This window comes from Heteronotia binoei, chromosome 8, assembly GCF_032191835.1.
Source record: "Heteronotia binoei isolate CCM8104 ecotype False Entrance Well chromosome 8, APGP_CSIRO_Hbin_v1, whole genome shotgun sequence".
In the NCBI taxonomy this organism is placed as follows: Eukaryota; Metazoa; Chordata; class Lepidosauria; order Squamata; family Gekkonidae; genus Heteronotia; species Heteronotia binoei.
Genome location: NC_083230.1, coordinates 127652678 through 127723283, shown reverse-complemented (window position 1 = coordinate 127723283; position 70606 = coordinate 127652678). Strand labels below are relative to the sequence as shown.

Sequence of the window (70606 nt, the reverse complement as noted above, 5' to 3'; positions counted from 1 at the left end):
GACCCAATTTGTTTGTTGGTAGTTGATATAACACCTAAGGTATTGCTCGAGAAGCCCGTTCACCTTCTCCGTCTGTCCGTCCGTCTGGGGGTGGTATGCAGAGCTAAGCCCCTGTTCAATGCCTGCAAGTTTGCAGAACTCCCGCCAGAAGTTGGCAACGAACTGAGGTCCGCGGTCGCTAATGACCTTGTCCGGGAATGAGTGAAGGCGGACCACGTGGTTAAAGAACAGTTGTGCCAATTTTCTGGCGGTGGGGAGTTTTTTACAGGGGATGAAATGGGCTTGTTTCGAGAATGTATCCACTACCACCAGAATCACTGTCTTCCCCTGGGAGGGGGGAGCTCGACTATGAAGTCCATGGAAACGACAGCCCAGGGGCGACTCGCCGTGGGAAGGGGGACTAGGTGCCCCGGCGGTTTCCCCCCCCTCCGTTTTGCCATGATGCATGTTGGGCAGGCGATCACAAACTCCGACATGTCCCTTTTTAGCTTGGGCCACCAGAACTGTCTGTTGACTAAATTGAGGGTTTTCACATACCCGAAGTGCCCCGCGATTCGGCTGGAGTGACATTGCTCCAGCACGTCTTTTCTCAGGGTTTTGGGCACGTAAATTTTTCCATTGTGGAACCAGAGTCCCCCCTCCCCTTTTTCGAGGCCTTCGGGCCGGTTGTTTCCCTCTGATTCTGCTTCGGTTGCGAAGCGCTCTTTCAATTCAGGGTCGGGGGTTCCGGTTTGTTTTCCGGATCGGGTAGTTACCCCGCCTGCGACGGCTGAGGGGGGGAATGAGGGAGTCGATGCTGAAGGCATAAAATGTAACCAAATGCCGGACTCGGCATTACTGTTATAATGTCAGAACTGGAACGAACTTCAGACGATTCCAAGACTTGTTACAAAGTATAGGATCTTTATTAGAGAACTACAGTGCTAGAGCTACGAGATAACAGTAATGCCGGGTCCGGCATTTGGTTACATTTTATGCCTTCAGCAAAAGTACAATAAAACGATCATTCACACGGATTGCAGACAAGTGTCTCTTTCCCAAGCTTTGTTATCAGAAGGGAGGATGCTCTCCCGTGGCGAAGGCCAAATGGCCCGGCTTCAAAGGGCACCTGTGGATGTTGACCAGAGCCTATCTTGTCACCCTCCCGTGAGCACAGAATATTTGGAATAGCTGCAAGGCACCTGGGTTAATTGGTTAAGCTATATGTTCTGGGTTAGTGTTAGGTTACAACATGGAGTCGGTTGGGCTAATAGTAGGCAGATAAAGTTACAAATTCTGACATAATGCCCCAGTATAAATCGATGATGCGGTCTCATTTGGAGTACTGTGTGCAGTTCAAAAAAGGATATTATAGCATTGGAAAAAGTGCAGAAAAGGGCAACTAGAATGATTCAAGGGCTGGAACACTTTCCCTATGAAGAAAGGTTAAAACGCTTGGGGCTCTTTAGCTTGGAGAAACGTCGACTGCGGGATGACAGGATAGAGGTTTACAAGATTATGCATGGGATGGAGAAAGTAGAGAAAGAAGTCCTTTTCTCCCTTTCTCACAATACAAGAACTCGAGGGCATTCAATGAAATTGCTGAGCAGTCGGGTTAGAACGGATAAAAAGAAGTACTTTTTCACCCAAAGGGTGATTAACATCTGGAATTCACTGCCACAGAATGTGGTGGTGGCTACAAGCATAGCCAGCTTTAAGAGGGGATTGGATAAAAATATGGAGCAGAGGTCCATCAGTGGCTATTAGCCACAGCATACTATTTGAACTTTCTGGGGCAATGATACTCTGTATTCTTGGTGCTTGTGGGGGCAAAGTGGAAGGGTTTCTAGCCCCACTTGTGAACCTCCTTTTAATTTTTTGGGGGGCCACTGTGTGACAGAGTGTTGGACTGGATGGGCCATTGGCCTGATCCAACATGGCTTCTCTTATGTTCTTTTGTGACATAGAGCGTTGGACTGGATGGGTCATTGGCCTAATCCAACATGGCTTCTCTTATGTCCTTATGTGACACAGAGTGTTGGACTGGATGGGCCATTGGTCTGATCCAACATGGCTTCTCTTATGTGACACAGAGTGTTGGACTGGATGGGCCACTGGCCTGATCCAACATGGCTTCTCTTATGTGACACAGAGTGTTGGACTGGATGGGCCATTGGCCTGATCCAACAGGACTTCTCTTATGTTCTTATGTGACACAGAGTGTTGGACTGGATGGGCCATTGGCCTGATCCAACAGGGCTTCTCTTATGTGACACAGAGGGTTGGACTGGATGGGCCACTGGCCTGACCGAACATGGCTTCTCTTATGTTCTTATGTGACACAGAGTGTTGGACTGGATGGGCCATTGGCCTGATCCAACATGGCTTCTCTTATGTTCTTATGTGACACAGAGTGTTGGACTGAATGGGCCATTGGCCTGATCCAACCATGGCTTCTGCTTGGCATGCAGAAGGTCCCAGGTTTGATCCCTAGCATCTCCAATTAGAAGGACCAGGCAGGAGGTGATGGGAAAGACCTCGGCCTGAGACCCTGGAGAGCAGCTGCCATATATACCTGTCTCTGTTTAAATGTCAGTGAGGAAGGCCTGTTTAAAAAAAAATCAGGAAAAACAGTCCTGAAACAGCTGAAAAAGTTAAGTATGTTTAGAAGAAGAAGAAGAAGAAGAAGAAGATAGAAGAAGATATTGGATTTATATCCCGCCCTCCACTCCGAAGAGTCTCAGAGCGGCTCACAATCTCCTTTACCTTCCTCCCCCACAACAAACACCCTGTGAGGTGGGTGGGGCTGGAGAGGGCTCTCACAGCAGCTGCCCTTTCAAGGACAACCTCTGCCAGAGCTATGGCTGACCCAAGGCCATTCCAGCAGGTGCAAGTGGAGGAGTGGGGAATCAAACCTGGTTCTCCCAGATAAGAGTCCACACACTTAACCACTACACCAAACTGGCTCTGGAGAGGAGGTGGCTGAGAGGTGGCTGAGAGGTGATAGGATCGCCATCTTCAAGTCCTTGAAGGGCTGTCCTATAGAGGATGGGGTGGAATTGTTTTCTGTGGCCCCAGAAGGCAGGACCAGAACCAACGGGTTGAAATTAAGTCAGAAGAGTTTCTGGCTCAACATTAGGAAGAACTTCCTGACCGTTAGAGGGGTTCCTCAGTGGAACAGGCTTCCTCCTGGGGAGGTGGTGGGCTCTCCTTCCGTGGAGCTTTTTCCACAGAGGCTAGGTGGCCACCTGACAGCAATGCTGAATCCGTGAATGAGGCAGATCATGAGAAGGAAAGCAGGAAGGTATGTTAATTCTTAGTTCTTGTGGCCTTTTCTTATGACTCCAGGGAAATGTTGTTTGCTACTTTGGGATCAAACAGCGGATTTTCTCCAGGCCAGTTTGGCCAGGGATCCCGGAGGGGAGGGGTTTCTTATCTGGGTGAACCGGGTTTGATTCCCCACTCCTCCACTTGCAGCTGCTGGAATGGCCTTGGGTCAGCCGTAGCTCCCTCAGGAGTTGTCCCTGAAAGGGCAGTTTTTGTCATAGCTCTCTAGCCCCACCCACCTCACAGGGTGTCTGTTGTGGGGGAGGAAGGGAAAGGGGAAAGTGAGCCGCTCTGAGACGCCGAGATTCAGAGTGAAGGGCGGGATATAAATCCAATATCATCATCATAGACAAGCTGGAACAAGCCCAGAGGAGGGTAGCAAAGATGGTGAAAGGTCTGGAGACCAAGTCCTATGAGGAAAGGATGAAGGAGCTGGGCATGTTTAGCCTGGAGAGGAGGCGGCTGAGAGGTGATAGGATCACCATCTTCAAGTACTTGAAGGGCTGTCATCTAGAGGATGGCGTGGAATTGTTTTCTGTGGCCCCAGAAGGTCGGAGCAGAGCCAATGGGTTGAAATTAAATCAAAAGAGTTTCCAGCTCATCATTAGGAAGAACTTCCTGAGTGTTAGAGCGATTCCTCAGTGGAACAGGCTTCCTCATGAGGTGGTGGGCTCTCCTTCCTTGGAGGTTTTTCAACAGAGGCTAGAGGGCCATCTGACAGCAATATGGATCCTATGAATTTAGGGGGAGGGGTTTCTGAGTTGCCTGCATTGTGCAGGGACTAGATGACCCTGGAGGTCTCTTACGATTCTAGGATTCTAAGGGCGTCCAGAGGCAGGCAACAGCTAACCACCTCTGAACATTTCTTGCTTTGGAAACCCCACAGGCTGGGCCACGTCAGCTGTGACGATAGCAAAAAAACTCTTGCTTGAGTGTTTTTTGACAAGTCGTAACCCGGCCATCCCAAGCTGGTTGGGACAGGATGAACGTGTGATGCGCGGCCTTTGTCACCGAGACAGGTTTCTCTGCCCTTTGGGCCATCTGCAGTCAGTGTTGTAAGTGGCCCTTGAAATGAGGCAGAGACACCAATCTTGGGTTGCCAGCTCCAGGTTGGGAAATACCTGGAGCCCATTTGGTATAGTGGTCAAGTGCGCAGACTCTTATCTGGGAGAACCGGGTTTGATTCCCCACTCCTCAACTTGCAGCTGCTGGAGTGGTCTTGGGTCAGCCATAGCTCTCCCTGAGTTGTCCTTGAAAGGGCAGCTTCTGGGAGAGCTCTCTCAGCCCCACCCACCTCACAGGGTGTCTGTTGTGTGTGGGGGGGGGAAGGTAAAGGAAATTGTAAGCCACTCTGAGACTCAGAGTGGAGGACAGGGTATAAATCCAATATCTTCTTCTAAAGGGAGAGCCAATTTGGTGTAGCGGTTAAGTGCTCAGACTGTTATCTGGGAGAACTTGGTTTGATTCCCCACTCCTCCACTTGCAGCTGCTGCAATGGCCTTGGGTCAGCCATAACTCTCGTAGGAGTTGTCCTTGAAAGGGCAGCTTCTGGGAGAGCTCTCTTTCAGTCCCACCCACCTCACAGGGTATCTGTTGTGGGGGAAGAAGATGAAGGAGATTGTAAGCCACTCTGAAACTCTAAGATTCAGAGTGAAGGGCGGGATAGAAATCTTCTCAGAGAGCCAGTTTGGTGTAGTGGTGAAGTGTGCGCACTCTTATCTGGGAAAACCGGGTTTGATTCCTCACTCCTCCAGTTGTAGCTGCTGGAATGGCCTTGGGTCACCCATAGCTCTCACAGAGCTGTCCTTGAAAGGGCAGCTTCTGTCAGAGCTCCCTCAGCCCCACCCACCTCACACGGTGTCTGTTGTGGCGGGGGGGGAGTAAAGGAGATTGTGAGCCATTCTGAGATTCTAAGATGGAGTGTAGGGTGGGATATTAATCAGTATCTTCTTCTTCCTCTTCCTCTCCTCCTCTGGAGATCAACAGCGCAAAGCTGGGGTCCAGGGACACCTTTTAAGATCAACAAAGTTTAATTCTGGGGATAAACTTCCATATGCACGCAGTCTTCGGCAGATACGGCTAGTCTGGAAAGTTTCCAGGCCCAGCCTGGAGACCGGGGGGGAAGCCGATCTCTCGAAGTTGCGTAACCCCATCCTGCCCAACCGGCTGTCCTGAACTCCCCCCCCCCAAAATGGTGTTTATCTAACTTTTTATGATGCACAGGATGAAACCTGGAAGGAGAAGAGCTGGAGGGGGAGAAAAATGCAGTCGGCGGAGAAAACAATTGCCCAATATCTGAAGGCAATTAAAATAAGGGAGATAGACAAAGTTCCAGGCATTTTGACACCTGAACCCGTCTGCTATCAGCGCGCGCTGCTGCCAGCCGGAGCCAAGAGACGCTGCAGGGGCTCTCCTTGGCCCTGGTTGGCAGATCCCATTCCTAGAAGGGGATGTAGGTCATCTGTCAAGCCACTGGTGGACGGAAACCAGCTGTGCTGTTGAATGTTCAGCAGCTGGAACAGGAAGGAAGGGGGGGTGGGAAATGACAGAGAAGAAAAGACCAGCTCAGCGGCTTTCTCTAGTTCCTCCTGTCTCCTGATTTCTCCTCTGTTTGTTTTCAAGAAACAGCTTTGCTGTTTATGCACGAACATGTAGTTTCTCAGCACTCCATTTTGGGTGATTAACACATGGAATTCATTGCCACAGGAGGTGCCGGCAGCTGCAAGCATAAAAGGCTTCAGGAGGGGATTGGATAAACATCTGGAGCAGAGGTCCAGTGGTGACGCAGAGTGGTAAAGCTGCAGTACTGCAGTCCAAGCTCTCTGCTACTGACCTGAGTTGGATCCTGGCAGAAGCTGGGTTCAGGTAGTTGGCTCCAGGTTGACTCAGCCTTCTATCCTTCGGAGGTCGGTCAGATGATTACCCAGCTTTCTGGGGGAGGAAGTGTAGATGACTGGGGAAGGCAATGACAAACCACCCCGTAAGAAAGCCTGCCACGAAAACGTCGTGACGCAATGTCACCCCAGAGTCGGAAATGACTGGTGCTTGCATAGGGAACTGCCTTTACCTTTATAGATGGAACTATCTGGGACAGTGATGCTCTGTATTCTTGGTGCTCGGGGGGGAGCAACAATGGGAGGGCTTCCAGTGTCCTGGCCCCACTGATGGACTTGGTGATGGCACTTGGGTTTTTTGGCCACTGTGTGAAACAGAGTGTTGGACTGGATGGGCCATTGGCCTGATCCAACATGGCTTCTCTTATGTTCTTATGTGACACAGAGTGTTGGGCTGGATGGGCCACTGGCCTGATCCAACATTGCTTCTCTTGTGTTCTTATGTGACACAGAGTGTTGGACTGGATGGGCCATTGGCCTGATCCAACATGGCTTCTCTTATGTGACACAGAGTGTTGGACTGGATGGGCCACTGGCCTGATCCAACATGGCTTCTCTTCTGTTCTTATGTGACACAGAGTGTTGGACTGGAGGGGCCATTGGCCTGATCCAACATGGCTTCTCTAATGTTCTTATGTGACACAGAGTGTTGGACTGGATGGGCCACTGGCCTGATCCAACATGGCTTCTCTTATGTTCTTATGTAACACAGAGTGTTGGACTGGATGGGCCACTGGCCTGATCCAACATGGCTTCTCTTATGTTCTTATGGCCCTGCTGTTGGACCTTCAGATGACTCCTGTGTTTTGGCCACTGTGTGACACAGAGTGTTGGACTGGATAGGTCATAGGCCCGATGCAGCATGGCTTCCCTTATGTTCTTATGTCTGGGGCAGCGATGCTCTGTATTCTTGGTGCTTGAGGGGCAACAGTGGGAGGGTTTCTAGAGTTCTGGCCCCACTGTTGGACCTCCTGATGTCACCTGGGGTTTTGGGGTATTGTGTAACACAGAATGTTGGACTGGATGGGTCATAGGCCTGATGCAACATGGCTTCCCTTATGTTCTTATTTCTGGGGCAGTGATGCTCTATATTATTAGTGCTTGGGGGGCCACAGTGGAAGGGCTTCTAGTGTCCTGGCCCCACTGGTGGACCTCCTGATGGCAGTTGGGGTTTTTTGCCACTCAGAGTGTTGGACTGGATGGGCCATTGGCCTGATCCAACATGGCTTCTATTACGTTCTTATGTGACACAGAATGTTGGACTGGACGGGCCATTGGCCTGATCCAACATGGCTTCTCTTATGTTCTTATGTGACACAGAGTGTTGGACTGGATGGGCCATTGGCCTGATCCAACATGGCTTCTCTTATATTCTTATGTGACACAGAGTGTTGGACTGGATGGGCCATTGGCCTGATCCAACATGGCTTCTCTTATATTCTTATGTGACACAGAATGTTGGACTGGATGGGCCATTGGCCTGATCCAACATGGCTTCTCATGTTTTTCTGTGACACAGAGTATTGGAATGGATGGGCCATTGGCATGATCCAACATGACCTCTCTTATATTCTTATGTGACACAGGGTGTTGGACTGGATGGACCACTGGCCTGATCCAACATGGCTTCTCTTCTGTTCTTATGTGACACAGAGTGTTGCACTGGATGGGCCACTGGCCTGATCCAACATTGCTTCTCTTATATTCTTATGTGACACAGAGTGTTGGACTGGAAGGGCCACTGGTCTGATCCAACATGGCTTCTCTTATATTCTTATGTGTGACACAGAGTGTTGGACTGGATGGACCACTGGCCTGATCCAACATGGCTTCTCTTATGTTCTTATGTGTGACACAGAGTGTTGGACTGGATGGACCACTGGCCTGATCCAACATGGCTTCTCTTCTGTTCTTATGTGACACAGAGTGTTGGACTGGATGGGCCACTGGCCTGATCCAACATGGCTTCTCTTATGTGTGACACAGAGTGTTGGACTGGATGGGCCACTGGCCTGATTCAACATGGCTTCTCTTCTGTTCTTATGTGACACAGAGTTTTGGACTGGATGGACCACTGACCTGATCCAACATGGCTTCTCTTCTTATGTGACACAGAGTGTTGGACTGGATGGGCCATTGGCCTGACCCAACATGTTCTTCTCTTCTGTTCTTATGTGACACAGAGTGTTGGACTGAAGGGGTCATTGGCCTGATCCAACATGGCTTCTCTTATGTTCTTATGATTCGTCACTGGACAAAAGAACATAAGAACATAAGAGAAGCCATGTTGGATCAGGCCAATGGCCCATCCAGTCCAACACTCTGTGTCACACAGTGGCAAAAAATTTTATACATACACACACACTGTGGCTAATGAGCCACTGATGGACCTCTGCTCCATATTTTTATCTAAACCCCTCTTGAAGGTGGCTATGCTTGTGGCTGCCACCACCTCCTGTGGCAGTGAATTCCACATGTTAATCACCCTTTGGGTGAAGAAATACTTCCTTTTATCCGTTTTAACCTGGCTGCTCAGCAATTTCATCGAATGCCCACGAGTTCTTGTATTGTGAGAAAGGGAGAAAAGGACTTCTTTCTCTACTTTCTCCATCCCATGAATTATCTTGTAAACCTCTATCATGTCACCCCGCAGTCGACGTTTCTCCAAGCTAAAGAGCCCCAAGCGTTTCAACCTTTCATCATAGGGAAAGTGTTCCAGCCCTTTAATCATTCTAGTTGCCCTTTTCTGGACTTTCTCCAATGCTATAATATCCTTTTTGAGGTGCGGCGACCAGAACTGCACACAGTACTCCAAATGAGACCGCACCATCGATTTATACAGGGGCATTATGATACTGGCTGATTTGTTTTCCATTCCCTTCCTAATAATTCCCAGCATGGCGTTGGCCTTTTTTATTGCAAACGCACACTGTCTTGACATTTTCAGTGAGTTATCTACCACGACCCCAAGATCTCTCTCTTGGTCAGTCTCTGCCAGTTCACACCCCATCAACTTGTATTTGTAGCTGGGATTCTTGGCCCCAATGTGCATTACTTTGCACTTGGCCACATTGAACCGCATCTGCCACGTTGACGCCCACTCACCCAGCCTCAACAGATCCCTTTGGAGTTCCTCACAATCCTCTCTGGTTCTCACCACCCTGAACAATTTAGTGTCATCCGCAAACTTGGCCACTTCACTGCTCACTCCCAACTCTAAATCATTTATGAACGTATCCGACTGCACATCAGGAGCTCGGGAAAGACTTAGGACTATCGTGAAGGCTAAGTGTGGAACTTCCATGTTCAGGGGCAGGTGTTGTTGAATGCCAGTTGTTCAGGCAGGGCAGCGATAAGATGAGGCTTCGGCTTCTCTGACCTTTCTTAGGATCTCCCAGAGAACGACTGATTCACTCCTCTTACCTTCTTATCTGCTCTGGGCGAAAGGGCATTCTTGATAACATCGGAAACTGCTTCAGGCCCCTTTGACCTCCACGCCCCCACCCTTCCCGGAGGTTGATCCTGGAGAGAAAGGCAGGTTTCAGCTAAATGCAGCGAGGGATCTTCCAAAACCATGATGGTCTCGCTTTACTCTGCTCTGGTAAGACCTCACCTGGAGTCTTGTGTTCAGTTTTGGGCATCACATTTTAAGAAGGATATAGACAAGTTGGAACGGGTCCAGAGGAGGGCGACAGAGATGGTGAGGGGTCTGGGGACCAAGTCCTGTGAGGAAAGGTTTAAGGAGCTGGGGATGTTTAGCCTGGAGAGGAGGCGGCTGAGAGGTGATATGAATGATCACCATCTTCAAGTATGCGGATTGGCTTGCTACTTTGAGACTCCTAAAGGACATTGGCAGCCATGTTCCTTCTAAGTTGAGTTAGCGTGAGCTATCTTACAATCTTATTAGCCTCTGGCTCATACATTTTTGTCTCAGCTGAGGATAAATGGCCCCAAGGATGCAAAAATTCCATAGTAGGATCCTGGTTTAGTTTAATTTAATTCAATTAAAAATAATAAATGCCACCATTGAGAGACAAGCTGGAAGGGGTCCAGAGCAGGGCAACGAAGATGGTGAGGGGTCTGGAGACCAAGTCCTATGAGGAAAGGTTGAAGGAGCTGGGCATGTTTAGCCTGGAGAGGAGGCGGCTGAGAGGTGATAGGATCCCTATCTTCAAGTACTTGAAGGGCTGTCCTATAGATTATGGGGTGGAATTGTGTCCCCGGAAGGTAGGAAATTAAATCAAAAGAGTTTCCAGCTCAACATAAGGAAGAACTTCCTGACCTTTAGAGTGGTTCCTCAATGGAACAGGCTTCCTCGGGAGGTGGTGGGCTCTCCTTCCTTGGAGGTTTTACAACAGAGGCTAGATGGCCATCTGACAGCAATGCGGATCCTGTGAATTTCCTGCATTGTCAGGGAGTTGGACTAGATGACCCTGGAGGTCCCTTTCAACTCTATTTTTCTATGACCATTCTGCTTTCTAAAAATGTTACTATCAGGTTTCGCTGGGTTTTTGTAGCTATCCTATAGAAGGAAAAAAGAGGTTGTTGAGAGAAAGAAAGAAAAAAGAGGGGTAGTGTATCCTAGCAGGCAGAGATTGGGACCTGGGTTCAAATCCTGTGTTTCCCTACAAGCAGATCCGTAGCCTTAGCATTGCTGGCTACCAACCTGTAAACTGGGAAGAATGTTGACTTGCCTTAAAACGGTATGGATTATGTGTTTATTTACTTCATCTATACCCAGTGGCTTATATTGTCCTCCTGTCCTTCATTTTACCCTCACAACACCCCTGTGAGGTAGGTCAGGCTGAGAGACTGTGACTGCCTCACGGTCACCCAGTGAGTTTCCATGGCAGATAGCAGATTTGAATCTGGGTCTCCAGATATCACGGTCCTAACCGGAAGGAACTGTGGCTCAGTGGTAGAGCACCTGCTTGATAAGCAGAAGGTCCCAGGTTCGATCCCCAGCATCTCCAACTCAAAAGAGTCCAGGCAAATAGGCGTGAAGAACCTCAGCTGGAGACCCTGGAGAGCCACTGCTGGTCAAGGGAGGGACGGTGGCTCAGTAGTAGAGCATCTGCTTGGTAAGCAGAAGGTCCCAGGTTCAATCCCCGGCATCTCCAACTCAAAAGGGTCCAGGCAAATAGGCACGAAAAACCTCAGCTGGAGACCCTGGAGAGCCACTGCTGGTCAAGGGAGGGACAGTGGCTCAGTGGTAGAGCATCTGCTTGATAAGCAGAAGGTCCCAGGTTCGATCCCTAGCATCTCCAACTCAAAAGGGTCCAGGCAAGTAGGCATGAAAAACCTCAGCTTGAGACCCTGGAGAGCTGCTGCCAGTCTGAGTAGACAAGACTAACTTGGATGGACTGTGGGTCTGATTCAGTATAAGGCAGCTTCATATGCTCATAACCACTACACCGCATTGGTTCTCATAACTCTAAAGACTGTTACGTCCTTTGCCCATTAAAAGTGCTGCATAATTGACTAGTGTTGTCAATTCCCAGGTGGAGTCAGGGGATCCCCCGGTTTGGAGGCTCTCCCCCCACTTCAGGGTCATATGAAAGCAGTGGGGGGAAGGGAAATTGCTGCTGGGCGCTCCATTATTCCCCATGGAGACCGATTCCCATAGGGTATCATGGAGAATTGATGTGCAGTTATCTGGGGCTCGGGGGGTGGGGCTGTTTTTTGAGACAGAGGCACCAAGTTTGCAGCATAGCATCCGATGCCTCTCTTCAAAACACCCTCCAAGTTTCAAAAAGAGTGGAGCAGGGGGTTCAATTTTATGAGCCCCCAAAGAAGGTGCCCCTGTCCTTCATTATTTCCAATGGAGGGAAGTCATTTAAAAGGTGGGCGGTCGCTTTTTAAATTATTTATTTATTTACATTAGACTTTTATCCCACCCTCTCCGCAAGCGGACTCAGGGCGGCTCACAACGGTCGTTTACACGATTTAAAGCAATAAGTCAATAAAACCTATAAAACGTTAATACAATTAAAATTTTAAAAACTATTCCACGGTGCTGTACCATTACTATGTTGACGGTTCTGCTTTTCAGACAATTGGTCACCGGGAGCTCTAGCTGATGTCAGGTGGCAGCTCTCTCTCCGTTTAAGCATCGAAGGCCTGTCGAAACAATTCGGTCTTACGGGCCCTGCGGAACGTAGGAAGGTCCCGCAGGGCCCTTATGGCCTCCGGGAGAGCATTCCATAACTCTGGTGCTGCCACCGAGAAGGCCCTGGCTCGTGTCAAATGCAACCTGGCCTCCTTTGGTCCAGGGGTACACAGCAGATTTTTTGTCCCTGAATGCAGTACTCTCTGGAGGATATATGGGGAAAGGCGGTCCCGCAGATAAACAGGTCCCTGACCATAAAGAGCTTTAAAGGTCAATACCACCACCTTTAAATGTGATGGCCAGAACGCCCTTTGAAGTTCAATGATGCTTGTCACACCCTTGCTCCTGGCTCCACCCCCAGTGTCTCCTGGCTCCACCCCCAGCATCTCCTGACTCCACCTCCAAATTCCCCAGATATTTCTTGAATTGGACTTGGCAACCCTATAAATGATAGATGGTCCAACGATACATGAATAGAGGATGCTGCAAGCTGTATTTTGGATGGGATTTTGGGGGAATAATCCCTAACATCGTGTTAGACGGGCCGTGAGCAAGTTGTCCGGTCGTAGCAGGGAATCCCCTCCCTCCCAGGCTGGGGAAAAAAGGGACGTTGCAGTCCAGGAAGCCAGGAATTTGTGAACTCCAAACTTGAAGTTGAGCTGGCCAAACTGGTTTCCAGGGACGAGCCCCCGAGGGCCGCCATAAAAGGCAAAACTCCAGGATGCCTTTGAAACCTTGTCTTTTGTATAAGGGAAATTGAATGATGTTGTTAGCCGCCCTGAGCCTGCTCCGGCGGGGAGGGCCGGATATAAATAAAATTATCTAATCTAAAAATTATCTAATCTAATCTGAAAGAAAATCTGAGAGGCTGTGGTGTAGAGTTGTGGGTTGAAATGGGTGACAAGAATGCAAAGAGGACGTTTCAGGAAGGTCAGTCCAGCCCCTGGCTTAACTTGGCGGCTGCTTGAATGAGAGCGCGGCGGGGAAAAGCAACTCGGTCCGGTCTGCAAAGGCAGCTGGGAATGGTATCGGCCTTGCCTGCTGCAGCAACACAAAGCTGGGTTGCGTTCAGCTGGGTTTTCTGCTGCACCGGGAACTCGTTTCCCACCAAATGAAGAGTGGATCGTTTGCTTTAGTAACGCATCCCCTTCCACCCGCGTTCTCTCTCTTTCCAAACTGGATGGGGGTTTAACAATCTCCCTTTCAGCGGTTCACTAAGTTTTAGGCTGTGGATGCGTCCACAAGTGGCAATCGGCAGAGTGGCTTTGGCTCGCTGAACCCAAGGCTCTTCAGGGTATTTGAATGGTGGTGGGCAGGACTTTTTTTGTAGCAGGAACTCCTTTGCATATTAGGCCACACACCCTGTTGTAGCCAATCCTCCAAGAGCTTACAATAGGCCCCGTAAGAAAAGCCCTGTAAGCTCTTTGAGGATTGGCTACATCAGGGGGGTGTAGCCTAATATGCAAAGGAGTGCCTGCTACAAAAAAGGCCCTGGTGGTGGGTGAACCTTTGGCCGGAGGGCCACATCTGCATCTCTGCCCTCTCAAGAGTGTTCTGGGTTGGAATCCTGCTGCTTTCTTCTTTCCAACTACCCCCCCGCCAAACTATTGAAGTTTTTTGGCCCTCTAGCAAGTCCAGCATGCTGATGTCTTTTGACAAACTGTTAAGTAATTTGCAGGTTGCTGATAATAAGCTCCCCTGGGATGGATGTGGCCCCCAAGCCACAATTTCTCTCCCTCTCTCCTAGATCTGCCCTCTTTCTCATAGCCCTGCTCGGAGTCCTTGATAAGTTTTGAAAATATGCTTTTGATTGCGGAGCTCAGAAGGAACACCATTTTCTAAATGCTCTGAAAGCCTTCGGACGGAAATGCTTCTGGTTTAAGCCAGTAAAAATCGCATTGGACATTTGTGCTGCAGCAACACAATGCTGGCTCGTGTTCTGTTTATTTTCCCTGGTGATCCCTAAGCCCTCGTTTTATGAAATCTCTAGCCAATTCTCTCTCTCTCTCATATATATATATAACAAAAACTGTAACCAAAACTGATTGGGCTAAGGACTTTCACACCCTAGGCTGGTTCATTAGCCTACCAATGCTGATCATTGTGGCAGGAGAAAGGGGTGCGGGCGGGGGGCAGAATTGCATCTCAATCTAGAAGTAGTTACTTCTAGAACTTACCCCCAAATCTCTATGGCAGATTCCTAGAGCCACTCTAGGATTTACCCCCCCCCCCCAAATCTCTATGGTAGGCGCCCAAGGTCAAAGGTTTAGGGGTGCTTCTGGATCCTTCTTTAAATACGGAGGCGCAGGTGGCAGCCACTGCCAGATCAGCCTTCTATCATCTGCGGCTGGTAAGAAGAAGAAGATGATGATATTGGATTTATATCCCGCCCTCCACTCCGAAGAGTCGCAGAGCGGCTCACAATCTCCATTACCTTCCTCCCCCACAATAGACACCCTGTGAGGTAGATGAAGATATTGGATTTATATCCCGCCCTCCACTCCGAAGAGTCTCAGAGCGGCTCACAATCTCCTTTCCCTTCCTCCCCCACAACAGACACCCTGTGAGGTAGATGAAGATATTGGATTTATATCCCGCCCTCCACTCCGAAGAGTCTCAGAGCGGCTCACAATCTCCATTACCTTCCTCCCCCACAATAGACACCCTGTGAGGTAGATGAAGATATTGGATTTATATCCCGCCCTCCACTCCGAAGAGTCTCAGAGCGGCTCACAATCTCCTTTCCCTTCCTCCCCCACAACAGACACCCTGTGAGGTAGATGAAGATATTGGATTTATATCCCGCCCTCCACTCCGAAGAGTTTCAGAGCGGCTCACAATCTCCTTTACCTTCCTCCCCCACAACAGACACCTTGTGAGGTGGGTGGGGCTGGAGAGGGCTCTCACAGCAGCTGCCCTTTCAAGGACAACTCCTGCGAGAGCTATGGCTGACCCAAGGCCATTCCAGCAGCTGCAAGTGGAGGAGTGGGGAATCAAACCCGGTTCTCCCAGATAAGAGAGCTCTGGCTGACCCAAGGCCATTCCAGCAGCTGCAAGTGGAGGAGTGGGGAATCAAACCCGGTTCTCCCAGATAAGAGAGCTATGGCTGACCCAAGGCCATGCTAGCAGCTGCAAGTGGAGGAGTGGGGAATCAAACCCGGTTCTCCCAGATAAGAGAGCTATGGGTGACCCAAGGCCATTCCAGCAGCTGCAAGCGGAGGAGGGGGGGAATCAAACCCGGTTCTCCCAGATAAGAGAGCTCTGGCTGACCCAAGACCATTCCAGCAGCTGCAAGTGGAGGAGTGGGGAATCAAACCCGGTTCTCCCAGATAAGAGAGCTCTGGATGACCCAAGGCCATTCCAGCAGCTGCAAGTGGAGGAGTGGGGAATCAAACCTGGTTCTCCCAGGTAAGAGAGCTCTGGCTGACCCAAGGCCATGCTAGCAGCTGCAAGTGGAGGAGGGGGGAATCAAACCCGGTTCTCCCAGATAAGAGAGCTCTGGCTGACCCAAGGCCATTCCAGCCGCTGCAAGTGGAGGAGTGGGGAATCAAACCTGGTTCTCCCAGATAAGAGAGCTCTGCACTGGTTGTTTCTCACCTTTAAGGCCCTGTATGGCCAGGGGCCTGCGTACCTTAGGGACCGCCTTTCCCCACATGTTACCCGGAGAGCACTTCGGTCTGGATCACAAAATCTGCTTACAATCCCCGGCCCTAAGGAGGCCAGGCTCATGACAACTAGAGCCAGGGCCTTCTCTGTAGTGCCCCCCCGCTGGTGGAATGAGTTGCCGGAAGAGGTCAGGGCCCTGCGGGAGCTCATACAGTTCCGCAGGGCCTGTACGACGACACTCTTCCACCAGGCATTTGTAAACTAGACTGCTGGCCAAAGCAGTCCTAGGTAACATATGAACCATCCTTTGAAATCCGCTGTACAGCAGCCGCAGAGAAGACCATTTAAGATCGGCTTACGGAGAATCAGAAACTTAAGAGTAGAGCGCCGAAATATTTTTATGCATTTTATGTTTTTATATTGTTCTACCCGGTTCTTCCAGATAAGAGTCCGCACACTGCTTGGTGCAAGGAGAGACAGTTTGGTGTAGTGGTTAAGTATGCGGACTCTTATCTGGGAGAACCGGGTTTGAGCCCCGCCCCCATCTATTATTCCCTATGGAGAATGATTCCCGTAGGGAATAATAGGGAATTGATCCGTGGGTATCGGGGGCTCTGGGGGGGCTGTTTTTTGAGGTAGAGACACCAAATTTTCCGTATAGCATCTAGTCCCTCTCCCCAAATTACCCCCCAAGATTCAAAACGATTGGACCAGAGGGTCCAATGTTATGAGCCCCAAAAGAAGGTACCCCTATCCTTCATTATTTCCTATGGAAGGAGGGCATTTTAAAAAGTGTGCTGTCCCTTTAAATGTGATGGCCAGAACTCCCTTGGAGTTCAATTATGCTTGTCACACCCTTGTTCCTGGCTCCACCCCCAATGTCTCCTGGCTCCACCCCAAAGTCTCCTGGCTCCACCCCCAAAGTCCCCAGATATTTCTTGAACTGGACTTGGCAACCCTACCTGGGAACCCTACAAGCAGGCCATGTGACTCTGCGAGTGCTTTTGGCTGGGCCCTGCGCTTGGGGACTTGGGGTTTCGTTTCTTCACAGATGGGCCTCTTTCCTCATTTCAAGCCCTTCTGCGATGATGACTCACCTCTCCAGAAAGAACAAAAGCGAAGCCCAATTAAGTTCCTTTCAGTTCCTGCAGCTGGATCGGGAGGGGAAGCTGGAAGTCTTTGGCCTCTTCTTCGGGCCTCCAGAAAGCAGCTTTTCCTCTGGCTAGGGGTGCCAGTCTCCAGTTTGGCCCTGGAGATCTCCTGCCTTTACAACCGATCTCCAGCTGGCAGAGATCAGCTCCTCTGGAGGAAATGGCCGCTTTGGAGGGTGGAGTCTAGGGCATTGCGCCATGCTATGGCCCCTCCCCTCCCTAAACTCCTCCCTCTCTTGGCTCCACCCCTCCCCCAAAGTTCCCAGGTATTTTCCAACACAGACCTAGCAACCCTACTGCAGTCTGTTTGTCATGGCAAAAATAAAGCCACAAACACCAGAAAGACTAGCGGGGGTGTCAAACTTGGCAACCTTACTGAGTAATATATGCCACGATAACTTGTCCCTCCATCTTCCAGTTCTGCCTCGCCCAACACCATCTTCCTTCCCCGCCCCGCCCTAGCTAGGGTTGCCAGGTCCAATTCAAGAAATATCTGTGGATTTTGGGGGTGGAGCCAGGAGACATTGGGGGTGGAGCCAGGAGCAAGGGTGTGACAAGCGATAATTGAACTCCAAAGGGAGTTCTGGCCATCACATTTAAAGGGACCTCACACCTTTTAAGAACATAAGAGAAGCCATGTTGGATCAGGCCAACGGCCCATCCAGTCCAACACTCTGTGTCACATAAGAACAGAAGAGAAGCCATGTTGGATCAGGCCAATGGCCCATCCAGTCCAACACTCTGTGTCACATAAGAACATAAGAGAAGCCATGTTGGATCAGGTCAATGGCCCATCCAGTCCAACACTCTGTGTCACAGAAGAACATAAGAGAAGCCCTGTTGGATCAGGCCAATGGCCCCTCCAGTCCAACACTCTGAGTCACAGAAGAACAAAAGAGAAGCCCTGTTGGATCAGGCCAATGGCCCATCTAGTCCGACACTCTGTGTCACACAGTGGCAAAATTTTTTATATATATACACACACTGTGGCTAATAGCCACTGATGGACCTGTGCTCCATATTTTTATCTAAACCCCTCTTGAAGGTGGCTATACTTGTGGCCGCCACCACCTCCTGTGGCAGTGAATTCCACATGTTAATCACCCTTTGGGTGAAGAAGTACTTCCTTTTATCCGTTTTAACCTGTCTGCTCAGCAATTTCATCGAATGCCCACGAGTTCTTGTATTGTGAGAAAGGGAGAAAAGTACTTCTTTCTCTGCTTTCTCCATCCCATGCATTATCTTGTAAACCTCTATCATGTCACCCCGCAGTCGACGTTTCTCCAAGCTAAAGAGTCCCAAGCGTTTCAACCTTTCTTCATAGGGAAAGTGCTCCAGCCCTTTAATCATTCTAGTTGTCCTTTTCTGGACTTTCTCCAATGCTATAATATCCTTTCTGAGGTGCGGCGACCAGAATTGCACACAGTACTTTTAAACGCTTTCCCTCCTTTGGAAATAATGGTTAGGGGCACCTTCTTTTGGGGCTCAAAGAACTGGACCCCCCGGTCCAATCCTTTTGAAACTTGGAGGGTGTTTTGAGGAGAGGCATCAGATGCTATGCCAAAAGTTTCGTGCCTCTACCTCAAAAAATACTGCCCCAGATACCGGTGGATCAATTCTTCATTATTCCCTATTTGGGAATCATTCTCCATAGGGAATAACAGAGTACCCAGTAGACATTTCCCTCCCCCTGCTTTCTGATGACCCTGAAGTGGGGGGGGGGGGTCTCCAAACCAGGGGATCCCCTGCCCCCACCTGGGGATTGGGAACCCTATACAATACTTGTGTACAGTTGCAGTAAGTAACTTAACAACAGTGACTCCTTCTGAAAAATATGTACTTTGCTTGTTGCACAGAGTGGTAAAAGCTGCAGTACAGCAGTCGGAGCTCTCTGCTCACGACCTGAGTTCGATTCCAACGGAAGCTGGGTTCAGGTCGCTGGCTCAAGGTTGACTCACCCTTCCATCCTTCAAAGGTCGGTCAAATGAGTCCTCAGCTTGCTGGGGGGAAAGTGGAGATGACTGGGGAAGGCAAGGGCAAACCACCCCATAAAAAAGTCTGCCGTGAAAACGTCGCGATGTGATGTCACCCCAGAGTCGGAAACGACTGGTGCCTTGCACGGGGAGACTACCTTTACCTTTTTAATGGAAACTACCGCCTGCATTAAACACTGACAAAAATACATAAATACTTCCTTTCTACAGGATAAACATGAGGCCTTAACAGTCCTAAACAGAATACTGCTAACGTAGTCCAACGATATCCAAGACCGTAGAATTTAATTTTTCACTGAAAGTGCTGAAGAGTCAAACTTGTAACTAAGATACTAGCAGTTTTTATATGATATAACAATTCACAAGAGTGCTGAATGGTTGCGTCGTTAAAGAGTTGCGTGGTAACACACTTCCTAGGTTCGATCTTTGGCTGTTTCGAAGCGACCTTCGTCTGACCACACATACAAATTATTCTGGAACGGAAAGTTCAGTTCGGTTTAAGGCCCAATCCAATCCTTTGATGAGCTCATTTGATTAAAGGTCTTAAGCCAAAATTCCAACAATTAGCGTAAATATTTAGAAAATGGGTTAAAATTAAATCAAAAGAGTTTCCGGATCAACATTAGGAAGAACGTTCTGACCATTAGAGCGGTTCCTCAGTGGAACAGGCTTCCTCAGGAGGTGTTGGGCTCTCCTTCCTTGGAGGTTTTTAAACAGAGGCTAGATGGCCATCTGACAGCAATGAGGATCCTGTGAATTTAGGGGGAGGGGTTTGTGAGTTTAGAGGGGTTCCTCAGTGGAACAGGCTTCCTCGGGAGGTGGTGGGCTCTCCTTCCTTGGAGGTTTTTCAACAGAGGCTAGATGGCCATCTGACTGCAATGAAGATCCTGTGAATTTAGGGGGAGGGGTTTGTGAGTTTCCGGCATGGAGCAGGGGGTTGGACTAGATGACCCTGGAGGCCCCTTCCAACTCTAGGATTCTATATACAATACTAGTCGTCATAGGATTGTAAAATACCAAAATCAGAAACAGCATTCCAAAATGAAATATTTAAAACCTATGACAATATAAAAGCTAGAAAATCTCTACTAACGTAAAATCAAAGGAATCGCTGTGGAACTCCAAGAACTCCCTTTGGAGTTCAATTATGCCTGTCCCAACCTTGCTCCTGACTTGCTCCTGATGTGTCCTGGCTCCACCCCCAAAGTCCCCAGATATTTCTTGAATTGGACCTGGCAACCCTGAACTCTGCCCCCAAATCTCCAGGTAATTTCCCAACATGCGACTCCAGCAAGCTCCCTGGAGCCAGCCAGCAGAAGGAAGCGTCCATAATCGTACGTGAGCACGGCGTGCCTTTCCGGGATTGTACCGTGCGTTTGTAATTACTTTAGGCAATCCGTTCAGGTTGCTTAACTCCAAGTCTCCTTGCAAGCAACCCTAAGGCAGTCTCTTGGGCACACCGCTGAGGTGTGTTCAAGGCGACTTCCTTCTAGGATTGCCAATCCCCAGGTGGGGGCAGGGGATCCCTCAGTTTGGAGGCCCTCCTCCCACTTCAGGGTCATCAGAAAGCGGGGGGAGGGGAGGGAAATGTCTGCTGGGCACTCCGTTATTCCCTATGGAGATTGATTCCCATAGAACAGGGGTGGCCAACGGTAGCTCTCCAGATGTTTTTTGCCTACAACTCCCATCAGCCCCAGCCAGGATGGCCAAAAACCCAGGTGCCATCAGGAGGTCCATCAGTGGGGCCAGGACACTAGTAGAAGCCCTCCCACTGTGGCCCCCACAAGCACCAAGAATACAGAGCATCACTGCCCCAGACAGAGAGCTCCATCAATATGCAGTGGCTAATAACCACTGATGAACCTCTGCTCCATATGTTGATCCAATCCCCTCTTGAAGCTGGCTATGCTTGTGGCCGCCACCACCTCCTGTGGCAGTGAATTCCATGTGTTAGTAACCCTTTGGGTGAAGAAGGACTTCCTTTTATCCGTTCCAATTCGACTGTGCAGCAATTTCGTTGAGTGCGGAGCACACACGCAGCGAAATAAAGTGTGCGAACAGGAGGAAAGGTTAATGTACAGCCAGGAAGGGAGCACTAGTGCTAACTGAAGGTGTTAAGCTGAAGGCTTTGTGGAAGAGGTGTGTTTTGAAGAGGAAGTTGAAAGAATGCCACTGTGGAGCTGAGCATGGGGGTAAGGTTGCCATCACTGGGCTGGCCAATTCCTGGAGATTTGGGGAACCGGGAGAGAGCAGGGACCCGAGTTGGGGCACCATCCCATCCTATTCCCCCCTCCAATGCACCCCTTTTTCTCCTACGGGAACTGATCTCTGTAGTCTGGAGATGAGTTGTAATTCTGGAGGATGTCCAGGTCTCACCTGGAGGCTGGCATCCGTGCTCCACAGAGGTGAGCTGCGTGAGAGCTCGAAGCATACAGGCCAGCAGGAAAGTGAAAGATGGCAGTGCGGTGGGGACTGGTACCGGTTATCCTTCTCTGGTATTCCTTGAGCCAGTTTGGTGTAGTGGTGAAGTGTGCAGACTGTTATCTGGGAGAACCGGGTTTGATTCCCCACTCCTCCACTTGCACCTGCTGGAATTGCCTTGGGTCAGCCAGAGCTCTCTTATCTGGGAGAACCGGGTTTGATTCCCCACTCCTCCACTTGCAGCTGCTGGAATGGCCTTGGGTCAGCCAGAGCTCTCTTATCTGGGAGAACCGGGTTTGATTCCCCACTCCTCCACTTGCAGCTGCTGGAATGGCCTTGGGTCAGCCATAGCTCTCTTATCTGGGAGAACCGGGTTTGATTCCCCACTCCTTCACTTGCAACTGCAAGAATGGCCTTGGGTCAGCCAGAGCTCTCTTATCTGGGAGAACCGGGTTTGATTCCCCACTCCTCCACTTGCACCTGCTGGAATTGCCTTGGGTCAGCCAGAGCTCTTATATCTGGGAGAACCGGGTTTGATTCCCCACTCCTCCACTTGCAGCTGCTGGAATGGCCTCGGGTCAGCCAGAGCTCTCTTATCTGGGAGAACCGGGTTTGATTCCCCACTCCTCCACTTGCAGCTGCTGGAATGGCCTTGGGTCAGCCAGAGCTCTCTTATCTGGGAGAACCGGGTTTGATTCCCCACTCCTCCACTTGCACCTGCTGGAATTGCCTTGGGTCAGCCAGAGCTCTCTTATCTGGGAGAACCGGGTTTGATTCCCCACTCCTTCACTTGCAACTGCAAGAATGGCCTTGGGTCAGCCAGAGCTCTCTTATCTGGGAGAACCGGGTTTGATTCCCCACTCCTCCACTTGCACCTGCTGGAATGGCCTTGGGTCAGCCATAGCTCTCTTATCTGGGAGAACCGGGTTTGATTCCCCACTCCTCCACTTGCACCTGCTGGAATGGCCTTGGGTCAGCCAGAGCTCTCTTATCTGGGAGAACCGGGATTGATTCCCCACTCCTCCACTTGCAGCTGCTGGAATGGCCTTGGGTCAGCCAGAGCTCTTATATCTGGGAGAACCGGGTTTGATTCCCCACTCCTCCACTTGCAGCTGCTGGAATGGCCTCGGGTCAGCCAGAGCTCTCTTATCTGGGAGAACCAGGTTTGATTCCCCAGTCCTCCACTTGCAACTGCTGGAATGGCCTTGAGTCAGCCAGAGCTCTCGCAAGAGTTGTCCTTGAAAGGGCAGCTTCTGTCAGAGCTCTCTAAGCCCCACCTACCTTACAGGGTGTCTGTTGTGGGGGAGGAAGGGAAAGGAGATTGTCAGAGCATAGGGCAGGATATAAATCCAATATCATCTTCTTCTTCTAGACCAGTCAGCCATCTACAGCTCTGGTTATGTTTCTGTGATTGTTCCCCATTGGCTCCGTGCTCTCTTGCCGGCTTCCACCACACCCGGTGGCAGTGAGTTCCACAACCTAATTGCAGCTTGTGAGCCAAAGGTAATTTCCATTTCGTCTGCTGGATACTCACTCCCTTTCGCGGTCGTTTGACTCACGCCTTGGGAGACGCAGAAAAGCAAGAGAAGGAACTGGAACGTGGAGTTCTGTTCTAGGTTGCACGTTTCTTGTTCTCTTTCCTGGTTAAGTGGGCGCGATCCACAGGAAAGTTCTCTTGCACAAGCCAGTTTGGTGTAGTGGCTGAGTGCGCAGAATCTTTATCGGGGAAAACCAGGTTTGATTCCCCACTCCTCCACAGATACCTGTTAAGGTTGCCAATCCCCAGGTAAGGGCAGGGGATCCCCTGGTTTGAAGGCCCTCCCCTCGCTTCAGGGTCATAAAATGTGGGGGGGGGGAGAGGGAAATGTCTGCTGGGCACTCCGTTATTCCCTAAGGAGGCCGATTCCCATAGGGTATAATGGAGAATTGATCCGTGAGTATCTGGGGCTCTGGGGGGAGGGCTGTTTTTTTGAGGTAGAAGCACCAAATTTGCAGAATTGCATCTGACGTCTCTCCTCAAAACACCCTCCAGGTTTCAAAAAGATTGGACCAAGGGGTCCAATGCTATGAGTCTGAACAGGAGGTGCCCCTATCCTTCACTATTGCCAATAGAGGGAAGGCATTTAAAAGGTGGGCGGTGCCTTTCAATGTGACGACCAGAACTCCCTTTGGAGTTCAATGATGCCTGTCGCACCCTTGCTCCTGGCTCTGCCCCCAAAGTCTGCTGGCTCCACCCCCAAAGTCCCAGATATTTCTTGAATTGGACTTGGCAACCCTAACACTTGCTGATGTGGCCTTGGATCAACCACAAGCTCTCTCAGAGCTATTCTGCTCAAGAGGAATTTCTGTCAGAGCTCTCTCAGCCCCGCCTACCTCACAGGGTGTCTGTTGTGGGGAGGGGGAGGGAAAGGAGAACTGTGAGCCACTCTGAGATTCCTTTGGCTAGCGAAGGGCGGGGTATAAATCCAATCTCTTCTTCCTTGTTCCTTTCCTGGTGTTTGTGCAGGAGCCCTTCCCGGGTGGAGCACATCCCTAGCTTTTTAGGAGTGCTCAAGAACTCCGAAATGATTTGGGTTTGGGCTGTATATCTTCTGCAGTGTCTCTTTCCTAAGGGTGCCATCTCTGGGTTAGGAAATTCCTGGAGATTGTAGATGGAGCCAGGGCCAGCCCTAACTGTCTGGTACCCTAGGCAAGTTCTGGCACCCCTCCCCTGCACTGATTACATCAGCGAGTCACATGGGGCACCCAATTTGGTGACCCAGAAGGCCGGCACTCTAGGTAATCACCTAGTTTGCCTTAATGGCTGGGTGAGCACTGGATGGAGGGTGGGGGGAGAAGGATTTGGGGAGGGGGGCAGATCCGTTGTAATCCTGGCCAGGATCCCAACTGTGCGATGGCTGCTCTAAGGTTGCCAACCTCCAGGTGGTGCCTGAAGTTCTGAAATTTACAATCAGTCTCTGGGTTACAGAGATCAGATCCCCTGGGGAAAAAATAATGGCTGCTTTGAAGAAGGAGAAGAAAGAAGGAAGAAGAAGGAGGAGGAGGTGAGGGGTCTGGAGTCGATCCTATGAAGAAAGGTTGAAGGAGCTGGGGATGTTTAGCCTGGAGAGGAGGCGGCTGAGAGGTGATAGGAGCACCATCCTCAAGTACTTGAAAGGCTGTCATCTAGAGGATGGGGTGGAATTGTTTTCTGTGGCCCCAGAAGGTAGGACCAGAGCCAGTGGGTTGAAATTAAATCAACATTTCCGGCTTGTTGAGTTTCCGGCTCAACATTAGGAAGAACTTCCTGACTGTTAGAACGATTCCTCAGTGGAACAGGCTTCCTCGGGAGGTGGTCGGCTCTCCTTCCTTTTCAACAGATGCTAGATGGCCATCTGTCAGCAATGAAGACCCTGCGAATTTAGGGGGAGGGGTTTGTGAGTATCCTGCATTGTGCTGCGGGTTGGACTAGATGACCCTGGAGATCCCTTCCAACTCTATGATTCGAAGAAGACGAAGAAGATGATGATAATATTGGATTTCTATCCTGCCCTATACTCTGAATCTCAGTCTCAGAGCGGCTCACAATCTCCCTTATCTCCCCCCTCCCACAACAGACACCCTGTGAGGGGGGTGGGGCTGAGCGGGCTCTCACAGCAGCTGCTCTTTCAAGGACAATTCTTGCGAGAGCAATGGTTGACCCAAGGCCATTCCAGCAGCTGCAAGTGGAGGAGGGGGGAATCAAACCCAGTTCTCCCAGATAAAAGAGATATGGCTGACCCAAGGCCATTCCAGCAGCTGCAAGTGGAGGAGTGGGGAATCAAACCCGGGTCTCCCAGATAAAAGAGATATGGCTGACCCATGACCATTCCAGCAGCTGCAAGTGGAGGAGGGGGGAATCAAACCCGGGTCTCCCAGATAAAAGAGATATGGCTGACCCAAGACCATTCCAGCAGCTGCAAGTGGAGGAGGGGGGAATCAAACCCGGTTCTCCCAGATAAAAGAGATATGGCTGACCCAAGGCCATTCCAGCAGCTGCAAGTGGAGGAGTGGGGAATCAAACCCGGGTCTCCCAGATAAAAGAGATATGGCTGACCCAAGGCCATTCCAGCAGCTGCAAGTGGAGGAGAGGGGAATCAAACCCAGTTCTCCCAGATAAAAGAGCTATGGCTGACCCAAGGCCATTCCAGCAGCTGCAAGTGGAGGAGTGGGGAATCAAACCCGGGTCTCCCAGATAAAAGAGATATGGCTGACCCATGACCATTCCAGCAGCTGCAAGTGGAGGAGGGGGGAATCAAACCCGGGTCTCCCAGATAAAAGAGATATGGCTGACCCAAGACCATTCCAGCAGCTGCAAGTGGAGGAGGGGGGAATCAAACCCGGTTCTCCCAGATAAAAGAGATATGGCTGACCCAAGGCCATTCCAGCAGCTGCAAGTGGAGGAGTGGGGAATCAAACCCGGGTCTCCCAGATAAAAGAGATATGGCTGACCCAAGGCCATTCCAGCAGCTGCAAGTGGAGGAGAGGGGAATCAAACCCAGTTCTCCCAGATAAAAGAGCTATGGCTGACCCAAGGCCATTCCAGCAGCTGCAAGTGGAGGAGTGGGGAATCAAACCCGGTTCTCCCAGATAAGAGAGCTCTGGCTGACCCAAGGCTATTCCAGCAGCTGCAAGTGAAGAAGTGGGGAATCAAACCTGGTTCTCCCAGATAAGAGAGCTCTGGCTGACCCAAGGCCATTCCAGCAGCTGCAAGTGGAGGAGAGGGGAATCAAACCCAGTTCTCCCAGATAAAAGAGCTATGGCTGACCCAAGGCCATTCCAGCAGCTGCAAGTGGAGGAGTGGGGAATCAAACCCGGTTCTCCCAGATAAGAGAGCTCTGGCTGACCCAAGGCTATTCCAGCAGCTGCAAGTGAAGAAGTGGGGAATCAAACCTGGTTCTCCCAGATAAGAGAGCTCTGGCTGACCCAAGGCCATTCCAGCAGCTGCAAGTGGAGGAGTGGGGAATCAAACCCAGTTCTCCCAGAAAAGCGTCCGCGCACTTCACCACTGCACCAAACTGGCTGAGCCCCCTCCCTAAATTTCACCTTGCCCAGGCTTTCCTCCAAGTCTCCAGGAATTCCCCTAGCCTGAGTTGGCAACTGGAATTGTTTGGCCCCACGAGCAGCTTTGCGAAGGTGGGGGAAGTCAGCCTTATCACCTGCTGCCAGACGGGCCCGAGAGAAGTGTAGGTGGCAGCTAAACGTGGGGCCTGAGCTGAATCTGCCCTGGCATGTGCGATGCAGCGGCCGGATCTGGGGACTGCCCCGCCGGCGACTGGAGCGGTGCAGTCACACCTGCGGAACCAGAACTGGGAGGTTTTGAGTCACCCCTGCCAATTCGAGGAGGCTGCGAGTGAAACAAAAGAAAAGTGTGGGATGCAAGAGAGAAACCTGCAAAGAGACGGGCAGGGAAAAGGAACCATTTTCAGTGGTATGAACCAAAAAGCTTGGAGAGGAATGGCAAGGCTTCTTTAGACGCGCATTTTCCTGGCTCAGGGAGTTCCTGAAAAGTCTGTGAAAAGACTGAGCCTGGAAATTGGAAGGTGCATCTCTATAAGAAAAGAGGCTGGGTCTTTGGTAAGCTTGCCACCTGTGGCTGGGGAAATCCCTGGAGATATGGGAGAGGGTGGGCTCTGGGGAGGTCAGAGTTTGGGGAATGGGGGAGTTCAGTGGGTCTGTGATGTGATCACCATCTTCAAGTCCTTGAAGGACTGTCCTATAGAGGATGGGGTGGAATTGTTTTCTGTGGCCCCAGAAGGCAGGATCAGAACCGACGGGCTGAAATTAAATCAGAAGAGTTTCCGGCTCAACATTAGGAAGAACTCCCTGACCGTTAGAGCGGTTCCTCAGTGGAACAGGCTTCCTCGGGAGGTGGTGGGCTCTCCTTCTGTGGAGGTTTTTCAACAGAGGCTAGATGGCCATCTGACAGCAATGAAGATCTTGTGAATTTAGGGGGAGGTGTTTGTGAGTTTCCTGCATTGTGCAGGGGGTTGGACTAGATGACCCTGGAGGTCCCTTCCAACTCTGTGGTTCTAGGATTCTATGTCTGCCCATTTTCTTCATCAGTTGTCGTTACAGGAAACCTCCAGCTCCTACCTCTGGGTTGGCAAGTCAAGTTTTTACAGCCTGTTTTAGCTGGCTCAGTTGATTCAGATTGCAGAATCTTCTTCTTGACTGCCCAATAATGAAGTGTTTTTAGGGCCAGGACAGTCAAGGGGCAGCCCCGGCTGCAGAAGTTTTGGCGATGTCATGGTGCCATCACCAAAAAGGCTACGACTCTGGAAGCTCCTCAACTAAGTGGGGAGGGGTGTGTGTCTGGGGTGAGGCTGTGTCTTGGAGGAGGATTTCTCATTTCAGGGCCAGCATTGCCGCTAAGCAAACTAGGTGATTGTGTAGGGCGCTGACCTTGTGGGGGTGCCAAACTGGGCACCCTCCATGTGACACGGTGACATCATCAGCGCAGGGGGAGGGGGTTGCCTGAAGTTTCTCTTGCCTAGGGTGCCAAACAGTCTAGGGCAGATCCTCAATATGGGAGGAATCGATCCATTAAAAATCCAGGAGAGTTTTTTCTGAAGCACTACGACTCGGTGATTCAAAGGCAGCGGGAACTGGAGAGCGGGGAAGACTGCTATGATGCAACCAATCAAATGAGTAGAGTCGCAGACTAGAGTTGCCAACCTCCAGGCAGGGCCTGGAGACCCCATGGGATTACAGTTGATCTTTAGACTACAAGATCAGTTCCCCTGGAAAAGAAGACAACTGCATGGGGGTGCATTATACCCCACTAAGCCCCCTTTCTTAACTCTCCCCTTCTCAGATCCCAACCCCAAATCTCCAGGAATTTCCAGACCTGGAGTTGGCAAGCGTACAAATTAGACTAACTGTGTGTCGTTTAGCTTTCTGATTCCTTTGTTTGGCTTTTCTTCCTGGCTTGTCTTCGGTCTTTGGCTCTCATCATTTGTGAGTTTCCTGCATTGTGAGTAACCTGCACTTGTGAGTTCGCTGCATTGTGCAGGGGGTTGGACTAGATGACCCTGGAGGTCCCGTCCAACCCTATGATTCTATGATCCCCACGGCCTCCCTTCTAGCGCTTTGGGATGCCAGCCTCCAGGTGGGACCTGGGGATCCTCCAGAATTCCAGCTCAACTCACGGCTGCAGAGATGAGGACTCCTGGAGAAAATGGACACTTTAGAGCAGGGGTGAAACTCATTCGCTATGAGGGCCGGATCTGACATAAGTGAGACCTTGTCGGACTGGGCCATGTCGGGTTGGGCCAAACCCTGTCGGGGCGGGCCATGCGTGTAACTATTTAAGATTAGGTCGCAGAGATATCAATTTTATAACAGACAAACACAAATATATATTTAAAAAAAACTTAAAACATGTTTAAAACGTTAGCACTCATTGGTCTTAAAGATGCTTTCTTTGTATTTCTCCCATGGGATCCAGGGAACTGGGCAAAGGAAGCTCTGGCTCTTCCCTTCCTTCCCCAGGGGATGAGGAGGGGGAGGAGCCTCAGCCAATAGAAGGAAGAGAGGCTTGGCTCAGTAGCTCTGCTGTGCAATTGAGCAAGCCTTGCAAAGCAAGCTGTGATGCAGAAGGAAGCAAGATATAGGGAGAAGGAAGCAGATGACAGCCAGTTGCTCGGGAGCCTGATAGGAGCCCTCTGAGGGGCCTGATTCGGCCCCCAAACTGCATGTTTGACACCCCTGCTTTAGAGGGTGGCTTCTATGGCATTGTGTCCCAGTGAGACCCCTGCCTCCCCCAACCTGGAGATGGCAATCCTTCCAGTTGCCGGGGGGGGGGGAGTGGAACTCTATTAGCGTTCTGTCCCCCAGTCTCAGCTGCCTAGTCCAAAAGGGCTTTCCATCAGCTGCTCCGCTTGTGCTGCATCAGCCGTCGTGGCTCCGCTCACAGAATCGTGGGAACTGTCGTGTCGTGCAAAAAAGCTGTTTCCTGGTCTCAAGACCTGTCTGGAAGCGGGTTAAAGTGCAAACTCAAGGTTTGCTAACGCTGGGACAGGAAGTTCCGAGTGATACGGGGTTGGAGGGCCCGAATTTGGGCAGCAGAGGGGATTTAGTGGGGTAAAGGGTTCCCCGTAGGCTTCCCAATCCCCAGGTCCCAGCGGGGGATCCCCCGGTTTTACAGGCTTCCCCCCTCCCCCAGCCAGCTGGCCGGCGGGAGAAGCCCCGCCCCCAGAGCCATCATGCACCTCCGTGAACGATTCCCATAGGGAATGATGGGGAATTAATCTGCGGGTATCAGGGGCTCTGGGGGGGCTGTTTTTTTTTTTTTTCACAATATAATACTTATTTTATTAATCCAGCTTTGCCATACAATTCTATTAGACAAACAAATAAATTTATACATACAAATCCTCTGTCAGCCTTATTGGACTAAACAAACTACCTACGAGGTATCTTGCCTCTACCATCTAAAAAATTCGAAAGGGGTGAGACAGTGGTACAACCAAAATCAGCTGTTGTCTTCCAAATCGAAACAAAACAGAAACTATAACAAAAATTACCAATGGTATTATTACCTTTTAATTATTTTCTAACCATAAATAAACCTTTTTCCATCTTCCTGTTGCTTTTTCTTTTGTATTTCCCTTAATTATATTTGCTAATATATCCATTTCGACTATACTTAAGATTTTTTGGGTTATTTCTTCTCTATCTGGTATATGTTTCAATTTCCAGTACTGGGCAAATAAAATTCTGGCAGCCGTAATTATATATATTGTAATTAATTCATCCTCTCTTGGTACCACGTCTTTGACTAATGAGAGTAACATAAATTCTGGTTTGAGAGGGAAATTGACCTTCAATATCTCGGCTAAAATTTTATGAATTTCTTTCCAATATTTTTTCGATATATTGCAAGACCACCATAAATGAAAATATGTTCCTGCTGTTAGTTCACATTTCCAGCAAATAGGAGAAATTGCTTTGTTAATTTTATTAAGTAAGATCGGGGTGATATGCCATCTGTAAAAAGGCTTTATAAAATTTTCCCGTAGATTGACTGGCTTTATAATCTTGAAATTGTTTTTCCATAAAATTTCCCATTGTTCAAGCGAAATGCTAGACTCAAAATTTTTGGCCCATTTTATCATAACATGCTTAACCGTCTCATCCTCAAGTTTTATGTGCAGGAAATAATTATACACTTTCTTAATCATTTTACCAGTTCTGACTGTTATTATTATATCAAAGTCGAAATTTGATTTTGTGAATCCCTTGTGTTTATCCAAATTAAACTTGGCCGCGATTTGGAACATCGTCCACCAGTCTATTGTATACCCACTAACCTCCATATCCTGCTTTTTTCTCATTCTATCTTTTTCGTCTAAAATTTCAGTATATCTTAGTGTTTTGTCCGGAGACCATAATTGTGGATGCATTATGGCCTCCACCGGGGATAGCCACCTTGGTGTCTTGTCATAAATTTTCTTTCTTATCTTGTGCCATACTTTTAATAATCCTTTTCGCACTAAATGTCTTTGGAAATAAGTTTGTGGCTTTTGGACATACCATAAATTATTATGCCAGCCGGCTTGTAAGTCGACACCCTCAATTGTTAGCAAACGAGTGTCTTCTAGCATAATCCATTCCTGCAACCATACGGTTGCACATGCCATATAGTAAATTTCGAAATCCGGAAGGCCAAGACCTCCGTTTTCTTTTACGTCTGTTAAATTTTTCCAACTAATTCGAGGTTTTTTTCCCCTGCCATACAAACTTTTTAGATAGATGATTCAGCCTAGCAAAAAAAATATCTTTTACGGCAAAATTAGCCGTTTGAAACAAAAATAAAACTTTGGGGAGAATTATCAGGGGGGGCTGTTTTTTGAGGTAGAGGCGCCAAATTTTCAGTATAGCATCTAGTGTCTCTCTCCAAAATACCCCCCAAGTTTCAAAAGGATTGGACCAGGGTATCCAATTCTACGAACCCCGAAAGAAGGTGCCCCTATCTTTCATTATTTTCTATGGAAGGAAGGCATTTTAAAAGGTGTGCTGTCCCTTTAAATGTGATGGCCAGAGCTCCCTTGGAATTCAATTCTGCTTATCACACCCTTGCGCCTGGCTCCGCCCCAATGTCTCCTGGCTCCACCCCCAAAGTCCCCAGATATTTCTTGAATTGGACTTGGCAATCCTACTTCCCCGGGCCTTGAATTCAGCAAGAGCTCACAGCAGCACAGCTCCTGAACCTTTCTGATGCCCCCCTCCTCCCCCCCCCACCTTCTTTGTCCATTGAATAGGAGGTGCAGCTGCATAACAATCCCTGGATTAGGAGAGCGGGCAGCCAGCCAGCCACCGGGGGCTTTGCCACACCCCCAGCAGCCCTCATGACCCCCCAGAGAAGCCCACGCCACCCTTTCTCCACTTCTGATGTGATTTTGGGTGGCGGGTGGCTTGCTGGCCTTTGGACTGAGTGGGCGGCCCAGGAGAGCCCCAGGCGAGTGACGCCTGCTTGGGGTGGCTGGATCTCTAGCCAGCCTAGGGTTGCCAATCCCCAGGTGGGGGCAGGGTATCCCCCAGTTTGGAGGCCCTCCCCCCGCTCCAGGGTCGTCAGAAAGCGGTGGGAGGGGAGGGAAATGTCTGCTGGGAACTCTATTATTCCCTATGGAGATTTATTCCCATAGAAAATCATGGAGAATTGATCCACGGGTATCTGGGGCTCTGGGGGGGCTGTTTTTTTGGGGTAGATGCACCAAATTTTCACTATAGCATCTAGTGCCCCTCCCCAAAATGCCCCCCAAGTTTCAAAAAGATTGGACCAGGGGGTTCAATTCTATGAGCCCCAAAAGAAGAAGAAGAAGAAGATGAAGATATTGGATTTATATCCCGCCCTCCACTCCGAAGAGTCTCAGAGCGGCTCACAATCTCCTTTACCTTCCTCCCCCACAACAGGCACCCTGTGAGGTGGGTGGGGCTGGAGAGGGCTCTCACAGCAGCTGCCCTTTCAAGGACAACCTCTGCCAGAGCTATGGCTGACCCAAGGCCATGCTAGCAGGTGCAAGTGGAGGAGTGGGGAATCAAACCCGGTTCTCCCAGATAAGAGTCCGCACACTTAACCACTACACCAAACTGGCTCTCCAGTGCCCTATCCTTCATTATTTCCTATGGAAGGAAGGAATTGAAAAGGTGTACCGTCCCTTTCACTGTGATGGCCAGAACTCCCTTTGGAGTTCAATGATGCTTGTCACAGCCTTGATCTTGGCTCCACCCCAATGTTTCCTGGCTCCACCCCCAAAGTCCCCAGATATTTCTTGAATTGGACTTGGCAACCCTAAGCCAGCCCAAGCAGGCGTCTCTCGCCCGGGGCTCTCCTCTCTTGCGTTGGGTTGCTTTTGGCTGAGGCGGAGGAGGGGGCAGTGTATGTGAATGAGTTATGCTAATGAGCTCCACTGCCTGTTTTTCTACAAAATGACCCCTAGGGTTACCAGGTCTCCCCTGGCTACCAGTGAGGGTTGGGGGGAGTAGGGTTGCCAGATCCATGTCTGGAAATTCCTGGAGATTTGGGGATGGAGAGTAGAGAGGGCAGGGACCTCAATGGGGGACCATGCCACACAGCCCACCCTCCAAAGCATCCAATTTCTCCAAGGGAACTTATCTTCGTCGTCCAGAGGTAAGCTGGAATTCTGGGGGCTCCCCGGGTCCCACCTGGAGGCTGGCGTCCACTTGTCCATTTGAGGCATTCCACTTGTCACTCCTCTCCAAAAGGATGAGGAACCATTCACAAGCTCTCTTTGGGTGCGATCTGTCAGTCAGGCTCGAAAATGATGCACATTCAAAGACACGGACAAGGTATTAGTCCATTTCCAGGGAACTCCCGTTCCTTTCAGTGTGCTGATGTTGAGATGTCAAACCCGGTTCTCCCACTTAAGAGAGAATGGCTGGCCCAAGGCCATTCCAGCAGCTGCAAGTGGAGGAGTGGGGAATCCAACCTGGTTCTCCCAGATAAGAGAGCTCTGGCTGACCGAAGGCCATTCCAGCAGCTGCGAATGGAGGAGGGGGGAATCAAACCCGGTTCTCCCAGATAAGAGAGCTCTGGCTGACCCAAGGCCATTCCAGCAGCTGCAAGTGGAGGAGTGGGGAATCAAACCCAGTTCTCCCAGATAAGAGAGCTCTGGCTGACCCAAGGCCATTCCAGAAGCTGCAAGTGGAGGAGTGGGGAATCAAACCCGGTTCTCCCAGATAAGAGAGCTCTGGCTGACCCAAGGCCATTCCAGCAGCTGCAAGTGGAGGAGTAGGGAATCAAACCCGGTTCTCCCAGATAAGAGAGCTATGGCTGACCCAAGGCCATTCCAGCAGGTGCAAGTGGAGGAGTGGGGAATCAAACCCGGTTCTCCCAGATAAGAGAGCTCTGGCTGACCCAAGGCCATTCCAGAAGCTGCGAGTGGAGGAGTGGGGAATCGAACCCGGTTCTCCCAGATAAGAGAGCTCTGGCTGACCCAAGGCCATTCCAGCAGCTGCAAGTGAAGGAGTGGGGAATCAAACCTGGTTCTCCCAGATAAGAGCTCTGGCTGACCCAAGGCCATTCCAGCAGCTGCAAGTGGAGCAGTGGGGAACCAAACCCGGTTCTCCCAGATAACGGAGCTCTGGCTGACCCAAGGCCATTCCAGCAGCTGCAAGTGAAGGAGTGGAAATCAAACCCGGTTCTCCCAGATAAGAGAGCTCTGGCTGACCCAAGGCCATTCCAGCAGCTGCAAGTGGAGGAGTGGGGAATCAAACCCGGTTCTCCCAGATAAGAGAGCTCTGGCTGACCCAAGGCCATTCCAGCAGCTGCAAGTGGAGGAGTGGGGAATCAAACCCGGTTCTCCCAGATAAGAGAGCTCTGGCTGACCCAAGGCCATTCCAGCAGCTGCAAGTGGAGGAGTGGGGAATCAAACCCGGTTCTCCTAGATAAGAGAACTCTGGCTGACCCAAGGCCATTCCAGCAGCTGCAAGTGGAGGAGTGGGGAATCAGACCCGGTTCTCCCAGATAAGAGAGCTATGGCTGACCCAAGGCCATTCCAGCAGCTGCAAGTGGAGGAGTGGGGAATCAAACCCGGTTCTCCCAGATAAGAGAACTCTGGCTGACCCAAGGCCATTCCAGCAGCTGCAAGTGGAGGAGTGGGGAATCAGACCCGGTTCTCCCAGATAAGAGAGCTATGGCTGACCCAAGGCCATTCCAGCAGCTGCAAGTGGAGGAGTGGGGAATCAAACCCTGTTCTCCCAGATAAGAGAGCTATAGCTGACCCAAGGCCATTCCAGCAGCTGCAAGTGGAGGAGTGGGGAATCAAACCCGGTTCTCCCAGATAAGAGAGCTATGGCTGACCCAAGGCCATTCCAGCAGCTGCAAGTGGAGGAGTGGGGAATCAAACCCTGTTCTCCCAGATAAGAGAGCTATAGCTGACCCAAGGCCATTCCAGCAGCTGCAAGTGGAGGAGTGGGGAATCAAACCCGGTTCTCCCAGATAAGAGAGCTCTGGCTGACCCAAGGCCATTCCAGCAGCTGCAAGTGGAGGAGTGGGGAATCAAACCCTGTTCTCCCAGATAAGAGAGCTATAGCTGACCCAAGGCCATTCCAGCAGCTGCAAGTGGAGGAGGGGGGAATCAAACCCGGTTCTCCCAGAAAAGAGTCCACGCACTTAACCACTACCCCAAACTGGCTCTCCAAACTGCTAGGGACAAAGTAAAAGAGTGCTTTGCACTTATATTGCAACATTTGGTACCTGGTGTTTTTCTTGCTTTGCCCAGCTGGGGATTGGCAACCTTCGGACTTTGCCACTGAGTTCCAGGTTCAGGATCTTCTATTTCCAACGCCCCCTCTAAGATGGCGCGCCTACCCCTCTGGCCTCTTGTGGGGAGGCTGCCACCCGCCATCCGGCACCCGAGAAGCGTGGGCCACAATACACTGCAGGGCACTCCCTTCCTTCCGTTCTGCTGGGAGAGGCTCGTGGCTGGCCTGCTGCTCATGCCCACTCCAAGATCCTGGCAGAGGTTTCAGCCGGGCAGGTTTGTGCCCCAGAGAGGCGAGAGGGAGGGAGGGGTTACTCACACTGTGCCATTCAAGCGGCGCTCTCCCCACGGCTTTTCACAATGCCAAAAAAAGCAAAGCATCAAATGAGTTGGAGCGACGATTTAAAGCAGGAACCGGGTTTGATTCCCCACTCCTCCACTTGCAGCTGCTGGAATGGCCTTGGGTCAGCCATAGCTCTCTTATCTGGGAGAACCGGGTTTGATTCCCCACTCCTCCACTTGCAGCTGCTGGAATGGCCTTGGGTCAGCCAGAGCTCTCTTATCTGGGAGAACTGGGTTTGATTCCCCACTCCTCCACTTGCAGCTGCTGGGATGGCCTTGGGTCAGCCATTCTGTCTTAAGTGGGAGAACCGGGTTTGACATCTCAACATTAGCACACTGAAAGGAACGGGAGTTCCCTGGAAATGGACTAATACCTTGTGCGTGTCTTTGAATGTGCATCATTTTCGAGCCTGACTGACAGATTGCACCCAAAGAGTGCTTGTGAATGGTTCCTCATCCTCTTGGAGAGGAGTGACAAGTGGAGGGACTCAAGGATCTGTCCTGGGACCTGTTTTGTTCAACATCTTTATCAATGATTTGGATGAAGGAATAGAGGGAATGCTTATTAAATTTGCAGATGATACTAAATTGGGAGGGGTTGCAAACACAGAAGAAGACAGAAGCAGGATGACCCTGACAGGCTGGAAAACTGGGCAAAAATCAATAAAATGAATTTTAACAGTGAGAAATGTAAAGTTCTGCATTTCGGTAGGAATAATCCAAACTCACAAAGACCTTCCCCAAAATTCACAGGATCCACATTGCTGTCCGATGGCCATCTAGCCTCTGCTTAAAAACCTCCAAGGAAGGAGAGCCCACCACCTCCCAAGGAAGACTGTTCCACTGAGGAAGCACTCTAACAGTCAGGAAGTTCTTCCTAATGATGAGCCGGAAACTCTTTTGACTTAATTTCAACCCCTTGGTTCTGGTCCTACTTTCCGGGGCCACAGAAAACAATTCCACACCCTCCTCTATATGACAGCCCTTCAAGTACTTAAAGATAGTGATCCTATCACCTCTCAGCCACCTCCTCTCCAAGCTAAACACCCATAGCTTCTTCAACCTTTCCTCATAGGACTTGGTCTCCAGACCCCTCACCATCTTCGTCGCCCTCCTCTGGACCCGTTCCAGCTTGTCTCTATCCTTCTTAAAATGTGGTGTCCAAAACTGAACACAAGACTCCAGGTGAGGTCTTACCAGAGCAGAATAAAGCAATACCATCACTTCACGTTATACTTCTGTTGATACAGCCCAAAATCGCATTGGCCTTTTTAGCCACCGCATCACACGGTTGACTCAAGTTCAGCGTATGATCCACTAAGACCCCTAGATCCTTTTCGCACAGACCACTGCTAAGACAAGTCTTTCCTATCCTACAACCATGCATTGGATTTTTCCAATCGAAATGCGGAACTTTACATTTCTCCCTGTTAAAATTCATTTTACTGATTTTAGCCCAGTTGTCCGGCTTGTCAAGGTCATCCTGTATCCTGTTTCGGTCTTCTTCTAGTATGTTTCTAGTATGCGATCGGCAGCGCGTGTTGTAGGTAAAGCCGTGCCCGACTTCTTCGCACTCGTGGGTTCATCTTTCTGTTCTGTGCCCCCTTGACGCTTCCCCCCTTCTCCTTCCAGGTTGGGGTCCGGCAACCGGCCACGTCACCATGAGCTCCCAACCCCGCCGCATCCGTCTGAAGCCCTGGCTGGTGGCGCAGGTGAACAGCGGGCAGTACCCGGGACTTCGTTGGGTGGAGCCGGAACGCAAGCAGTTCTGCATTCCGTGGCGCCACGCCACAAGGCACATCCCCACCCAAGAAGACGAGAACACCATTTTTAAGGTCTGTGAGGTCCGGGGTGGGGGGAGGAGGCATGCACTGGCTGTATCCTGTGAGCATCCAATAGCAGGAAAGAGGTCACAAAAAGTTAAGACAACCACTGACCCGAAAAAAGGCTACTGTGGCCAAAATTAATGTGAATTCGAACAAGGGTGTCAAACATGTGGCCCAGGGGCCAAATCAGGCCCCCGGAAGGCTCCTATCAGGCCCCCGAGCAATTGGCAGTCATCTGCTTCCTTCTCCCTCTCTCTTGCTTCTGCATCACGGCTTGCTTGGCCAGGCTTGCTCAATCGCACAGGAGCTACAGAGCAAAACCTCTGTTTACTCCATTGGCTGAGGCTCCTCCCTTGGGGAGGGAGGGAGAGCTTGCTTTGCCAGGCTCTCTCAATTGCACAGCCGAGCTACTGAGCCAAGCCTTCTATTGGCTGAGACTCCCTCTGTCCCAGTCGCCTGGGGAAGGAAGGAAAGAGGCAGAGCTTCCTTTGCCCAGTTCCCTGGATCCCATGGGAGAGATACAAAGAAAGCACCTTTAAGACCAACAGGTGCTAATGTTTTAAGCATGTTTTATTTTAAGGTTTTTTTTAAAAAAATCTTTAATTGTGTTTATCTGTGTCCTTTATAAAGTTTATATTTCTGCTACCTAATCTTAAATAGGTACACCTACAGCCCGGCCCAACATGGCTTGGGCCAGCAAGGTCTCATTTGTGTCAGAGCCAGCCCTCATAACAAAGGAGCTTGACACCCCGGAATTAGAATATACTAAACTAAAGTCTCCACAATTTCAATAACGTAAAGTGGAACAGCATACAATTTAAGATAACATGTAATACAGTATCAGATTCATTCCATATATGCGGAATAGTTCCAACTGACTGTCGTCTGCTTCCTTCTCCCTCTCTCTTGCTTCCTTCTGCATCACAGCTTGCTTGGCCAGACTTGCTCAATCGCACAGGAGCTACAGAGCAAAACCTCTGTTTTCTCCATTGGATGAGGCTCCTCCCTTGGATGTGGTTCACAGGAATGCACACTAGATAGTCCGTTCTCCTTAAGCCCAGCAACAGGACCGTTAACTTTCACTTCCTGTTTCAGTAATTTCCTCAGGCACGGGATGGTTAGAAATCCCAACAGTCAACGAAGACATACATTTACAACATTCCCTTGGGACAGAAATCTCAGAGACTCAGATTGGCCTACAATCTCCTTTACCTTCCCCCCCCCACCCCCCACAACAGACACCCTCTGAGGGAGGTGGGGCTGAGAGAGCTCTCCCAGAAGCTGCCCTTTCAAGGACAACGCTGCGAGAGCTATGACTGACCCAAGGCCATTCCAGCAGCTGCAAGTGGAGGAGTGGGAAATTAAACCCGGTTCTCCCAGATAAGAGAGCTATGGCTGACCCAAGGCCATTCCAGCAGCTGCAAGTGGAGGAGTGGGGAATCAAACCCAGTTCTCCCAGATAAGAGAGCTGTGACTGACCCAAGGCCATTCCAGCAGGTGCAAGTGGAGGAGTGGGAATCAAACCCGGTTCTCCCAGATAAGAGAGCTCTGGCTGACCCAAGGCCATTCCAGCAGCTGCAAGTGGAGGAGTGGGGAATCAAATCTCCCAGATAAGAGAGCTCTGGCTGACCCAAGGCCATTCCAGCAGCTGCAAGTGGATGAGGGGGGAATCAAACCTGGTTCTCCCAGATAAGAGAGCTCTGGCTGACCCAAGGCCCATTCCAGTAGCTGCTGCAAGTGGAGGAGTGGGGAATCACACCCGGTTCTCCCAGATAAGAGTCCGCACAATTAACCACTACACCAAACTGGAGTTTCTCCCAGTCAGAAACCAAAAACGTCATCCCTTCTGAATTGGTTTGTGGATGCTGATTTTCCCAGAGGCTTCTGGGGGGTTCTTAACTGAACAGTAAGACCACAGTTCCACAGCTCCCCCACACTGTGTGTGTATACAGGGCTGTCAAATCACTTATAGAAGAAGAAGATATCGGATTTATACCCTGCCCTATGCTCTGAATCTCAGAGCGACTCACAATCTCCTTTATCTTCTTCCCCACAACAGACACCCTGGGAGGTGGGTGGGACTGAGAGAGAGCGCTGACAAAAACTGCCTTTTCAAGGACAACTCCTGCGAGAGCTCTGGCTGACCCAAGGCCATTCCAGCACTGCAAGTGGAGGAGTGGGGAATCAAACCGGTTCTCCCAGATAAGAGAGCTCTGGTTGACCCAAGGCCATTTCAGAAGCTGCAAGTGGAGGAGGGGGGAATCAAACCTCCCAGATAAGAGTCTGCACACTTAACCAGTACACCAAACCAGCTCTCTTGCAGTGCTTCTTCTTTGTATACTTTTGCTTTTGTCTTTGTGATCTACTCTCTGCATTGCTCATTGTCTGGCGCATCTTAGGCCAGGGGAAGAGTGGGAGGGGAAAACTGCCTTGGAATAGCCACCCCTTCCCAAAAGTTGGGAGGGAGCGGCAGTCTGGTTGGGAAATCCCTTGAGATTTAAGGGGTGGAGCCTGGGAGGGTGGGATTGGGGGATGGGAGGAGCCATCCAAGAGGTATAGTGAGGGTTGGTATATATAGCAGGTGGCCTATAATTAGGATCTCCACTGTTGGCAGGCCTGGGCGAAAGAGACCGGCAAGTACAATGAAGGGGTAGACGAACCGGATCCCGCCAAGTGGAAAGCCAACTTACGCTGCGCCCTCAACAAGAGCCGGGAGTTTAACCTCATCTACGATGGGACCAAGGAGACGCCCATGCAGCCGTACAAGATCTACGAGGTTTCCGATGTGCCACAGCCCAATGGAGGTACCAGCTGGCCCGTGGAGTCTCGATTCCGGGTCCCTCTCTCTTTTCGGGGTCTCCCCTTCTGACCGCTTTTTACGATCCTCCTTTTTTCCCGTGTGGGCAGCAAAATATGAAGCTTGTATCCAAGCTGGACAACAGCTTTATCGATCTGTGTATTTAAACTTGATTGATTTAAACTTCTGTATTTATTTAAATTTCTGCAAAAATGGCTGCCACAGGAGGAGGAGCCAGCCACAAAATGGCTGCCTCAGCTTACCTTCAATGAAAAAATACAGGACGGGGAGAAAGACTCTCTCTCTCGGCTTGACTTCACGAACGAAGATTTAAGAAGGGTGCAATAGTCCACGTCTGCTGCAGGCTCGCTGGTGGCTGACAAGACCAATGCGGGACAGGCAGGTCCGGCCACAGTGGCTGCAGGGAAAAGTCTGATTTGGGGTTGGTGCTGTAGCAGTGCGATTCTTCCTCGATCTCCTTTTGTCCTCAAGACCAGCTATGCGTGCGTTCTCAAAGAAGAGACAGCCTGGTGGATGGTGTGCCTCCATGCTTTGCGATCTGAGGCTAGGTCAGACCACTGGTGATGGTTGATGCGACAGGTGCCAAGGGGTTTCTTCAAGGAGTCCTTGTACCTCTTCTTTGGTGCCCCTCTATTTCGATGGCCGCCACAGGAGGAGGAGCCAGCCACAAAATGGCTGCCTCAGCTTACCTTCAATGAAAAAAACAGGGACGGGGAGAAAGACTAAACAACCAGAATATATAAAGACGTATACAATACTCAAAGCTGATAAAAATATATTCTCCAACTGTGCATAAAGTATGTTCTCGACGGAATTTCGATCGTTACGTTTCCCTTTTCGGTTGATATCTTTGTCAAGAGATGCACATATGAATAACGAAAAGCCTTTGCTCTGAGGCTCTTTAAACTATACGGCAGCTTCAAAAATATTGTAATATTCACGACTCAGTGGTACATACGTTATGCTGGGCCAGTAGTCATGACTATTACAGAGGCTGTAAGGCTCCAGAGATAAGCAATATTAGAATAAATATTTTTGAAGCTGACATGGTTTAGAGAGCCACAGAGTAAAGGCTTTTCGTTATTCATACGTGCATCTCTTGACAAAGATATTAATGGAAAAGGGAAGCGTTAACGATCGAAATTCCGTCGAGAACACACTTTATGCACAGTTGGAGAAAATATTTTTATCACCTTTGAGTCTTGTATAAGTCTTTACATATTCCTTGGAAGCCTGGAACGGCAATGGAATTTGGTGGTTTGGTTTGTGTTATGCTGGATTGTGCTTATTGGCAACAGTGTGTGTGTGTTTTGAATTTTTCTCATACGTAATACTAGTGTTTTGTGTATGACTTATGTGTTGGAGATATTTAGCACATTGTTCTTTATGTGTTGGAGATATTCAGTACATTGTTTTCATTCTACAAGGGAGATATTTGGTGTTTTCAGCTTACCTTCAGCCACTCAGCTGCTGTCACCCAGCCGCCGCTTTTTGAAAATCTCCACAGCCAATCGGAAGCCTTGCGGGCAAAACCCCCATCTGGCCACACCTACTCTGGCAGAGGTTGTCCTTGAAAGGGCAGCTTCCGTCAGAGCTCTCTCAGCCCCACCCACCTCACAGGGTGTCTGTTGTGAGGGAGGAAGATAAAGGAGATTGTGTGAGCCGCTCTGAGATTCGGAGTAGAGGGGGGAATATAAATCCAATGTTGTCTTCTTGTTAGTAGCTTGCAGCCCTACAGTTCCCTTGGTCTGGGCCATTTCTGTGCCCAAGAAGCTGACGGTTTCCTGCTCTGTCTTTCAGAGTCCTTTGCTGGAGATGAGCAGGCCGGAGGTGAAGAGGAGGAAGAGGTGAGTGTTGGTGACTCACCAGCTTGCTAATTAGTTTATCTGCTGGGAGAAATCTTGGGGTTCCTTGCCGTGGTGTGAACAGAGCAACTCCAACAGGTCTGAGGGTCCAGCAAAATGTTGAAGCACGTGCTTTTAATGCAGCGTTCCAGGACTTTGCACTAAGGCTCGTTCCAAGTGAAGAGCCCTTTTGCCCCCCCGGCGCTTCTCTCGGTTTTCACACAAGCTGCCCCGGAGCTGAGAGTTGGCTCGCCGCTTTTCTGCTGCAAGCAGAAACCGCTTGTAAGAGGATCTTGCTTGCCACAGGAAAGCTGCGCACCAACTCACAGCTCCGGAGCAGCTTGTGTAAAACAGAGAGAAACGCCGGGAGCAAAAGTAGGGTTGCCAATCCCCAGGTGGGGGCAGGGGATCCCCCAGTTTGAAGGCCCTCCCCCCCGCTTCAGGGTCATCAGAAAGCGGGGGTGGGAGGAAATGTCTGCTGGGAACTCTGTTATTCCCTATGGAAATTTATTCCCATAGAAAATCATGGAGAATTGATCCACGGGTATCTGGCTCAGGGGGGCTGCTTTTTTGGGGTAGAGGCACCAAATTTTCAGTATAGCATCTAGTGCCTCTCCCCAAAATACCCACCGAGTTCCAAAAAGATTGGACCAGGGGGTCCAATTCTATGAGCCCCAAAAGAAGGTGCCCCTATCCATTATTTCCTATGGAAGGAAGGAATTGAAAAGGTGTGTCGTCCCTTTAAATGTGATGGCCAGAACTCCCTTTGGAGTTCAATTATGCTTGTCATAGCCTTGATCTTGGCTCCACCCTTAATGTCTCCTGACTCCACCCCCAAAGTCTCCTGGCTCGACCCCCAAAGTCCCCAGATATTTCTTGAATTGGCAACCCTAAGCAAAAGGGCTCTCCACCCGGAACGAGCCTCATGCGAAATCGGTCTTGCTGTTTGTAAACAGGATCCCAGTATCAAATAGAAGGGGACCCCGGTCCCCTGACCCCCCCCCCCACTTGTTTACGCTTAAGTAATTAGATTAGTGTTTCCCAGCAGCCCCTCTAGAGAGTAGCCAGTGTAATTGCTGCAGTATTGGCGGGGGGGCGGGGTTGCTTCTAGTAGCTGACCCTGACCAGCAGTCTACCCACAGCATTGAACATATGAACATATGAAGCTGCCTTATACTGAATCAGACCCTCGGTCCATCAAAGTCAGTATTGTCTTCTCAGACTGGCAGCGGCTCTCCAGGGTCTCAAGATGAGGATTTTCACGCCTACTTGCCTGGACCCTTTTTGGAGATGCCGGGGATTGAACCTGGGACCTTCTGCTTACCAAGCAGAGGCTCTACCACTGAGCCACCATCCCTCCCCTGCTCTCCAGGGTCTCAAGCGGAGGTTTCTCATGCCTACTTGCCTGGACCCTTTTGAGTTGGAGATGCCGGGGATTGAACCTGGGACCTTCTGCTTACCAAGCAGGTGCTCTACTACTGAGCCACAGTCCCCTCCCCTGCTCTCCAGGGTCTCAAGCTGAGGTTTTTCACGCCTACTTGCCTGGACCCTTTTGAGTTGGAGATGCCGGGGATTGAACCTGGGACCTTCTGCTTACCAAGCAGGTGCTCTACCACTGAGCCACCGTCCCTCCCCTGCTCTCCAGGGTCTCAAGCTGAGGTTTTTCACGCCTACTTGCCTGGACCCTTTTGAGTTGGAGATGCCGGGGATTGAACCTGGGACCTTCTGCTTCCCAAACAGATGCTCTACCACTGAGCCACCGTCCCTCCCCTCTTAAAACTGCCGCTTCGGGACACTCTTCAAGGGTAGCCCCAAGTAAAGCACACTGCAGTAGTCCAGTCTCAGTGGCTGCAACAGTGGTATTGCAATAGACTCATGAATGCCTTAAGGGAAAATGAAGCTGGGCAGAGACGGAAGCGAGGAAACGTATTAATGCCCTGAGGTACTGATAGGCAAGAGTGTTTTCATTGCAATTAAGCTTTAAAGAAGGTGAGACCATGGAGAGAAAAGAGGAGTGCAGGATGCGTCAGAAACTTTGTCAAGGTTCTCGATTAAATATGTAATGAACAAATACTGGCAGTTCCGGGGGGAGGGGCTAGTTTAAAAACACTCAAAAAGTGACAGGTTCCAGTTTAGGCTTGCCAATCCACAGGTCCCAGCGGGGGTTCTTCCGCTTTCGAAGGCTCCTTCCCGCCCCCCGTCAGCTGGCCGGTGGGGGGAAGCCCCGCCCCCAGAGGACCATGTGCCTTTGCACCTCCGGAGGCTTCAGTCTCCGATTGAAAGGCTTCCTCTTGGGATGGGGTGTCTGTGTTACTTGGAAGAAGTTGGCAGCAACTCGTGAGTAGAGAGGCCAATCCCTCGCTTCAGAGTCGCCAGAAACGGGGGGGGGGAGGGAAACGTCTGCTGAGCACTTAATTATTCCCTATGTGGAGATGGATTCTCATAGGGTATAACGGGGAATTGATCTGGAGGTTTCGGGGGCTCTGGGGGAGCTGTATTTTGAGGCAGAGGCACCAAATTTTCAGTATAGTATCTAGTGCCTCTCCCCCAGTTTCAAAACGATTGGACCAGGGGGTCCAATTCTGTGAACCCCAAAAGAAGGTGCCCCTATCCTTCATTATTTCCTATGGAAGGAAGGCACCTTAAAAGGTGTGCAGTCCCTTTCAATGTGATGGCCAGAACTCCCTTGGAGTTCAATTCTGCTTGTCGCACCCTTGCTCCTGGCTCCGCCCCCAATGTCTCCTGGCTTCACCCCCAAAGTCCCCAGATATTCCTTGAATTGGACTTGGCAACCCTGTTCCAGCCAGAGGTCCTCCTGCCTGCTAGTTACTAACACCAGTTACTTGATTTGCAGTTACAGAAGATGATGCCAACGCTGAATATTGCAGGTAGGTTTTGCTGGAGGGCAGGGAGGAGACGGTGACTGTGGAACAGGAAGAGACAAGGGGGACTTGCTATCCTGTGTTTTTCTGAGAGGGGGGGGGGTTCCATGTCCCTCTGCACCTTCCCCCCTCTAGAGATGCTCCAGAAATTTGGACTGAGAAGAGCTAAAAAGGTAAAGGTAGTCCCCTGTGCAAGCACCAGTCGTTTCTGACTCTGGGGTGACGTTGCTTTCACAACGTTTTCACGGCAGACTTTTGACGGGGTGGTTTGCCCTTGCCTTCCCCAGTCTTTTACACCTTCCCCCCAGCAAGCTGGGGACTCCTTTGACCGACCTCGGAAAGATGGAAGGCTGAGTCAACCTGGAGCCGGCTACCACGGAATTCACTGCCACGGGAGGTGGTGGCGGCCACAAGCATGGCCACCTTCAAGAGGGGTTTAGATAAAAATATGGAGCAGAGGTCCATCAGTGGCTATTAGCCACAGTGTGTGTGTGTGTGTGTGTGTGTATATATATACTTGGCCGCTGTGTGACACAGAATGTTGGACTGGATGGGCCATTGGCCTGATCTAACATGGCTTCTCTTATGTTCTTACCTGAAAACCCAGCTTCCGCCAGGGATCGAACTCAGGTCGTGAGCAGAGCTTAGGACTGCAGTACTGCAGCTTTCACACTGTGCGCCACGGGGCTCTTTAAAGAAAAGGTTCCCTGTGCAAGCACCAATCGTTTCCGACTCTGGGGTGATGTTGCTTTCACAACGTTTTCACGGCAGACTTTTTACAGGGTGGTTTGCCCTTGCCTTCCCCACAATGGAAATTGCTCTAAGCCCTGCGCCAAAGAAGCAGTGTGAAGGTAGAAGTGAAATCTAGGTGGGTGCACAAAAAAAAAAATAGTATACTGACCCTGAAAAATATCGGTATTTCCCAATATTCCTGAATCCCAATATCGGTATAATATTGGGACTCAAATATTTGGGACGGATGGATTATTTGGCACGCTGGTCACTGGGGGTTTGCATAAACTGAACCAAGTAAATAACCGAAAAATATTTTATTGGCTTTTATTTTGTTAGCGGCCCCGTGGCACAGAGTGGTAAAGCAGCAGTACTGCAGTACTGTGGTCTGAACTCTCTGTACATGAACTGAGTTCGATTACGGCAAAAGTTGGATTCAGGTAGCCGGCCCAAGGTGGACTCAGCCTTCCATCCTTCCGAGTTCAGTCAAATGATCTGGGAGAACCGGGTTGGATCCCACTCTTCCACTTGCATCTGCTGGAATGGCCTTGGCTCAGCCAGAGCTCTCTTATCTGGGAGAACCGGGTTTGATTCCCCACTCCTCCACTTGCAGCTGCTGGAATGGCCTTGGGTCAGCAAGAGCTCTCTTATCTGGGAGAACCGGGTTTGATTCCCCACTCCTCCACTTGCAGCTGCTGGAATGGCCTTGGGTCAGCAAGAGCTCTCTTATCTGGGAGAACCGGGTTTGATTCCCCACTCCTCCACTTGCAGCTGCTGGAATGGCCTTGGGTCAGCAAGAGCTCTCTTATCTGGGAGAACCGGGTTTGATTCCCCACTCCTCCACTTGCAGCTGCTGGAATGGCCTTGGCTCAGCCAGAGCTCTCTTATCTGGGAGAACCGGGTTTGATTCCCCCCTCCTCCACTTACAGCTGCTAGAATGGCCTTGGGTCAGCCAGACCTCTCTTATCTGGGAGAACCAGATTTGATTCCCCACTCCTCCACTTGCACCTGCTGGAATGGCCTTGGGTCAATCAGAGCTCTCTTATCTGGGAGAACCGGGTTTGATTCCCCCTCCTCCACTTGCAGCTGCTGGAATGGCCTTGGGTCAGCCAGACCTCTCTTATCTGGGAGAACCAGATTTGATTCCCCACTCCTCCACTTGCACCTGCTGGAATGGCCTTGGGTCAACCAGAGCTCTCTTATCTGGCAGAACCGGGTATGATTCCCCCTCCTCCACTTGCAGCTGCTGGAATGGCCTTGGGTCAGCCAGAGCTCTCTTATCTGGCAGAACCGGGTTTGATTCCCCCTCTTCCACTTGCAGCTGCTGGAATGGCCTTGGGTCAGCCAGAGCTCTCTTATCTGGGAGAACCGGGTTTGATTCCCCCCTCCTCCACTTGCAGCTGCAGGAATGGCCTTGGCTCAGCCAGAGCTCTCTTATCTGGGAGAACCGGGTTTGATTCCCCCCTCCTCCACTTACAGCTGCTAGAATGGCCTTGGGTCAGCCAGACCTCTCTTATCTGGGAGAACCAGATTTGATTCCCCACTCCCCACTTGCACCTGCTGGAATGGCCTTGGGTCAATCAGAGCTCTCTTATCTGGGAGAACCGGGTTTGATTCCCCCTCCTCCACTTGCAGCTGCTAGAATGGCCTTGGGTCAGCCAGACCTCTCTTATCTGGGAGAACCAGATTTGATTCCCCACTCCTCCACTTGCACCTGCTGGAATGGCCTTGGGTCAACCAGAGCTCTCTTATCTGGCAGAACCGGGTATGATTCCCCCTCCTCCACTTGCAGCTGCTGGAATGGCCTTGGGTCAGCCAGAGCTCTCTTATCTGGCAGAACCGGGTTTGATTCCCCCTCTTCCACTTGCAGCTGCTGGAATGGCCTTGGGTCAGCCATAGCTCTCTTATCTGGGAGAACCGGGTTTGATTCCTCACACCTCCACTTGCACCTCCTGGAATGGCCTTGGGTCAGCCAAAGCTCTCTTATCCAGGAGAACCGGGTATGATTCTGCACTCCTCCACTTGCAGCTGCTGGAATGGCCTTGGGTCAGCCAGAGCTCTCTAATCTGGGAGAACCGGGTTTGATTCCCCCTCCTCCACTTGCAGCTGCTGGAATGGCCTTGGGTCAGCCAGAGCTCTCTTATCTGGGAGAACCAGGTTTGCTTCCCCACTCCTCCACTTGCAGCTGCTAGAATGGCCTTGGGTCAGCCATAGCTCTCTTATCTGGGAGAACCGGGTTTGATTCCCCCCTCCTCCACTTGCACCTGCTGGAATGGCCTTGGATCAGCCAGAGCTCTCTTATCTAGGAGAACCGGGTTTGATTCTGCACTCCTCCACTTGCAGCTGCTGGAAAGGCCTTGTGTCAGCCAGAGCTCTCTTATCTGGGAGAACCGGGTTTGATTCCCCACTCCTCCACTTGCAACTTCTGAAGTGGTCTTGGGTCAAACATAGCTCTGGCAGAGGTTGTCCTTTAAAGGACAGCTGCTGTTAGAGCTCTCCCAGCCCCGCCCACCTCACAGGGTGTCTGTTGTCGTGGGAGAAGACATAGGAGATTGTAAGCCGCTCTGAGTCTCTGATTCAGAGAGAAGGGCAGGGTATAAATCTGCAAGTCGTCTTCTTCTTTTGATAGGTGTGCTAGAAAATAGAGTCAGTTATTTAACATGTTAACCACATTAATTATCTCACGCCTTGACCTGCATGGTCCAGGCTCGCCTGGTCTTGTCCGATCACGGAAGCTGAGACTCCTTTAGGCTTGAGGCTTAACGCTGAAAAGCCCATTCAGGTGCTGAATTTGCTTAAGAGGAATGCTAATTTGGGACATGTGATAATGGGCAGCCAGCCAGCCCATCTCTGCACCCCGGCTTTGAACAGGTGCCGTCTACCTGCACGCTGCCAAGCTGGGGATCGCAGCGGCTACACCAGCACTTGCGAAATGCGTTCATCTGGAGCGACAACTCGACAAGCCTCTGCTGCTCTCTTCTTTTTTTGTGATGATGATATTGGATTTATACCCCGCCCTTCACTCTGAATCTCAGAGTGGCTCACAATCTCCTTTATCTTCTTCTCCCCCCCCACAACAGACACCCTGGGAGGTGGGTGGGGCTGAGAGAGCTCTCCCAGAAGCTGCCCTTTCAAGGACAACTCCTGCGAGAGCTCTGGCTGACCCAAGGGCCTTCCGGCAGCTGCAAGTGGAGGAGTGGGGAATCAAACCCGGTTCTCCCAGATAAGAGAGCTCTGGCTGACCCAAGGCGATTCCAGCAGGTGCAAGTGGAGGAGGGGGGAATCCAACCCGGTTCTCCCAGATAAGAGTCCACACACTTAACCACTACACCAAAGTGGCTTTGGCCCGGGGACTATCAACAGGTTTTGTGAACCCGAGCGTAGTACTCTCTGGGGAACGTGTGGGGAAAGACGGTCCCTAAGGTAGACAGGTCCTAGGCCATATAGGGCTTTAAAGGTAATAACCAACACCTTGTACCGGACTCGGAATATTACTGGCAGCCAGTGCAGATCCCGGAGCCCCGGCTGAATGTGCTCCCGTCTTGGGAGCCCTAATAACAGCCGGGCAGCAGCGTTCTGCACCAACTGCAGTTTCCGGGTCCGGCACAAGGGTAGCCATATGAGTCTCAGAGCGGTCACAATCTCCTTTACCTCCCACCCCCCAACAAACACCCTGTGAGATGGGTGGGGCTGAGAGAGCTCTGCCAGAAGCTGCCCTTTCAAGGACAACTCTGTGAGATCTATGGCTGACCCAAAGCCATTCCAGCAGCTGCAAGTGGAGGTGTGGGGAGTCAAACTCTGTTTTCCCAGATAAGAATCCATGCACTTAACCACTATACAAAACTGGCTCTCTAAGAAGTCAATATTGGATTTATATCCCGCCCTATACTCTGAATCTCAGTCTCAGAGCGGTCACAATCTCCTGTACCTCCCCCCCCCGTCCAAACAGACACTCTGTGAGGTGGGTGGGGCTGAGAGAGCTCTGACAGAAGCTACTCTTTCCAGGACAGCTCTATGAGAGCTCTGGCTGACCCAAGGCCATTCCAGCAGCTGCAAATGGAGGAGTGGGGAATCAAACCCGGTGCTCCCAGATAAGAGAGCTCTGGCTGACCCAAGGCCATTCCAGCAGCTGCAAATGGCGGAGTGGAGAATCAAACCCGGTTCTCCCAGATAAGAGAGCTCTGGCTGACCCAAAGCCATTCCAGCAGCTGCAAGTGGAGGTGTGGGGAGTCAAACTCTGTTTTCCCAGATAAGAATCCATGCACTTAACCACTATACAAAACTGGCTCTCTAAGAAGTCAATATTGGATTTATATCCCGCCCTATACTCTGAATCTCAGTCTCAGAGCGGTCACAATCTCCTGTACCTTCCCCCCCCCCCCGTCCAAACAGACACCCTGTGAGGTGGGTCGGGCTGAGAGAGCTCTGACAGAAGCTACTCTTTCCAGGACAGCTCTGTGAGAGCTCTGGCTGACCCAAGGCCATTCCAGCAGCTGCAAATGGAGGAGTGGGGGATCAAACCCGGTTCTCCCAGATAAGAGAGCTCTGGCTGACCCAAGGCCATTCCAGCAGCTGCAAGTGGAGGAGTGGGGAATCAAACCCGGTTCTCCCAGATAAGAGTCCACACACTTAACCACTACACCAAAGTGGCTTTTGTCAGTTGTGCTCGAGGTTGTGGGAGGCGGGCTTGGAGAGGGAGGTCGTCTTCCCGGTCCACAATCATGCCTGTTTGACTCTCCTCTCTGCAGATTCCGGACACGTCGTGGAGCCGCGGCCCCCGTACCCATGGCTGAAGCAAGAAATCCCATACCGCCACTCTTGCGCCAACGGGCCTTTCCCGCACTTGGGGCCCCAGGAAGTCCCGGGCGTGTCTCCTCCACCTCCTTCCGTCGGCCCGCCCTCGGCCTTTGCAGCCGGAGGGGAGTCGGCCGCACCAAACTTCGCCGAAACAGCCAGCAGGATGCCGCTGGCCCCTCTCATCCCCGGGGCCGCGGAGGCCCTGCCCCAGGCGGTCTGTGCCATAGCCTCCGCGGAGCACTGGATCCCCGACTTGCTGATCAGCCCCCATATGCTGCCACGTAAGGCTATTTATGAGATATCTGTTCCATGTGTGGTTTGCGTGTGTTTTATGTAGAGCTGCCAAGCCCCCGGTCTGCGCAGGGGCTACATCGCCGGCGCAATGATGTCACCCGGAAGTGACGTCATCGCCCGACAATTTACCCGCACGGGCGCTCTAGGCATTTCCAGGAAAACTCTGTGGTTTCCCCGGACGCTCTAGCCATTGGGGATGGAAAACTCTATGGTACAATAGGTCCCATAGAGTTTCTCCCTCCCAAATGGCTGGAGCGTCCGGGAAAAACCATAGAGTTTCCCCCTAAAATGCCTAGATCTGCCGCGTGGGGACGTCGCCGGTGCGATGACGTCACTTGCGGGCGACGTCCTTGCGTCGCGTGTGCGAAAATCCCCCGCTGCGAAATACAGCAGACTTGGCAACCCTAATTTTAGAGCCAGTTTGGTGTAGTGGTTAAGTGTGCAGACTCTTATCTGGGAGAACCAGGTTTGATTCCCCACTCCTCCACTTGCACCTGCTGGAATGGCCTTGGGTCAGCCATAGCTCTGGCAGAGGTTGTCCTTGAAAGGGCAGCTGCTGTGAGAGCCCTCTCCAGCCCCACCCACCTCACAGGGTGTCTGTTGTGGGGGAGGAAGGTAAAGGAGATTGTGAGCCGCTCTGAGACTCTTCAGAGTGGAGGGCGGGATATAAATCCAATATCTTCATCTACCTCACATGGTGTCTGTTGTGGGGGAGGAAGGGAAAGGAGATTGTGAGCCGCTCTGAGACTCTTCGGAGTGGAGGGCGGGATATAAATCCAATATCTTCATCTACCTCCTCCTCCTCCTCCTCCTCCTCCTCCTCCTCCTCCTCCTCCTCCTCCTTCTTCTTCTTCTTCTTCTTCTTCTTCTTCTTCTTCTTCTTCTTCTTCTTCATTTTATGTTGTTTCTCACTCTGCCTGGTCCTAGCAAGGAAGATTGTAAGCAGGGCTTTTTTTGAGCAGGAAGACACCGGAACAGGGTTCTGGCTGGTTTAGCCTTGGGGGGTGTGGCCTTATAGGCAAATGTTTTTCTACAAAACAGCCCCGCTTGCAGGCTTGGAATTCAGCAGGAGCTCACAGGAGCGCAGCTCTTGAACCTTTCTAACTGCCCCCTCCTCCTCCCCATCTCCCTTGTCCCCTGAATAGGAGGCGTTGCTGCATAACAATCCCTGGATTAGGAGAGCGGGCGGGCAGGCAGCCACCAGGCGCTTTGCCACACCTCAGTAGCAGCTGTTTTGAAACTTTTGGAAACTTGGAGGGCGCTTTGAGGAGAGGCATCCGATGCTATGCTGCAAATTTGGTGCCTCTTCCTCAGGGGTGGCCAGCGGTAGCTCTCCAGATGTTTTTTTTTGCCTACAACTCCCATCAGCCCCAGCCATTGGCCATGCTGGCTGGGACTGATGAGAGTTGTAGGCAAAAAACATCTGGAGAGCTACCGTTGGCCACCTCACTCTACCTCAAAAAACAGCCCCCCCACCCGAGCCCCAGATACCCATGGATCAATTCTCCACCATGCCCTATGGAATTCGGTCTCAGGGAGGGCAGAATGGATAGGACAGAGGGTGTTCTCAAGTTGTAGGCGTAGAAGAAGAAGAAGAAGAAGAAGAAGAAGAAGAAGAAGAAGAAGAAGAAGAAGAAGAAGAAGAAGAAGAAGAAGAAGAAGAAGAAGAAGAAGAAGAAGAAGAAGAAGAAGAAGAAGAAGAAGAAGAAGATGATGATGATGATGATGATGATGATGATATTGGATTTATATCCCGCCCTCCACTCCGAAGAGTCTCAGAGCGGCTCACAATCTCCTTTACCTTCCACACCCACAACAGACCCCCGGTGAGGTAGATGAAAATACTGGATTTATATCCCGCCCTCCACTCCGAAGAGTCTCAGAGCGGCTCACAATCTCCTTTCCCTCTTTCCCCCACAACAGACACCCTGTGTGGTAGATGAAGATATTGGATTTATATCCCGCCCTCCACTCCGAAGAGTCTCAGAGTGGCTCACAATCTCCTTTACCTTCCTCCCCCCACAACAGACACCCTGTGAGGTGGGTGGGGCTGGAGAGGGCTCTCACAGCAGCTGCCCCTTCAAGGAGCTCTGGCTGACCCAAGGCCATTCCAGCAGGTTCAGGTGGAGGAGTAGGGAATCAAACCCGGTTCTCCCAGATAAGAGAGCTCTGGCTGACCAAGGCCATTCCAGCAGGTGCAAGTGGAAGAGTGGGGAATCAAACCCGGTTCTCCCAGATAAGAGAGCTATGGCTGACCCAAGGCCATTCCAGCAGGTGCAAGTGGAGGAGTGGGGAAACAAACCCGGTTCTCCCAGATAAGAGAGCTCTGGCTGACCCAAGGCCATTCCAGCAGCTGCAAGTGGAGGAGTGGGGAATCCAACCCGGTTCTCCCACATAAGAGAGCTCTGGCTGACCCAAGGCCATTCCAGCAGCTCCAAGTGGAGGAGTGGGGAATCCAACCCGGTTCTCCCAGATAAGGGAGCTCTGGCTGACCCAAGGCCATTCCAGCAGCTGCAAGCGGAGGAGTGAGGAAGCAAACCCGGTTCTCCCTGATAAGAGAGCTCTGGCTGGCCCAAGGACATTCCAGCAGCTGCAAGCGGAGGAGTGAGGAATCAAACCCGGTTCTCCCAGATAAGAGTCCGCACACTTAACCACTACACCAAACTGGCACAGTTTTCCCCCAAACGGTGAGGCTGGCAGGATCACAGCAGCCAATACAGGGATGTCGAATTCATTTGTTATGAGGGCCTGATCTGACACAAATGAGACGTTGTTGGGCAGGACCAGTCAGGTTGGGCCGGGTTATGTCGGGCCGGGCCTTGGGTACTCTATTTAAGATTAGGTAAGCAGAGATATAAACTTTATAAAGGACCCAGACAAACGCAATTAATTTTTTAAAAAGCTTAAAACATGTTTAAAACGTTAGCACTCGTTGGTCTTAAAGGTGCTTTCTTTATATTTCTCCCCTGGGATCCAGGGAACTGGGCAAAGGAAGCTCTGGCGCTTTCCTTCCTTCCCCAGGGGATGGGGGGAGGAGTCTCAGCCAACAGAAGGAAGCAGGAGCGGAATTCTAGCAGGAGCTCCCTTTCATATTAGGCTATACATCCCTGACATAGCCAATCCTCAAGATCTTACAGGGCTCATTTCAAGGTCTACTGTAAGCTCCTGGAGGATTGGCTACATCAAGGGGGTGTGACCTAATATGCAAAGGTGCTCCCACTAGAATTCCACCCCCGGAAGGAAAGAGACTTGGTTCAGTATCTCTGCTGTGTGATTGAGGGAGCCTGGAAAAACAAGCTTTGCCTTTCTCCCTTCCTCCCCAAGGGAGGAGCCTCAGCCAATGGAGAAAACAGCTTTTGCTCTGCAGCTGTTCTGTGCGATTGAGCAAGCCTTGCAAAGCAAGCTGTTATGCAGAAGGAAGCAAGAGGGAGAAGGAAGCAGATGACAGCCAGTTGCTTGGGGGCCTGATAGGAACCCTTTGGGGGCCTCATTCGGCCTCCAAGCCACATGTTTGACACCCCTGGGATGTGAAGATTTTTTGAGCTGCTTTGAGTCACGGCTTCCTCAAGGGAATATTCCTGTTTAGCTGGTTCTCCTAGGCCAGGGATCCACAACCTTTTGGAGCCTGTGTAGGGTTGCCAGGTCAAATTCAAGAAATATCTGGGAATTTTGAGGGTGGAGCCAGGAGCCTTCGGGGGTGGAGGCAGGAGCAAGGCTGAGCACAACTGAGCTCCAAAGGGAGTTCTGGCTATCACATTTAAAGGGACCGCACACCTTTTAAATGCCTTCCCTCCATTGGAAATAATGAAGGATAGGGGCACCTTCTTTTGGGGCTCATAGAATTGGACCCCCTGGTCCAATCGTTTTGAAACTTGGGGGGGGGGGTGGGTTTGAGGAGAGGCACCAGATATTATACTGCAAATGTGGTGCCTCTCTCTCCAAAAACAGCCCCCCCCAGAGAGCCCCAGATACCCGGAGATCATTTCTCCATTATACCCTATGGGAATTGGTCTCCATAAAGAATAATGGAGTGCCCAGCAGACATTTCCCTCCCCTCCCCCTGCTTTCTGATGACCCTGAAGCGGGGGGAGGGCCTCCAAATCGGGGGGTCCCCTGCCCCCATCCAAGGATTAGCAAACACTGGAAATAAACCACTGCGTTTCTATGTTGCAAATAAATGCTTAAGCAATTTCTTTCATAATGATGCCATTATGTTATCATCACCGCAAGCCAAAATTCATTAAATGTCCGTAGAAAAATCAAAATTTTATTTCACATCACTCCTAGGTTCAGTTCTGTGTTTCGTTCACCTTCCACTGGCCGCTTTTCTTTTAGCTTTGGAACCCATTCTAAAGGCAATGGCTCACTCATTACCGTACAATGTTACTTTGCAGCTTGCACGAAACACAGAACTGAACCTAGGAGCTGTGCAGCTGCCGCACTTGTCAGACTTCGGTCTGCTACCCATAGGAGGAATCACATACCAGCGTGGTGCTGTCTACGTCTTTCGAACAAAGGAGAACTGAGACAGTGGGCTGTAAAGGACTGCCTTACAAGAGTGATGTGAAATAACATTCTGCTTTTGAAAGTACTACCTTACAAGAGCGGTGTGAAATAATGGTTTGATTTTTTGTATGGACATTTAACGAATTTTGGTTTGCGGTGATGATAATGTAATTGCAACGTTATGAAAGAAATTGCTCGAGCATTTATTTGCAACATAGAAACGCAGTGTTTTTTTTCTAGTGTTTGCTAATCAATACACCGTAGTTTACGATTTGCCTACCTGGAGACTGGCAAGCCTAATCAATCACAAAGCCTACAGACACGAAATCTCTGCCTCACTATCATTTATTTCATCTGTATCACCTCAGAAATTCAATCCGCATAAAACATTTTAAAAATATACCATATTTATTCAATTAATACAAAAATATATATTTAAATTATTTCTGGTTTCAGCACAGTGATCTCTTCGGTTGCTTATAGTACACTCTGTTCCCTGAAGGTAAATTGTGGCGGCCATTTTGTGTTCGGCTTTGCCTCCTTTAGCAGCCAATTTGTGGCAGCCATCTTGTGAGTGCACCTGTCACGCCATTTCAGAATTCCAGAGGTGCCCCAGGGGCTCAAAAATGTTGAGGACCCCTGTGCCAGCTCCATCTTTCAGGCGTGGCTGATCGTGAGAGTTTAAATCAGGGGCGGCGAAACTTGCTTAACGTTAGAGCCACCTATAATAAAACTCAGATGTTTGAGAGCCACAAGACATGAACGTCAGATGTTTCAGAGGCGCAAGACGGAAAGGAAGGGAGGGAGGCAGGAAGGCAAGCAGGCAAATAAATGGGAGGAAGGAGGAGAGAGGGAGAGGTTGAAAGAAAGCAACTTCGAATGCCTTTTCTAAGCCACCGGAGAAGTGATATAAAGAGAGAAATGTCTTCTCCAAGTTGGCGTGCGGGGGCTTCGAGTGCCACACAATGTGGGTGAAAGAGTCCCACTGGCCTGATCCAACATGGCTTCTCTTATGTTTTTATGTGACACATTATGTTTTTATGTGACCCTGGATGGGCCATTGGCCTCATCCAAGATGGCTCCTCTTCTGTGACACAGAGTGTTGGACTGGATGGGCCATTGGCCTGATCCAACATGGCTCCTCTTATGTTCTTATGTGACACAGAGTGTTGGACTGGATGGGCCATTGGCCTGATCCAACAGGGCTTCTCGTATGTTCTTATGTGACACAGAGTGTTGGACTGGATGGGCCACTGGCCTGATCCAACATGGCTCCTCTTATGTTCTTATGTGACACAGAGTGTTGGACTGGATGGGCCATTGGCCTGATCCAAGATGGCTCCTCTTATAAAGTTGCTGAGCGGCAAAACTTGAACCAGGGACTCTGCCACTTTGCCAGCTCTCGAGGTAGGCCTGCCAAAGGAAGCAGGCATGAGGGGGGATGTCTCTTGAGGTTCACCGCGCCATTGAAAGCCCCTCTCCCGGTCTTCTTCTTCCCCAGTGACGGACCTGGAGATCAAGTTCCAGTACCGCAGCCGCTCGGTCGGGAACCTGACCGTCAGCAACCCCCACGGCTGCCGTCTCTTCTACAGCAACCTGGAGCCCACTCAAGAGCAGGAGGCGCTCTTCGGGCCTGTGACGCTAGAGCAGGTGCGCTTCCCCAGCACGGAGGGGGTGCCCAACGAGAAGCAGCGCTTCTACACCAACCAGCTGCTGGACGTCTTGGATCGGGGCCTCCTCCTGGAGCTGGAAGGCCAGAACATCTACGCCAAGCGGCTCTGCCAGTGCAAGGTCTTCTGGACGGGGCCCTGCGCGGGGGAGCTGACTGGCCCCAACCCCATCGAGCGCGAAACCAAAATCAAGCTCTTCAGCTTGGAGACCTTCCTCAATGGTGAGAAGGGAGTTTCGCCCTTTCTTCTCCATCGGAGGTTCCCAGCTAGAATTCTCTCCTCCAACTAACGCTGTCAACTCCTGGTTGGGGAAAAAGTTGGGAGTCCAGGGGTCTCTTCAAGACTAACAAAGTTTGATTCAAGGTGCTTGGAGGGGCAACAGTGGGAGGGCTTCTAGTGTCCTGGCCCCACTGGTGGAGCTCCTGATGGCACCTGGGTTTTTTGGCCACTGTGACACAGAGTGTTGGACTGGATGGGCCATTGGCCTGATCCAAGATGGCTCCTCTTATGTGACACAGAATGTTGGACTGGATGGGCCACTGGCCTGATCCAACATGGCTCCTCTTATGTGACACAGAGTGTTGGACTGGATGGGCCACTGGCCTGATCCAACATGGCTTCTCTTATGTTTTTATGTGACACAGAGCGTTGAGCTGGATGGGCCATTGGCCTGATCCAACATGGCTTCTCTTCTGTTCTTCTGTGACACAGAGTGTTGGACTGGATGGGCCACTGGCCTGATCCAACATGGCTTCTCTTCTGTTCTTATGTGACACAGAGTGTTGGACTGGATGGGCCATTGGCTTGATCCAACATGGCTTCTCTTGTGTTCTTACGTGACCCAGAGTGTTGGACTGGATGGGCCATTGGCCTGATCCAACATGGCTTCTCTTATGTTCTTATGTGACTCAGAGTGTTGGACTGGATGGGCCATTGGCCTGATCCAACATGGCTTCTCTTATGTTCTTATGTGACTCAGAGTATTGGACTGGATGGGCCATTGGCCTGATCCAACATGGCTTTTCTCATGTTCTTCTGTGACACAGAGTGTTGAGCTGGATGGGCCATTGGCCTGATCCAACATGGCTTCTCTTCTGTTCTTCTGTGACACAGTGTTGGACTGGATGGGCCACTGGCCTGATCCAACATGGCTTCTCTTCTGTTCTTATGTGACACAGAGTGTTGGACTGGATGGGCCACTGGCCTGATCCAACATGGCTTCTCTTCTGTTCTTATGAGACACAGAGTGTTGGACTGGATGGGCCACTGGCCTGATCCAACATGGCTTCTCTTCTGTTCTTATGTGACACAGAGTGTTGGACTGGATGGGCCATTGGCCTGATCCAACATGGCTTCTCTTCTGTTCTTCTGTGACACAGAGTGTTGGACTGGATGGGCCATTGGCCTGACCCAACATGGCTTCTCTTCTGTTCTTATGTGACACAGAGTGTTGGACTGGATGGGCCATTGGCCTGATCCAACATGGCTTCTCTTCTCTTCTTCTGTGACACAGAGTGTTGGACTGGATGGGCCACTGGCCTGATCCAACATAGTTTCTCTTCTGTTCTTATGTGACACAAAGTGTTGGACTGGATGGGCCATTGACCTGATCCAACATGGCTTCTCTTGTGTTCTTATGTGACCCAGAGTGTTGGACTGGATGGGCCATTGGCCTGATCCAACATGGCTTCTCTTATGTTCTTATGTGACACAGAGTGTTGGACTGGATGGGCCACTGGCCTGATCCAACAGGGCTTCTCTTCTGTTCTTATGTGACACAGAGTGTTGGACTGGAGGGGCCATTGGCCTGATCCAACAGGGCTTCTCTTATGTTCTTATGTGACTCAGAGTTTTGGACTGGATGGGCCATTGGCCTGATCCAACATGGCTTCTCTTATGTTCTTATGTGACACAGAGTGTTGGACTGGATGGGCCATTGGCCTGACCCAACATGGTGGGGGGGGGAACAGTGGGGCTTCTAGTGTCCTGGCCACACTGGTGGACCTCCTGATGGCACCTGCGTTATTGGCCATTTTCTTTTGGGCCCATGTGAGTGAATGCAGCCTGCGATTTCCCTTGCCTCTCTTCAGTGTCTGCCACTCCCTCTCCCATCCCCTGCAGACCTCATCAAGTTCCTGAAGGGCCAGAGCCCCGTCCCCCCGCCCTACGAGATCTTCTTCTGCTTTGGAGAAGAATGGCCAGACCACAAACCCAGAGAGAAGAAGCTGATCACGGTCCAGGTGGGTGTGCTGGGGGGAGGGAGGCCCGACATTGTCGCCGGTTTCTCTCTTGGTAGTCAGTTTGGTGTAGTGGTGAAGTGTGCAGACTCTTATCTGGGAGAACCGGGTTTGATTCTCCACTCCTCCACTTGCAGCTGCTAGAATGGCCTTGGGTCAGCCATTTCTCTCGCAGAGCTGTCCTTGAAATGGCAGGTTCTGTCAGAGCTCTCTCAGCCCCATCCACCTCACAGGGTGTCTGTTGTGAGGGGGGTGGGGAAGGTAAAGAAGACTGTAAGCCGATCTGAGACTCTGATTCAGGGAGAAGGGCGGGGTATAAATCTGCAGTCATCGTCGTCTTCTTGGTAGTCAGTTTGGTGTAGTGGTTAAGTGTGTGAAGTCTTATCTGGGAGGACTGGGTTTGATTCTCCACTCCCTCCACATTCGCTTGCTGATGTGACCTTGGGTCAGCCCCAAGTTCTTGCAGGGCAGAGCAGAGTGACTGAGTTAATGGCAAAAAACTTCCCAACCCTTAGCAACTTTTCACGTTCAAGTTCATAGCTCTTAAGAACAAATTCCAAAGCAATACAGTATAATCTTGAAGGCATCTCATTGCGTTTGAATTTGCTGTAGGAGCTATAAAGTTAGGGTTTGTAGAGTCTTTCGGGATCAAGTGCCGTGTTCTACTGGAGAAAGTTTTCCTTCCAGACGAAAGATCCCGAAAGACTCTACAAACCCTAATGATGTTACCAGCCGTGAAAACCTGAAATCTTTGATAGCTATAAAGTTGTTAAGGGTTGGGAAGTTTTTTTGCCACTCAGTTACTTTGCTGTGCCTTGTTTTTACTGTGTTTTGCTGTCGCGTTCTATTACAAGTTCTTGCAGAGCTGTTCCTCTCGAGAGCAGTTTCTGGGAGAGCTCTCTCAGCCCCACCTGCCTCACAGGCACTGTTCCCTCTAAACTGAGTTAGCCTTCAGCTCACACATTTTTGTCTTAGCTCAGGAAGGATGACCCCGGAGCACACTAATTTATGCAGTAGGTCACCACTTTAATGCCACTAGTTCGCAAAGTTGGATTTTTGCTCCAAGGACTCTGCAGCTTAGAGGGAATGCTGCTCACAGGGTGTCTGTTATGGGGAGGGGAAAGGAAAGGAGATTTGAAAGCCACTCGGAGACTCCTTTGGTTAGCGAAGGCCAGAGTATAAATCCAGTCTCTCCTCTTCTTCTAACAAATCTGAAAGAGGACCTCCCACTACCAAACTGCGGGGAGCCACATGCAGCTCTCAACCCCCCCCCCCCCACCCCTTCAGCTGGCTTGGAGATAGGGTTGCCAATCCCCAGGTGGGGGCAGGCAGGAGATCTCCCCTTTGTGGAGGCCCTCCCCTCGCTTCAGGGTCATCAGAAAGCGGAGGGGAAGGAAATATCTGCTGGGCTCTCCATTATTCCCTATCGAGACCGATTCCCATAGGATATAATGGAGAATTGATCCATGAGGCTCGGGGGGGCTGTTTTTTGAGGTAGAGGCCCCAAATTTTCCGTATAGCATCCAGTGCCTCTCCCCAAAATACCCCCCAAGTTTCAAAAAGATTGGACCAGGGGGTCCAATTCTATGAGCCCCAAAAGAAGGTGCCCCTATCCTCCATTATTTCCAATGGAGGGAAGGCATTGAAAAGGTGTCTGGTCCCTTGAAATGGGATGGCCAGAACTCCCTTTGGAGTTCAGTTGTGCTTGTGGCACCCTTGCTCCTGGCTCCACCCCCAAAGTCTCGGCTCCACCCCAAAGTCCCCAGATATTTCATTAATTGGACTTGGCAACTCTATTTGGAGAAGGCATTTCTATCTTTAAATCAAAATAGGAGTCGATTGCACCTTTAAGACCAACTTAGTTTTATTCAGAACGTCAGCTTTCGTGTGCATGCACACGTCTCCAGACGAGGAATGAGGTACAGTAAGCAGAGCCACATACAGCTGGTGGGGTTTGGAATGCAAAGTGGTGCAAAGTTAAAATCCAGTAACAGAATAGTAAAATTAACAAATTCAGAAAACCTTTGCTCTGGGTTGCATCAGCGTGGGAAACCATAAAACAGTAACATGTCAGAATGTGAGAATGCCTGTTGATTAGTCTATTGCTAATAAACCTGGGTCAAAAAGAAGGCATTCCTTTCCCAGACGTTTTTCCTGTCCAACTAATTTACCTTTTAACATGCAACATAAATATATACATCATTCTAGTTTGCCATTAAGAAAAAATGCATTAAAATATAGTAGAAGATGGGTTTAATATATGTAATGAGATAAACAGCCAATATCCCTAGTTTGAGTATGTCAATTCTGATAAACTATCCTAAAAGAGAAATCCATTTGGAATACTGTGGATATATCGCCCTACTTGGTGAAAGTGGGTGTAGCGTCTGTAATGAGATTAAAAAAACGAAACACCATCTCTGTTCAGTCCTGGGGAGGCGTTTGTTCCCAGTTTCATAATAGTTTGTAATTCAGCAGTTCCCCTCTCCGTTCTGTTCTTGAAGTCCTGAGAGTGGGCTTAGCATCTGTAATGAGATAAAAAACCAATATCCCTGTTCAGTCCTGGGGAGGTGTTTGTTCCAGGATTCATAATAATTTGTAATTCAGCAATTTCTCTCTCCATTCTGTTCTTGAAATTCCTTTGCAGTAAAACAGCTACTTTGAGGTCACCCGCTGAATGCTTTGGAAGGTTAAAGTGTTCCCCCACAGGTTTCTCAGTTCTGTAATTCCTGATGTCAGATTTGTGTCCATTTATCCTTTGGCAGAGGGTTTGCCCTCTTTGCCCTATGTAGAGAACTGAAGGGCATTGTTGGCATTTAATGGCATATATAATTTTCTGAATTTGTTAATTTTACTATTCTGCTATTGGTTTTTAACTTTGTACCACTTGGCATTCCAAACGCCACCAGCTATATGGGGCTCTGATTACTGTACCTCATTCCTCGTCTGAAGAAGTGGGCAGGCACACGACAGCTTACGGTCTGAATAAAACTAAGTTGGTCTTCAAGGTGCAATCGACTCCTGTTTTGTTCTACTGCTTCAGACCAACACGGCTGCCTATTTGAAGAGGAAGAAGATAATGGATTTATATCCCGCCCTCCACTCTGAAGGGTCTCAGAGCGGCTCACAATCTCCTTTCCCTTCCTCCCCCACAACAGACACCCTGTGAGGTAGATGAAGATATTGGATTTATATCTCGCCCTCCACTCCGAAGAGTTTCAGAGCGGCTCACAATCTCCTTTCCCCTCCTCCCCCACAACAGACACCCTGTGAGGTAGATGAAGATATTGGATTTATATCCCGCCCTCCACTCCGAAGAGTCTCAGAGCGGCTCACCATCTCCTTTCCCTTCCTCCCCCACAACAGACACCCTGTGAGGTAGATGAAGATATTGGATTTATATCCCGCCCTCCACTCCGAAGAGTCTCAGAGCGGCTCACAATCTCCTTTACTTTCCTCTCCCACAACAGACAGCCTGTGAGGTAGATGAAGATATTGGATTTATATCCCGCCCTCCACTCCGAAGAGTCTCAGAGCGGCTCACAATCTCCTTTCCCTTCCTCCCCCAGAACAGACACCCTATTCTGTAGGTGAAGATATTGGATTTATATCCCGCCCTCCACTCCAAAGAGTCTCAGAGCGGCTCACAATCTCCTTTACCTTCCTCCCCCTCAACAGACACCCTGTGAGGTAGGTGAAGATATTGGATTTATATCCCGCCCTCCACTCCAAAGAGTCTCAGAGCGGCTCAGAATCTCCTTTCCCTTCCTCCCCCACAACAGACACCCTGTGAGGTAGCTGAAGATATTGGATTTATATCCCGCCCTCCACTCCAAAGAGTCTCAGAGCGGCTCACAATCTCCTTTACCTTCCTCCCCCTCAACAGACACCCTGTGAGGTAGGTGAAGATATTGGATTTATATCCCGCCCTCCACTCCAAAGAGTCTCAGAGCGGCTCACAATCTCCTTTCCCTTCCTCCCCCACAACAGACACCCTGTGAGGTGGGTGGGGCTGGAGAGGGCTCTCACAGCAGCTGCCCTTTCAAGGACATCCTGCAATTCGGTAGGAAAGTTCCGAGGGTCCAGAGGAGGGCGACAAAGATGGTGAGGGGTCTGGAGACCAAGTCCTATGAGGGAAGGTTGAAGGAGCTGGGCATGTTTAGCCTGGAGAGGAGGCGGCTGAGAGGTGAGAGGATCACAATCAAGTACTTGAAGGGCTGTCATCTAGAGGATGGTGTGGAATTGTTTTTTGTGGCCCTGGAAGGTAGGACCAGAACCAATGGGTTGAAATTAAATCAAAAGAGTTTCTGGCTCAACCTTAGGAAGAACTTCTGGACCATTAGAGCGATTCCTCAGTGGAACAGGCTTCCTCGGGAGGTGGTGGGCTCTTCTTCCTCGGAGGTTTTTAAACAGGCTAGATGGCCATCTGACAGCAATTAAGATCCTGTGGATTTGGGGTAGGTATTTGTGGGTTTCCTGCATTGTGCAGGGGGTTGAACTAGGTGACCCTGGAGGTTCCTTCCAACTCTATGATTCTATGCTTCTAACCTCTGCCAGAGCTCTGGCTGACCCAAGACCATTCCAGCAGGTGCAAGTGGAGGAGTGGAGAATCAAACCCGGTTCTCCCAGATAAGATCCTGCCCACTTAACCACTACACCAAACTGACATTTTTATTTAATCTGGGCTTAATCTATTTAATTTATTTAATCTGTGGCTTAATATGCAAAGGAGCTCCTGCTACAAAATGAACCCTGAATCCATCCATCATCTATCTAATTATTTATTCAATTGTATTGTAATTCGCACTTGTTCGTTATTTTAGCTTAATATTTTATATTGATGTTGCTTTTATGATAAGGAACGTCGACCCACCCTGAGCCTGCTTTGGCAGGTAGGGCGGAATATTAATCGAATAAACTATAACTTGATAAGATAAACACAAGACCGGGGGGGTCATTCTCTCTTGTCGCTTCTGCGCCTCCAGGTGGTTCCGGTGGCCGCTCGCCTCCTCCTGGAAATGTTCTTCGGGGAGCTGTCCTGGTCGGCCGACAGCGTCCGCCTGCAGATCTCGCACCCGGATCTCAAAGACAAGATGGTCGAGCAGTTCAAGGAGTTGCACCAGCTCTGGCAAACTCAGCAGAACGTCCAGCTCCAGGCCCTGCAGCCGGCGGGCCCGGAAACGTGGCCGATGCAGACCAACGCCGCCGACCCCATGCAACAGTGAGGAGCGCAGGGGGCCCTTCCGCACCCGACCCCACCCCCCGGCACAGCTCTGGGGTGTCCCGTCGCTACGCTGGACTCACCTCGGAAGGACCAGGCTCTCTGCCTTCAGCCGCTGGGGCGTTTCTCCTGTTCTCTGCCGTGCATCACGAACCCATTTAACAGAAGCTGTCGACTGAGACCAGAAGTGCTGGTTTGAACTGTTCCTGAAAGAGGAAGAGCCGCTGGGAAGGAGATGCCTCCGGAAGCTGTTAGGCTGGGCTCTGTTGGACTCACAAGGGCACTCGCTTGCCTTCAGTCTCCTAACAGCCGGCCGATTGTGCTCAGTCAGAACTGCCGGGCTGGGACTAGCCCACTGCCTGTGGAAGGGGACGCACAGTACAGATTGGAAGAAATAGCAAAAAAACGAGTAACACAGCATGCTTACATTCTTAAAGAGAGCCAGTTTGGTGTAGTGGTTAAGTGTGCGGACTCTTATCTGGGAGAACCGGGTTTGATTCCCCACTCCTCCACTTGCAGCTGCTGGAATGGCCTTCGGTCAGCCATAGCTCTCTTATCTGGAAAAACCGGGTTTGATTCCCCACTCCTCCACTTGCAGCTGCTGGAATGGCCTTGGGTCAGCCATAGCTCTCTTATCTGGGAGAACCGGATTTGATTCCCCACTCCTTCACTGGCAGCTGCTGGAATGGCCTTAGGTCAGCCAGAGCTCTCTTATCTGGAAAAACCGGGTTTGATTCCCCACTCCTCCACTTGCAGCTGCTGGAATGGCCTTGGGTCAGCCATAGCTCTCTTATCTGGGAGAACCGGGTTTGATTCCCCACTCCTCCACTTGCAGCTGCTGGAATGGCCTTGGGTCAGCCAGAGCTCTCTTATCTGGAAAAACCGGGTTTGATTCCCCCACTCCTCCACTTGCAGCTGCTGGAATGGCCTTGGGTCAGCCATAGCTCTCTTATCTGGGAGAACCGGGTTTGATTCCCCACTCCTCCACTTGCAGCTGCTGGAATGGCCTTGGGTCAGCCAGAGCTCTCTTATCTGGAAAAACCGGGTTTGATTCCCCACTCCTCCACTTGCAGCTGCTGGAATGGCCTTGGGTCAGCCATAGCTCTCTTATCTGGGAGAACCGGGTTTGATTCCCCACTCCTCCACTTGCAGCTGCTGGAATGGCCTTCGGTCAGCCATAGCTCTCTTATCTGGGAGAACCGGGTTTGATTCCCCACTCCTCCACTTGCAGCTACTGGAATGGCCTTGGGTCAGCCAGAGCTCTCTTATCTGGGAGAACCGGGTTTGATTCCCCACTCCTCCACTTGCAGCTGCTGGAATGGCCTTGGGTCAGCCAGAGCTCTCTTATCTGGAAAAACCGGGTTTGATTCCCCACTCCTCCACTTGCAGCTGCTGGAATGGCCTTGGGTCAGCCAGAGCTCTCTTATCTGGGAGAACCGGGTTTGATTCCCCACTCCTCCACTTGCAGCTGCTGGAATGGCCTTGGGTCAGCCAGAGCTCTCTTATCTGGGAGAACCGGGTTTGATTCCCCACTCCTCCACTTGCAGCTACTGGAATGGCCTTGGGTCAGCCAGAGCTCTCTTATCTGGAAAAACCGGGTTTGATTCCCCCCTCCTCCACTTGCAGCTGCTGGAATGACCTTGGGCCAGCCAGAGCTCTCTTATCTGGGAGAACCGGTTTGATTCCCCACTCCTCCCCTTGCACCTGCTGGAAGGGCCTTGGGTTAGCCATAGCTCTCTTATCTGGGAGAACCAGTTTGATTCCCCACTCCTCCCCTTGCACCTGCTGGAAGGGCCTTGGGTCAGCCAGAGCTCTCTTATCTGGGAGAACCAGGTTTGATTCTCCACTCCTCCTCTTGCAGCTGCTGGAATGGTCTTGGGTCAGCCAGAGCTCTCTTATCTGGGAGAACCGGGTTTGATTCTCCACTCCTCCACTTGCAGCTGCTGGAATGGCCTTGGGTCAGCCAGAGCTCTCTTATCTGGGAGAACCGGTTTGATTCCCCACTCCTCCACTTGCACCTGCTAGCATGGCCCTGGGTCAGCCATAGCTCTGGCAGAGGTTGTCCTTGAAAGGGCAGCTTCTAGGAGAGCCCTCTCCAGCCCTACCCACATCACAGGGTGTCTGTTGTGGGGGAGGAAGGTAAAGGAGATTGTGCGCCGCTCTGAGACTCTTCGGAGTGGAGGGTGCGATATAAATCCAATATCATCATCATCTTCTTAAAAATACATTACCGATATATAGTCAACACAACAAAAGTCAATATCCGTTGATCCTTGACGTGAATGCAGGGAAATAGACCACCAACGTGGCAGTGCAGCAGAACAATAGTCCACAATACCGGTTTCGGATACACATTTCTCAATTGTAAACTTTAACAGCAGTCAATGCGTCACAGCTTATTACCAGTAATGTGAATGTAAGAAGGCATGCCTGTAAACAATCATTTGTACTGGTGTCCCCAGTACAACAGCCCCGTGGCACAGAGTGGTAATACAGCAGTACTGCAGTACTGTGGTCTGAACTCTCTGCTCACGACCTGAGTTCGATTTCAGCAGAAGCTGGATTCAGGTATCCGGCCCAAGGTTGACTCCGCCTTCCATCCTTCCGAGGTCGGTCAAAGGAGTCCCCAGCCTGCTGTGGGGGGAAGTGTAGATGACTGGGGAAGGCAAGGGCAAACCACTCCCTAGAAAGTCTGCCGTGAAAACATTGTGAAGGCAATGTCACCCCAGAGTCGGAAACGACTGGTGCTTGCACAGGGGACCTTTCCTTTCCCTTCCCCAGTACAATTGTGAATAATTTGTGATATAGGGAAGCTGTGACGCATTGACTGCTGTTGAAGTCTACAACTGAGAAAGGCGTATCCGAAACCGGTATTGTGGACTATTGTTCTGCTGCATCGTCAGGCTGATGGTCTATTTCCCTGGATTCATGTCAAGGATCAACGGATATTGAGGACTTGATTAACCTATAAGACTTTCCACTGTAGTGACTTGTGTTGTGTTGACTATATATTGGTAATGTATCTTTAAGAATATAAGCGTGCTGTGCTGCTCGGTTTTTTGCTATTTTTTTCCGGAAGGGGACAGCCTGGGACTCCGAGGAAGGGCCTAACTCAAGAGTGGGCCACACTCGCTTAATGGAAGAGCCCCACAGAATAAATGTCAGACGTCTGAGAGTTTAAAGACATGAACATCAGATGCTTGACAGCTGCAAGACAGGGAGGGAAGGAGGAAGACAGGCAGGCAGGCAAACCGGAGAGCCAGTTCGGTGTAGTGGTTAAGTGTGCGGACTCTTATCTGGAAGAACCGGGTTTGATTCCCCACTCCTCCACTTGCACCTGCTGGAATGGCCTTGGGTCAACCATAGCTCTGGCAGAGCTGTCCTTGAAAGGGCAGCTGCTGTGAGAGCCCTCTCCAGCCCCACCCACCTCACAGGGTGTCTGTTGTGGGGAGGAAGGGAAAAGAGATTGCAGGCCGCTCTGAGACTCTGTCCTTGAAAGGGCAGCTGCTAAGAGAGCCCTCTCAGCCCCACCCACCTCACAGGGTGTCTGTTGTGGGGAGGAAGGGAAAGGAGATTGTAGGCCGCTCTGTGACTCTGTCCTTGAAAGAGCAGCTGCTGTGAGAGGCCTCTCAGCTCCACCCACCTCTCAGGGTGTCCGTTGTGGGGGAGGAAGGCAAAGAAGATTGTAGGCCGCTCTGAGACTCTGTCCTTGAAAGGGCAGCTGCTGTGAGAGCCCTCTCAGCCCCACCCACCTCACAGGGTGTCTGTTGTGGGAGAGGAAGGGAAAGGAGATTGTGGGCCGCTCTGAGACTCTGTCCTTGAAAGGGCAGCTGCTGTGAGAGCCCTCTCAGCCCCACCCACCTCACAGGGTGTCTGTTGTGGGAGAGGAAGGGAAAGGAGATTGTGGGCCGCTCTGAGACTCTGTCCTTGAAAGGGCAGCTTCTGGGAGAGCCCTCTCAGCCCCACCCATCTCACAGGGTGTCTGTTGTGGGAGAGGAAGGGAAAGGAGATTGTGGGCCGCTCTGAGACTCTGTCCTTGAAAGGGCAGCTGCTGTGAGAGCCCTCTCAGCCCCACCCACCTCACAGGGTGTCTGTTGTGGGGGAGGAAGGGAAAGGAGATTGTGAGCCGCTCTGAGACTCTTCGGAGTGGAGGGCGGGATATAAATCCAATATCATCTTCTTCAAATAGATGGAGGGAGGAGGGAGAGGTGGAAAGAAAGCAACCTTTGCTGCAAACTTAACTGGATGGCTTGGAGAAGTTTAACTGGATGGCTTCGTTTAAAGAGAGAGATGCCTTCTCCAAGCCGGCGGATGGGGCGGCGGGGGCCTCGAGAGCCACACAATATGCGTGGAAGAGCCACACGTGGAACCGGAGCCTCAGTTCGGCCACCCCTGGCCTAACTCAAAGGCGAGAGCTCATTTCGGCCGCAGGAGAGGCGGAAACCGAGAGTGGCAACGGCTGAAGTCAGGGAGCTGGTGAGCAGGGACTGCGGCCGACCTGCCCTCTTGTTACAGCCAGGACAGAACGGAGATTTGGGGGCGGGCAGCAGAAGTGTCACTGCCTTCGGCCATCTTCCACCTCTCCCCCCTCCCTCCGGCTTTGCTTGAGGCAGGCACCGTCTTTCCCTTCCCCTGGCCCTTTCCCCGAGTTCGGCTGTGCCGGAGCAGGATAAGACCAAGATCCTCAAATTTGACAGCTCCCCCCTGGCTGTGTGCGTCTCTGTGTGTTCAGACACCCCGCGGAACTGGCGCCCTTCAGCTGGCTGAAATGTTGAACTAAAGTTTGCAAACCAAACCCTCCGTGTTTCTCGTCCTTATGAGTGAAAAGCCGTCCTGACCAAAGCCCTGGAACCGGAGAAGTCGGGGGGGGGGGGGGGGGAGTCAGACACACCAAGGTGCTGGTGCAGCGGTGGGCTCACCCTCTCTCATTTGAACATATGAAGCTGCCTTATACCAAATCAGACCCTCAGTCCATCAAAGTCAGCATTGTCTACTTAGGGCCAGCAGCGGCTCTCCAGGGTGTCCAGCTGAGGTTTTTGCACACCTATTTGCCTGGACCCTTTTGAGTGGGAGATGCCGGGGATTGAACCTGGGACCTTCTGCTTACCAGAGGCTCTACCCACTGAGCTATAGCCCACTTCATGGCTCTCCAGGGTCTCAAGCTGAGGTTTTTCCACACCTACTTGCCTGGACCCTTTTGAGTTGGAGATGCAGGGACTGAACCTGGGACCTTCTGCTTACCAAGCAGGTGCTCTACCACTGAGCCACCGTCCCTCCCCTGACCAGTAGAGGCTCTCCAGGGTCTCAAGCTGAGGTTTTTCACGCCTGCTTGCCTGGACCATTTTTAGCTGCAGATGCCGGGGATTGAACCTGGGACCTTCTGCTTACCAATCAGAGGCTCTACCCACTGAGCTATAGCCCACTTCATGGCTCTCCAGGGTCTCAAGCTGAGGTTTTTCCACACCTACTTGCCTGGACCCTTTTGAGTTGGAGATGCCGGGGACTGAACCTGGGACCTTCTGCTTACCAGAGGCTCTACCCACTGAGCTATAGCCCACTTCATGGCTCTCCAGGGTCTCAAGCTGAGGTTTTTCCACACCTACTTGCCTGGACCCTTTTGAGTTGGAGATGCCGGGGACTGAACCTGGGACCTTCTGCTTACCAGAGGCTCTACCCACTGAGCTATAGCCCACTTCATGGCTCTCCAGGGTCTCAAGCTGAGGTTTTTCCACACCTACTTGCCTGGACCCTTTTGAGTTGGAGATGCCGGGGACTGAACCTGGGACCTTCTGCTTACCAGAGGCTCTACCCACTGAGCTATAGCCCACTTCATGGCTCTCCAGGGTCTCAAGCTGAGGTTTTTCCACACCTACTTGCCTGGACCCTTTTGAGTTGGAGATGCCGGGGACTGAACCTGGGACCTTCTGCTTACCAAGCAGGTGCTCTACCACTGAGCCACCGTCCCTCCCCTGACCAGTAGAGGCTCTCCAGGGTCTCAAGCTGAGGTTTTTCACGCCTGCTTGCCTGGACCATTTTTAGCTGCAGATGCCGGGGATTGAACCTGGGACCTTCTGCTTACCAAGCAGATGCTCTACCACTGAGCCACCGTCCCTTCCCGTATATATGAGATATGAAGTTCCCTTATACTGAATCAGACCCTCAGTCCATCAAAGTCAGCACTGTCTACTCAGACTGGCAGCGAATCTCC

The 70606-nt window shown here is 50.8% G+C and overlaps 1 protein-coding gene across 1 annotated transcript; it reads left to right on the top strand.

Annotated features, from left to right (window-relative positions):
- Window positions 1-37212: 37212 nt before the first annotated feature.
- IRF5 (interferon regulatory factor 5) lies at window positions 37213-64439 on the top strand. Its single transcript, XM_060246035.1, has 8 exons — window positions 37213-37406; window positions 40012-40201; window positions 42016-42062; window positions 44914-44947; window positions 50422-50751; window positions 56772-57161; window positions 59062-59180; window positions 64163-64439. Exons 1-8 carry the CDS (start codon window positions 37233-37235, stop codon window positions 64400-64402), a joined length of 1524 nt encoding a protein of 507 aa, XP_060102018.1. The 5' UTR covers window positions 37213-37232; the 3' UTR covers window positions 64403-64439.
- Window positions 64440-70606: the final 6167 nt, after the last annotated feature.

What these genes read in the sequence shown, in the direction of transcription:
- IRF5 (XM_060246035.1), top strand. Translation starts at nt 37,233, where the DNA reads ATGAGCTCCCAACCCCGCCGCATCCGTCTGAAGCCCTGGCTGGTGGCG. An exon ending in GCCAACGCTGAATATTGCAG is followed by an intron (nt 44,948 to 50,421) that starts GTAGGTTTTGCT and finishes TCCTCTCTGCAG; the next exon opens with ATTCCGGACACGTCGTGGAG. An exon ending in CTTGGAGACCTTCCTCAATG is followed by an intron (nt 57,162 to 59,061) that starts GTGAGAAGGGAG and finishes CATCCCCTGCAG; the next exon opens with ACCTCATCAAGTTCCTGAAG.